Genomic DNA, 72,089 nt, shown 5'->3' with positions numbered 1-72,089 from the left:
CTCTAACATGGCGCCCGCGCGTCACTCGAGGGGAGGAGCCTAAGCCCTCCGCCGCAGCCAATCAGCGCCACCCGCCTCTTATAAATGCCATAACGCACGTTCCCCGCTTCGCCTCCAGCAATTCGAAGCCTAGAGCCCTCCTCTGATTTTTTACCTCAGAGCAGCCAGAAAGATGGTTTCTCTCCTTTCAGTTACGAGAATTGTTTAAAGACCTCCAAGGAAGGAGACTCCAGTACACTCCCAGGAAGGAGCCCTTACTGCCAGGAAGTTCCTCCTAATGTTCAGGTGGAATCTCTTTTCCTGCAGCTTGCATCCATTGCTCCAGGTCCTGTTCTCTGGAGCAGCAGAAAACACGCTTCCTCCCTCCACAATATGACATCCTTTCAAGTATTTAAACAGGGCGATCATATCACCTCTTAATCTTCTTTTCTCCAGGCTAAACATCCCCAGCTCCCTAAGTCGTTCCTCATAGGGCATGGTTTCCAGACCCTTCACCATTTTTGTCGCACTCCTTTGGACACGCTCCAGTTTCTCAATGTCCTTTTTGAATTGTGGTGCCCAGAACTGGACACAATATTCTAGGTGGGGCCTGACCAAAGCAGAATACAGTGGCTCTATTACTTCCCTGGATCTAGACACTATACTTTTACTGACACAGCCTAAAACCGCATTGGCCTTGTTAGCTGCCACCACTCCACTTGAACTTGCCATCCTCACCAATGGCATAGATGTGTCTGTGCCTGGATTCCACTCTACCAACTGCATCTGAGGAAGTAGACAGGTCTACAAAAGCTCATGCTGCCAGTTTCTTTCTTCTATTTAGTCTCAAAGGTGCTACAAGATCTCTCTGCATAATGATTCTACAGACCAACACAGATGGATCTTTGAATTCCAACTGAGGAGAAAGGAACAGAGTGTCTCCTGAGTCTAAAAATGACATTCGACAGAAGGCAGTCTTGCTTTATTGAGTTGAGTATTACAGTTTTCCTGAGGTCCAACCCATGCTGCAGAAGTAATCCAGTTTGAGACTGCTTTAACTGCCCTGGCTCAGTGCTATGGAATCATGGGAACTGTAGTTTATTGTGGCACCAGAGCTCTCTGGAAGAGGTGGCTGAATGCCTCACAGAACTGCAGTTCCCAGAATTCCCTAGCACTGAGCCAGGGCAGTTAAAGCTGTCTCAGACTGGGTTATTTCTGCAGTGTGTTTTGGCACTTAATTTCCTTTGCATTTTAAGACCTAGAGCAGACCTAGCCTGTGTTTCCTTCCTTCCTTTTCTAATGGCCCAGGATAAAAAGAACCGCAGTAGGATGTCCAGCTGTCCCATTGAGGAGTACTTATTTAATTGGTAGGCTGCCCTTCTCCCAGAAAGGGGCCCAAGGCTCACAGATAAAAACATTTTTTGTTAAATTTACAATAAAAATGTACTGTAAAACCAATTAAAACCATCTAACTGAAAACAGTGTAAAAATACATACAGAAAAAGCATAGCTAAAACACATACCTCATATAAAAGCCGCCTTGAGAAGGAAGCATTGTACTCTCGCATGCAGTTCTCTGGCAGCTCACCTTCAGTGTCCCGGTTCCTCTCAAAGTACAACACTATCCAAAACCCACAAAACAATTATCCCTTTATTGGCACAATCAAAATGCACAAAATACACGATGCAAGCTTTTGAATCTCCACTGGCTTCTTCATCAGGCAAAGCTCTTAAAATCATACAGGAGAAAAATATATATATAATGACGAAGTTTGTCACAGACATGCATTTTCTCAAGGTGTTGTTGTGTTGTTCTGTGAGGGGATGTCAATGCAAGCTGGTCTTTCCTTCTTCGGGAACTTGTGGCACTGGGAACAATGTATCCCAAAGTCCAAGAGATAAAATTTGAATTCCATTGGCAATACAAAAAGGTACTGTTTGTACAGTGGAGCCTCGCTATCCATGGACTTGCCAACGGCGGATTTAAGCATCTGTGGATGGCAAGCCCCATTGTCCCCAGTAGCGGCACATGCACGTGCTGCCATTAGGGACAATGGGGCTTCACTTTTATCATACTTTTTGAGCATTGTTTTAGATTCAGGACCACTGATACATGCCAAAAAAGAAAGCAAATCCCCATTTGACTCATGGTCACTGCAAGCCATGTAGCCACTTGTTCACCTGAAGTCCCATTGTCCCTAATGGTGGCAGGGCTATGTGCGCATGGCACAATTGGGGACAATGGGACTTGAGGTCCCACAGATTTTGGTATCTGCAGGGGGGTCCAGAATGGATCCCCCATGGATACCAAGGTTCCACTGTACTTTGCAATATGGGCAATATAGCCACCCTTGAATATGTTTCCGATTACTCTCAAAACAACTTGCAACAGAAGCAATCTCTTACATGTGTGTGTGTTTGTGTGTCCGAGTTGCCTGTCGACTTACAGCATTCTCATGAATTTCATAGGGTTTTCTTAGACAAGGAATACAGTACTCAGTTTTGACAGTCCCTTTCTCTGAAAAATAGTCTACAGCACCTGGTATTCCCCCATCCAAGCACTAACCAGGCCTGACCCTACTTAGCTTCCAAGATCAGATGGGGATCTGGAGTCTTCAGAATATTTAGGCACCAAAATTGTTCCCAAAATCTTCTGTACTGCCTATAAATGGCCTGGATTTGCCCTCCCTTCTCATATATAGTGACACTACATTTTTTACTTGTTTCTTTTAAGATTCCATACCTCTTGAAGATGCGTGATTACCAAAATTAACTGAATTTTGTTCATTAAAATGTTCTGAGCCAACATGTTTTCATTAAGGCATTTTAGCTACCACTTTTCTTAATAGAATATAGGCTACATCCACACTGCAAAAGTAATCAAGTTTGACACCACTTTAACAGCCATGGCTGAATGCTAAGGAACTCTGGGAATTATATTTTTGTGAGGCAGCCTTCTCTGTCAGAGAGCTCTGGTGTCGCAACAAATCAGTGATCCTGAATCTAAAACAATGCTCAAAAAGTAAGATGAAAATTCCAAGTAATCTATATCTCTGATTTGATTGGATGTACAGAACATCTGAGCTCATTATTCCATTAGTTTTCTATAGTAATATCTGATCATGGAATGCTCCAATAATAATAATAATAATAATACACTTACACTCAAATCTAACTGAGGAGTAACAATCCAATTTGACTTCAAAGGGTTTATCCAAATGATTACAAAACGTGCAAACACTTTAGCTTTTCCTTATAATCAAATTATTTCAACAAACTGATAACTTTAGTGTACCTGTTCTGTAACTTTTCTAACTGTACAATATCTTGTTGGAGTTAGACTGAACAAACAGAACACAAAATGAGTCTAACCACTCCTGTGGTGGCAGCGAGCTGAATTAGATGTCCCTTGGAATCACATACAACACTCAAATTCTATAATGTGATAGATTGACATAACAGCTTTATCAGGTTCATCTCCCAGCATCCCCATTTGACTTATGGTCACTACTAGTCAGTTATAGCCCTCAACTTAATCTGCTTCACAAGATTGTTGTTAGGATAAAAGTGGGGTTGGGGGAAAATAGTGTTTAATACCATCAGTTTCTGAGGATAAACAATTTAGTTGAAATACATGGGGGGTACAACTCTATGAGGAACATTTCCAGAAGGCTTTAAAGGAGTCTCACCTGATTTACAATTCCATACAGGTTTACCTAATAGTAAGTATCACAGAACTCAATGCATTCTGAGCATATATGGGTATAACTGTCTTGTGGGCCTTCTACATTCACTGGGGGTAGGGGCACAGGGCTCCCATGAAAGCTGCAAATAAAAAACCACTATAATAGGCAAAGGGGTCATGCAAGGCTGCATCCTATCCCCCTACTTGTTTAATTTATATGCTGAAAACATCATAAGGAAAGCAGAATTAGAAACAGAAAAGGAGGAGTTAAGATAGGGGGAAGCAACATTAACAACCTAATATATGTGGACAATACCATAATATTAGCAGAAGACATTCAAGAATTAGAACAGTTAATAAGGAAGGTCAAAGATAAAAGTGCAAAGGCAGGCCTGATGCTGAACATAAAGAAAACAAAAGTAATGATCACAGAAGAAATACACAAATTCAATCTACACAATGAGGAAATTGAAATAGTTAAAGAATTCTCAAATCTAGGATCAAACATTGACGATTGACAAGAATGGAGACTGCAGTCAGGAAATAAGACTACTAGGTATGGGAAGGGCAGCTATGAAAGAACTGGAAAAGATACTGAAGAGCAAAGACATACAACTGAGGACTAAAGTTAGAATCGTTCAGGCCACTGTATTCCCAATTGCCATGTACAGATGCGAGAGCTGGACAGTGTTGAAATTCAATAGACTTCAAGGAGAATAGTAGCACCTACTATTGAGGTTTATCAAAGAAAAATTGTTCCTCAGTTATTATACAGAGCAGAAATTTGGGGCTACAACAGTGTCTCAAATTTAGAAACTGTTCAGAACTTATTTTTAAAATCCCTGTTGGCTGTCCCTAAGTGTACTCTTGTCTCTTTTCTGAGAGCTGAAACAGGCCAAACTATTCTTCAAGCTGGTACACATACCGCTCTTGCCTTCTACTGGCTAAAGTTGTTATCCCTGAGTGATTCCAGAATCCCCCCCAAAATGTTTTTTAGAACAAATATCTGTTAACTCTCCAAGCTCCTGGGTATCTAGAGTTCGAACAATATTGCAGAGCTATAAGATTAATGTGGACTCACTTCCAAATTATGCCATCCGTAGAGTCAAGCAACTAATTAAAGAGAACATTTATCTTACTTCCAAATGGGCTGATCTTCTTGCACTCTTGAACTCTTCTTTTTCTTTTTGGTACCCATTGTATAAGACATTGTTTGGGTTAGAGCATTACTTTATTAATCTTACTCTGGCCCCTGCTAGAAAAGCATTTACTGCTCTAAGGTACCAAGGGCAGATATAATGACACTCCTGTCCATCTAAGACTACCTATCTGCAAAACCGGGGAAGTGGAGAATATCGAACATTACCTTTTATATTGTCCTCGGTATATATGTCCTAGACAAAGGTTTCTTGAATGTATTTTAAAATCCCTTTCCGATAGATCTTGCCTTCAGCAGATTTGTGTCCTTTTGGCTGGCAGCAATGTATTTGTTACTTCTATGGAAGCAAAATTTGGTTTAGCTGTTAGCAAGATTAGAATCAGTTTTCTTGATCGGAATGATGGCTAGAACAATTCTAGTTTTATGTTTATGTTTATTTTATCATTTATGATGTATTACTTTGTTGTTGTTGATGGGTCTCTCATACTAATTTTACCATGTTGTTTATGCCTTGGTTTTTTTAATACTGTTTTTGTATTTACTGTTTGGATCTATTTTATATTGTGACAGTTTTTAGCTTTTAACAATAAACTTCTATTCTATTCTTCTATTCTATTGTAATAATAATAATGATAATAATAATGCATATTATCTCATATAGACAAACCCACACATTTTTATTAAAATGTTAACTCATCAACTGGTTGAGATAGTAGGTGATTTACTCTCCTCCTCCTCGCCTCTCCTCAAGATGGGGAATGAGGTGGGGAACAACAACAAATCAGCAATGAACAACATAAATTAAAACACATTAATTAAAACACACAACAGTTTAAAAGGACAAATAAGGCATATACAATTAAAAACAGTCCACATTTAAAATTCAGCAAATTAATTAAGAACAATAATGATTACAGTTACCTAACTTGAAAGCTGGTAGTGAGGACATCAGAATAGCTAAGAAAAAAATTGCTATACCTTGGCCAAGTAATTAATCAAAATGGAGACCACAACCAAGAGATCAGAAATGATAACTTTTAAAGCATCTATGAAGGAACTAAATAAGATCCTCATTGAATAATAACAAGGTCAGGATTATCTATGACTTGGTATTTCTGATTTCTCTGTATGGTTGTGGAAGATGGACAGTAAGGAAAGCTGACATGAAGAAAATTAAAAATTTGCAATGTGGTGCTGGAGTTTTGCAGATACCATGGCCTTCTAAAAGACAAATAAATAGATCCAACCATAAATCAGGTCTGAACTCTCCCTAGAAACCAAAGTGACTAAACTGAGGTTAATATACTTTAGCTATGTCATGAGATAACATGACTCATTAGAAAAGGCCAACTGCACAAAAACCGATGGTCACTACAGAAAAGGTATCCAATTACACAGCATAATCTGTGATGCAATTTCCAAAGTCTAAATTTGTAATGTAATTGATTTGATTATTGATATTGTAATTTCATTAAATTCTTCATATAGATTATACTAATCTGTTCTCTTTATAGAACAGATCTATTATCTTAGTAATAAAATAATCTACTTATTTTTGTAACAATCGTAATTTAAATATTGTGTTTAAAATATTTAATTGAAGCCATTTAACGACAACAAGCAGATTCCCAAGCAATGTTGAAGCTTTCAAAACCTCTCCAAATTGCATCATAATGGGAAATAAATCTAAAAGAGGGATCAGCAAAATGTGGCTTTCGGATGTTCTACTACAAATCCTAGGCATCATAGCCAACAGTGAAGAATGTTCGGAGTTGCAGTCCAGGAATATGGTAGTCTTCTGTTAAGTCTCTGGTATCACCCTTTTAGTTTAGCTATATGGTTCTGGAGTACTCTGCTTGGTTCTCGGTATGCCACCTTTTAGAAATGACATTCTGTTCTAAATTGTGCACTACAGCAGATTTTGCAGTGAGCAGGGTCTACATTAGATAATTTCCAAGAGCTCTTGGCCTTGTAATTCTGTGGTTAGGAAAACTGGCATAAAATGTGACCACAATGAGCAAGGGATTTGGAGTGGCTGCTCAGGAAAGGCTGAATCGTTGGTGACTATTTAATAGCAGGGGGAGACTGCTGGAGACATGATAGGGATTTATGATGCATGATGGAGAGAAAGAGAAGAGGTTTTTGTCTCGTATGTAATACTAGAACTTTGGCTCATCTAGTGAGATTGATTGGTAGTAAACACAGAAGAGAAAATAAGACTTTTTCACATTACCTACAACAAGCCAGTGGCTCAGCTAGGCAATTTTAGACCCTGGGATGGGGTGAGGGCAGTTTTAGGTGGCCAAGTTATAACATCTTCTGGTAACATTTTTCTTCTCATGACTTCTGGAATTAACTGGTAGTTTTTGTATACAGATAAACACTTTACTATTTTGGAGCTGAAAGAAGTAATTCTTTTAAAAAGTAAAAAATAATTTTTAAAAGAGTACAGTATCCATACTTAACCTCCCACCCGGTTATTGAGGCAGTGCCACTGATCACTTGCTAGAGTTTCCAGGCCTAGGAGCTTTGGTGCCAGGCCCTAGCCCACACTAATGAGGGGGATTTGCTGCTAGAGTCTCCATGTGGCTCATGGAACCAAACCAGTACTACCTTGACTGTAAAAAAAACTCCTCTTGTTTAGAGAATGTTGTTGAACTGCTGTTCTACAAAAAGTTCCTTAAAGTAGTTTACATAGTAAAATGGGGCGAATAATTAAAACACTACCCTACTTTCAATTCATTTTTTTTTCTTTTACTCAACATATAATGGCACTCTGAAAGACAATACCACCTTGAATCTTCTGCTGGGAGAAAGGTGTGATATGAATTAAATAAATGTAGGGAATACAGTACGCACATTTAGAACACACTTTTAAAAAAGTAAGCAAATTTGAAATGTTCTCATGAACTAAAATGGGCAATCAAAAATATCAAACAAAACAGACAGCAAAATGTATTAAATGTTTCAAACCTGACCAAAAAATGGGGAGTATGAGGCAATACAGAGCAAATGTTTTCTTTATACTTTGCACTAAAAGGCTATACTGTACTGTTTTGATATGGGGAGTTACACAAAGTAATGTAACTTTTGCCTATGCATATCCCTTTATCCATTATCTAGATACCTTAGCACAGTGATGGTGAACCTTTTAGAGGCCAAGTGCCCAACCTGCAACCCAAAACCCACTTATTTATCGCAAAGTGCCATGTCCCTCTGACGTTCTAGTAACAAACTCTGGCAAACTCCATGTTGGGGTGATGGCACACCTGCCCACAGAGAGGGCTCTGAGTGCCACCTCTGGCACGCGTGCCATAGGTTCGCCACCACTGCCTTAGCATATTAATCATGGATCTATTTTAATTTTTCTTAGGACTGTTACAGACTGCCAAAATAAAGCTGCTTCGGGTCTCTTTGGAGGTATGCTATTTAAATGATGCCTGGGTCCTAAGAGTCCGGAGGTCGCGCCAAAGCCACACTCCATTCCTAAGCACTGGAGTGCAACTTTGGTGCAGCTTCCGGATTCTTAGGATGCATGCATCATTTAAACAGCATACCTCCAAAGAGACCTGAAGCAGCTTTATTTTGGCAGTCTGTAACAGGCCTAAGTTTCGTATTTTGTTTTAAACTACATATACTTAAGTATTTGAGTAAGCAACAGTTAACTATTTAAAGCATGTTGAAATGTTAATTTAAAAATAAATTTAGTAGAGCTAGTTATTGAACCAGGAATTATTCTCCCAGCCACCAATCATTTTACTCTTAAACAGTCCCAGCAGATGGCAGCAATAGACTAACAATAATCTGTATTTTCCTTTTTGTGCATATTACTTTTGACAGTAAAATAAATTATTTAAAATATTACTTAAAACCCAGATGTAAAGAGATTCTGAGACTTATGGAAAAGGGCTTTTCTAGTTTAGTGGAATCTTTTTACTCCTCCTTGGTATATAACATTTTTAAAGTCTCAGTTCAAAATTAGTTTTTCATTGAATATGGGAGGTTACTCGCCAGAAAATATATATATTTAAATCTCTCATTGTAGTCATGAAAGTAATTCCATGATTATTTAGATCTTGGCCTGCATCATTTATTATTATTATAATTGTTGCTGTGTGCTTTCAAGTCATTTCTAATTAATGGCAATCCTAAAGCAAACTTATCACAGGTTTTTCTTGGCAAGATTTGTTCTGAGCAAGTGTGCCTTTGCCTTTCCTCTGAGTCTGAGAGGGTGTGACTTGCTCAAGATCACCCAGTGGTCAAGCAGGGACTCAAACCCTAATCTCCAGAGTCCTAGTCCAACATTCAAACCACTACATTATATATATTACACTATATGTTATATGGAGGCGTTACAAACAGCCGCTTTGCGGCGGTCTCCCGGCGCTGCTGTTTGCTCCGCGAGGGAGCCGCCGCAGCCAAACCGCGCGGCTCCCTTACGGAGCAAAAAAGAAGCTCCAAAATGGAGCTTCTTCTGGCGGCGCACTAATGACCCCGCGAGGCGCCAATGGTGCACTCGCGACATCATTAGCGCCGCGCGACGTGCGGACACACAGCGTCCGTTACGTCAAGATGGCGGCGGCAGTGTGGAACGGCCACCGCCATTTGTTACGGACAGAGTCCATAACAGGAATAGGGGCGTCTGGAAGAGACGCCCCTTTTTTAAACTGGGACGTCCTGAGGACGTCCCAAGTGGTGGTTTGTAACCCGCCCTTGTTGTTTTTTTTTATCATGTGCCTTCACATTGTTTCTGACCTATGGTGACCCTATCATGGTTTTCTTAGCAAGATTTGTTCAGATGAGGTTTGCCACTGCCTTCTTCTGAGGCTGAGAGTTGCGACTTGCCAAGGTTGTATTGGTTTTGTTTTAATCTGTAAGCCGCTTTGATTGCTATTATAGTAGAAAGGCAGGCTACAAATAAAAGTATTATTTATTATTATTAGGTTATAAAACCCATATTAATTGTTTTTTGTGGGGTTTTTGAGCTATGTAACCATGTTCTGGAAGAGTTTATTACTGACATTTTGCCAGCATTGGTGGCTGGCATTTTCAGAGAAAGCTGGCATGGGAGTGAGTGGGGTATATAGCCTTCGACTTCCCATATTAATTAACTCTTCGCAGGCTTTTAGTTTCAAAATGGTGTGATTAAATTATATATTGGAAGTATATCCTTGAAAGTCCATTTTATGTATTTACATATATCCTGATTTTTCTACAAATCATAAAGCAGTATGCAAAGGTAGTACCTTTGAGACTAATAAAGAAAATAACTAGTAGCATGAGGTATTGTAGACCTGAGTCTACTTCCTCAGAAGCATGGAAATAGACTCGTCGAGCTTCATTCTTTCAGTTAGTCTGAAAGATGCTACAAAATCAATTTACATACTGATTTTCCAGACTAATATGGCTACATCTTTGGATTTTATTACCAAAGCAGTTTATATATAAAACAAAAATTAACACATATATTTAGCTCGTAATTAAAAACATCACAATAAAATACAGCAGACTGCAGCAGCAAGATAACTCACCAGTTACAAATAAAAGCCAAAACTGCAAATTAAATGTTGGACTTTAAGGTCTTATTAAGCAGTATGTTTTGAGTTTTTGACCATATGTCTTACTCTAAAAGCACAGAGGGACTCAGTCCACATTGGACATTTTATACCCCATTTCAAGATTCCAGCTCTTAGTAGACCTACCCAGGTAGAAGGGATATAATGAGAAGGGCCCCTGAAGCTGATCTTAAAAGCTCAGGGACAATTGTAGGGAGGAAGGTGACTTATATTGTATCCCTTTCCTGGGCTGTCTGGGACTTTAAAGCAGGGCTGGGCAAGTTTCTCGCCAGGTGTTGCTCATCTGTAACTTTCAACATTCCTCATCTTTGGCTGTGGTGACCAGGGCTCATGGGAGCAGCAGTACATCAGGAAGGAAGCATTTTGCATAGCTCTGTTTAAATGTCATTATCAGCACCCTGGATTCAATACTTAACCACTGACTGAATACTTAACGAGCGCATATTGTGTACGACTGGAGTTACATTATCCAACCTTATGTTAAATTCCTTGCTGAATTACTAAAGACCAGCCAGTTTTCCAATTCTCTTCAAAAGGAGCCCCTCACAGAGAACATTCTAAGCTAGAGATAACCAAGGCATTAATGATCATGAGATCCTCTGAAGATGACCACAGTTACCAAATGAGCTTGTGCTGGTAAAAAATTCCCCTGGCCTCCAATTATAGCTTCTGGTCTTGTATATAGGAGAGGGGTTTTCTCATTGTGGTATACTGTAACTAAAGTCTGTAAGTGAGTGCCTTGTAATCACATGCAGTGACCATCATCTAGAAAGCATAAAACAAAGTAGACATCGATCTACATTGAGTAGTTTGTAGTAGCTGAAACAGCCATCATTGTAAATTTCAAGACTACCACCACCAACAAAGGGGCTCGACAGACTGCCTGGGAAAGGCAGGCTGGAATCACCCCTCCTTGCTGTGCAGTATTGCTGCAGCAACCAAACGGCATGGCACTGCTGCGCAGCAGAAAAGAAGCCGCTTAGAGCGGCTCCTTTTTGCGACGTCGTAAGAGGTGCATCGCAGTCCTTACGACACTGCTTCTTTTTAGAGACGTGTGGGCGCTGAGACACCCACATGTCATCAATACGTTCCCTGTGTGGGTGGTGCCGCTCAAAAATGGCACCGCCTGCACGCAGTAGGGCTCAGGAGCATGTGGTTGGTGCACGCTCCTGAGCCCTACTATCATTGCCAGGACGTCACTTCCTGGTGGTGTGTACTGGGCCTCACTCTGTGGGAAGGGACATTAGCTAGATCCAGCAAAGTGACAAAAAGATAACTGGATTACACAATTAGATACAGGATGTATAATACTAGCCACTGGGAAATGTGCAGTGGTCATAGATGAACTCTCTTGAAGGCTGAAATTATCTGAAACCCAAGGGGAGCTATTTTCTATAGGGTTATTTGGGGCGGGGGGGTTCAGGCTATGTGGCCATGTTCTAGAAGAGTTCATTCCTGACATTTCGCCAGCATCTGTGCCTGGCATCTTTAGAGAATGCTGGCATGGAAGATAGACAGCCACGGATGCTGGCGAAATGTCAGGAATGAACTCTTCTAGAACATGGCCAAATAGCCCCCCAAAACACGAAAAACCCCTATGGATGCTGGCCGTGAAAGCCTTGGACTTCACATTGGAGCTATTTTCTCTTTCTTTTTATTTTTCTCCTTGTTACTTTTTTTTATAGCTCCTTTCTAAACTGTATGTGCCAACTGCCCCACCATGGAACTACCTGGTAAGATTATGTGCTCCTGTGAGGTTAGAGGGTATGGCGGTGGTACTAGTGCTTTTGCTGAGGAGCCAAACTAAATGTGCCAAATGCTTTAACATGATTTATGGAAGAGAACCATACCATGGTTTATGGAAGGCTGTGTGTGACACTGGCATAGGATCTCCCAGAAACAATGGTGGAGGCACTTTAGCTAACTCTGAAAGAGTCAGTATCGAGAAGATGAAGGCAACGGTAAACCACTCCAGGATGTCCTTTTCCTTGAAAACCCTATGATGAGACAGTTCAAAATGAAGGGGAAATAGTGCTGTAAGATGAGACCTCTGGGTCTGAAGACTCTCAACCAGCCACTGGGAGAAAGCAAAGCACAAATAACACTGTGTTATTCTAAATGACACTGTGTCACACAAATGGACTCAAGCTGAAATGCCCTTCAGCAGCTGACATGCTCAGATGTGAAAAGAAAGTCTTAAGCTGTACAAAATAGACAGTGCATCTGCTCTTTACATGGGCACGCCAGACGCGGCTTCCGGTTTACGTGAAAGCCGCGCTGTAATACTTTGAATGGCGCGCACAGCCACCGCATGCACAAGCCCCATTCACTATAATGAGGCTCAAGCATAGGCGGAATTCACCTTAAGCGGGGGTGGTGGTGGTGTCCCAGAACGGATCCCCTGCGTAAGGTGATGTTCCACTGTATAATAAGCATGTAAAATGTGAGAAGCAAGTGATAGACACCAACAATAACCACTCACCTGTATTCTGAAGTGGCAGTGACTTTTCAGGAAAGATACCATGCCATGAAAAAATCTACAAAAACAGAACCCAGTCCACAGCAGAATGAACTCGGATGAAATTCCCGTAAAATTCTTCATATAGATTCTTTTAATGTTTTTAATAACAGATCTAGTGTCTTATTAGTACTTTAAACCACCATCAAGCATTAATTTTTGTAATTATAATTTAATTAATTAATTATGTAATTAAATTTGTTATTAAAACTGATGTTGAACTACTATGGTCAAGTCTGGAGAATTATATATATATAATCCAGAATAATACGATTTAACTTCTATAAAATGTAGGATTTGTCAGAAACCATTAGGAGTTCTGAAGGCTCTACTTTTACATAGTAAGCCATTTTTTAAAAAAACAAAAAAAAAACACTTTAGTGTAATTTATTGAAATACCTTGAGAAAAGCGTAAGGCAGTATGCCAAAAAGATGAATTCAGTACATACATTACTTTTTAATAAATGAAGACAACCATTCCCCCAACATTTTGGCAAGTTGTTGTCTTTTGAACTGATTACATCCTTATTGTGGAGCCTTGTGAATTTTTACTGAAAACAAGCAACGCTGTAATCAGTGGGAATTATGCACAGGTAAGTGTGTACAGGAATGCGGCCTCATATACCTTCTATTGCCTTTTGTAAATAGTTCTACTGATCCAAAGTGGATGCTAAGCCATATTTATCTTGTTCTTAATATTCAACTTCCAAAATGAAGCAATTTAAATAAATTACAAGACTGAAATACAAAACAATTATCCCATTTAAATTCTGTACATACAGTAATATGTTCTAAAGAGGAAAAATAGCTTAAGAACTTTATAAAAATAGAAGTAAAATAACCTATGTTATATTGATTCTCTCAACATAATGACTGCAACACAATGACTCCTCTAACATCCAGCAAAACATGTACAAAGGAATGTTGATACTTTATTTTATTTCCCTAATTTTTCAGTAAACATGTAAAATATTTGAAATACACATTTTGGCAATATTTTATGAATAGTACTGCTTGCACTGAGGTTGGAATCTTATATGGCATGGAAAGTAAGTAGTAATAGTAGAAAAGATCCTTTCAGTGCACTAAACTGTACGTTAGAGTCGCATGAGCAAGAAGTAGATCAAATTAAACATTTCAGTATTTTTCAAACTTTCATTTAAAAGTTTGACCCCAAACTACTAATTTGATTGGCATTTCCCCAACTTCAAGGGTGCAGAGCTAACCAGAGATGTCCTCCAAGTATCATAAAAGAATAAGCCTAACACTTTTTGAGATGTAACGGAGTTGCCAGAGTTGCAGTACCAGTGGATACACAGACAGTTGTCTCGGGAAGCAAACAGGTTTCTCAATAAGGCAAAATTTCTTTGGATGTCTTCTTAGAAAAAATGAATGTGAACCAGAGCTTTAAATACAATTTGCAAATAATCATTTTTTTATTTTAATCATAATAAATTAACCCTCTTAAAATCTTAATAGTTAACCTTGCAAATTGTCGAAGGTGACTTCTCTGAACCGTGAATAAATGATAATTTTGTGAGCATATCTGGTGTGATCCCATTTTTCAGTTTTTCATAAGCATCTCAAATAACGCAGAAACTGCCTGGCCTTTGTTCTGAATCCTGGTTCTTGAGAGGGCACCCAATAGATTTGCTGTGGAGGAGGTCAGTAATAGTGCCCAATAACATAGCAGTGGTTGTTGTGGTCTGAGCAACTGGGAATAAGGGAAGAAGGAAGAGTTTAATTTAATTCCATGAATAATGTCCGAAACTCTGAATGACAATAGATGCAGCTAAAATACTGAAATATTGAAATGTAAATGCAAAACATTATTATGGATATTAGAGATCACCATTTCATACACAACTCCTGGCTGCGCACTCGGGCATGGCTGCATGAAAACAAAACTACCAGTTTTAACTAAGGACTTAATCGCACAGAAAATTGCAGGTTTAAACAGTGAAAATCATGTGGAAATCACATTATTGCAATTAATATTTTCACACACATCGCAATTAAAGAGCCATTATCCCAGGAATAAACAGGCAATAAACAGCAACAAATCATTCACGGGATTTTCCTGTGAATGATTTGTTGCTGTTTATTGCCTGTTTATTACTGGGATAATGGCACTTTAATCAAGACGTCATATGAAAATGTTCATCGTGAGTGCATGATTTTCACACAATTTCCACTGTTTAACCCCCACCCACCCCAATTTTCCCTGTGTGATAAAGTCCTTAGTCATTGGGGTGTATCAGGTTTACTTTTTTCCTGGAGGTTTTCAGAGGTCTTATTACAAATGAGTTAGAAAATTCACTATGACCTATTTATCTGCAAGAAAATTCAGCAGCGGTAGCACCATCTCCTTTCAGATTGTTTAGTTTGCATCTGGGTACTAAGGGGATACACATACTGCAATAGCCATAATTTAACTGTTAGATGCATTTCTTCCTAAAAACCTAAGAATCATTCTGCATTTTAGGATTGCTGCTGAGCTGTTAGCTTACCCTGTAGGTCTGGTTCCCAAATACTTGTACGTTGCTTGATTTCTCAGTGCTTTGTGAACAGATTCTACTGAAAACATGTCCGAGGTGATGTGCAAGTCCACTCTGTAATAGCTCATGCACACTTGCAAGTAGTCACCTGATGGTGTATGTCAAGTCACAAGGTAATGAACCATTTAATTTTAGCCTTTCGAGCTTTCTGAAACACATTTCAGACTTTGACAACCTTTAGAGATGCCTTGCATTCAGCTGCTATGTGAGAGGTCAAAACTGGGCACTTTATGAACAGAGACATCCATTGTATAATATGCATAAAAACAGTAGTATAGAGAATATATCTACCAGCAGGACATTTTAAGTAATTGGTCAAGTACCTCTCTCAGCCACTGAGACATTTATAGAATATCACAGGATTATAGTTGCCATACATTCCAAATTACGCACACTGGCATTTACAGTACTGTGGTCACAAGGTACAAATATAATAGTGGCTGAGTTGACATTGTCACAAAAATATTAAAAAGTGCTTCTTGCTCCATATATGGAATGCTGATACTGTACAGGTAAAACATAGAAGACCTCTATGAAGTTTTTGTCAGACATTGCTTTCTAGATCTTGGTCCTTCTCCCAAGAGTCTGTCTGTTCCATGTGGTCACAGTCAATGCTGATTTCGCTGGTGTCCATACTACAGTCAGACCCACTGTCTGACTGGTCCATTTGCTCAAGTTTTGATTCTTGCCGTGATATTCTGTTCCTGCTTGAGGATGTTAATAAACGTCCCTCAGAATCGGATAGTCCACCCTCTCCTGATGTGCACAAGACAGATTCTTTGGCTTGACGGATACAGTTGAGCCACTGCTGTTTGTTGAAGGTGTCATTTGCTTGTAATGAATGGGACTGGCTCTGAGATCCATTTTTGAAATTGACTCTGAAAAAATTTTTGACTGAAAGAAACCAGGCTTGTTAGTAAACAGGAACATGTTGGAAAGGATTTATATAGTATGTTAACAGTTGTGTTTTTTTATTTTAAAAAAATATTGTCCGAAGTGCAAATATTTGGTTTGTATCTTCACATCAAGTACTAAGGTCTGAAAGATCTACATGTTATCTGAAGGTTTCTTAAAGAAAATTTATTCTACACAAAATCCTAACAACAAAAAACCCACAATTTTTTTTCTGTGGTAAAGATCTATCTAACTAGTTAGTGCATATTTTCTAAAACCTTGGACCCACCATGCATAAGCCAGTTCCATCATTTAGTACCTCAGGCTCATTCATCTGCACAACACCTATTTGACAAAAGTGCCACATTTTCATTCTAAAAAAACTTTAATTCTTAGTTTCAATATTTGGTAATAAATAATTAAAAGGGTTCTTACTTCTCTCATTGTTGCTAAATGCACCACGTATGGATCCACCTAATCGCACCTCTCCATCTTGCAAGTCCTCCAAAACAAGATCCTTCACAGGGATGGGTTGACGATACAATTGGTAGCAGAGTTGTTCATTATGTGTAACTGTTCGAGTAATTACTAGCACTTCTTGGAAGAGAAAGACATGCAATTTCTGATAGCAAAGGGAAAAACGGAAATGGTCACTTTCAAAAGTTTTTCTGGTCACATTGCTTAGTACAGTATATACAATTATTTTTTTTTTAAAAGTACTCTTTTTAATTTGCTTTAAAAGCATCACATCTTTCCAAATTTTCACTTTAACCACATGAAACTACAGTATTTACAGTTAGGCTGTGCTTGTGATATTTAAAGGTATAATAATAATTTGGGATATATGGGAATTATGATTTATGAGTAACATTAGTACAAAATATAATACTATGGATTCAGTATGATGTGCTATGAGAGGAGGTCAATGCAGGGGTGGGGTGACTTTATGAGTTACCATACCGGGTGATGTCAGCCCTAGCGAATCAAAAACATGGCGAATACCTTGTTTCATAAGCATGTGCAATTCTAACCTCATACAAATATAGTTAAATATCCTGTATGGGACATCTGAACAGGAAAGCACATACAATCAAGTTTAAGAGAGGATCTAGGGTAATACAATAAGCCATAACTTTGTAAATTGCTAATTATATGAAAAAGTACAGCCTCTTTCTGAGACACTATAAAGAGGTTCCATTCAGCTATTCCTGTATCTCTGCCTGCCCATTTTAAACTCTATGCAGGGTTATAAAAATTGCAGTTTTATATTTCCAAATGTGCTGTTCACTTTATAAAATATCTAAGTATAAACTTAGTATGAACGGAGCTGGAAAAAAGAAGCAAGCCACAATTGCATGTTTTGAAAATGAATTCCTTACCACTCCTCTGTTGTTCTTTAGTTCACCGTGACAACATACAACACGTGACTCATCTATCAGGGAATCCTTTTGGCCTTCATCAAGATATATTAGCCTCTCTTTATAATACTGACATTCAGATTCACCTGTCTTCTTGTTGATTTCTGCCACTATGCCTTGGACAATATTAATCTGTGAAAAAGACCATTAAAAATAAATCATAGTTTTTCAGAACAATTTCATTGATGGGGAAAAAAACCTGAAGGTGAACAAAACTTTTATTTGTGGTATTTTTCTTCTAGATGTTAGAAGAAAATGCAGAATATATAGAGTTAGGTACTTCAATTTTGTTTTTCATTTTATGTTTTCAAACTACTCCACATGTTATATTTCAACACATGATCCATCCATGCAATGTACATATGTGCAGAAAATCTATATATAGGAAAAACTGCTATGTTCTATGTACAGTATGCCACATATATGCAGTAAAAAGGCAATTGAGTGAACAGAGCACCTTTATCACTGAACGTTTTCATTCAATTTATCTAATTCAACAGCTTAAATCTGCAACAACTTATACCTGCAAATAAACAATGGAGCCCTGGTGGCATAGTGGTTAAATGCCTGCAGCCACTCACTCACAAGGGCTCAAGTTTGACTCAGGCTTGCATCCTTCCCAAGTCACTCAAATGAGTACTCAAACTTTTGGGGGGCAATTAGCTTACACTTTGTAAGCCACTTAGAGAGTGCTTAAGTGCACTGATAAGCGGTATAGAAATGTACTTGCTATTTTGCACATTTTTGACAGTCCTCAAAGGTCACTCTCACAAGTCTGATGCTCAAATTGACACAATAGTGGCGGGAAATAAAATGTATTTCATATACCGTATTTTCCGGCATATAAGGCGACTCTTATGTGCCAGAATTATACCCCCGAGACAGGCAAATGACACCTCCCTGTCTCTGGGGTCCTTGCTGGGTCCTCTTCCAGCCAGCTGGCACTCGCACCGGCTGGAGGGGACCTCTCTGGAGGCCTGAGAGAGGATCCTCGGCGGCTGGGCTCTCGCCACCAATTTTTTCCCCAAAAAGCGGCGGGAAAACGGCTCCAGAGTTGGCTGAGCCAAGGAAAAGAGCCAGCCCCTTCTCCGCACTGCCGCCGCCGGGGATCCTCCGATCCTCCAGTGGCTTCAGAAGTCCTCCGTGGAAGCCACTGGAGGAGTGGAGGATCCTGGGTGGCGGCGGCAGCGGCTTCTGCAGAGGACTTTTGAAGCTGCTGGAGGATTGGAGGATGCCTGGTGGCGGCAGCGGCACAGAGAAGTAAGGGGCCAGTGAGAGCCTGGCTGCCAAGAATCCTCTCTCAGGCCTCCAGAGAGGCCCCCTCCAGCCGGCGCAAGACCCCCCTGAGGGCAGGCCAGGGATGCTGCCAGCAGACTACATGGGGGGTCGTCTTATACACCCGGTCGCCTTATATGCTGGAAAATACGGTATATTGTAAAGCAGGGGTAGGCAACCTTTTTGAGCCAGGGGCCGGGTTGCTGTCCCTCAGACAACTGGGGGGGCCGAAGCGGGGGGGGGAGAGCTTCCACCCTCTGGGGGCGGGGCCACATGCTGGGGGCGGAGCTTCCACCCTCTGGGGCGGGGCTTTCTCTGCTCCCTTTACTGACCTCCAGCTGTCTGAGAGACAGCTAGAAGTGGGGGGAGGATTGGGAGAGGGGGTGACAGGCGTTCACCTGCTTCTCCTGCCCTTCCTTGGCCCGCAGCTGCCTCCCAGAGAACCAGTAGGGGCCCATGAGGGGCAGAAACAACAGGTGCACGGCCCCTGCTCCTGTCCTCGGGGCTTTGCCAGGCCTGAGGTGTCCTCCAAAGGACACCTCAGGGCTGCCAAAGCCCCGCGGGGAGGAGGAGGCGTGTACCTGCCCTCTCCTCCTTGGCCCCTTCCTTCAGCCGAACGGGCTCCAAGGGGCCCTTTCGGCCGAAGGGGAAGGCCAAAACCACTCTCACTATTAAAGCACCTCCCTTCTCCTCCTGCTCCTTCCTTCCTCCTTTCTCCTCTTCTTCCTCATTCCTTCTCCCTCCCTCCCTTCTGCTCCTTCCTTCCTCCTTCTTCCTCCTCTTCTTCCTCCTCCCTCCTCCCTTCTCCTCCTGCTCCTTCCTTCTTTCTTCCTCCTTCCTCCTCTCTACTTCCTCCTCCTGCTCCTTCCTCCCTGCTCCTCCTCCTCCTCCTGCGGACCCCCGCCTCCCTCTCCCCAGGCCAGCGGCCCACTGCCTCTCCCCGCCCTCTGGGAGGGCCAAGGCTTCCCCACAGGGTGGGGGGAAGGCCAGCGCAGGCTGCCCCAGCGCTTTCCCAGTCCCTCAGGGAGGGCAGAGGCTGGCCCTGAGGGGTGGGGAAAGGCCAGCGCCGGTGTCCCCAGCGCTTTCCCCGCCCCTCAGGGAGTGCAGAGGCCGGCCCTGAGGGGCGGGGAAGGAGCGCGCCGGCGGCGGCAATCGGCTGCAGGGCCGGCCTGGGGCCGCTCCTACGGTGCCCGCGGGCCGGATGCGGCCCACGGGCCGTAGGTTGCCGACCCTTGTTGTAAAGAAAGCCCTACCATAATGCACCCACTCTCAGACAGTTACAGTGCTGCTGGAAACACTGGCAGCCTGTAAACATGGTATGTGCACCTTGTGGCCTGTGAAGAGAGCTATTACCTCCTGAGAGAAGGAATGTACAGGACTTCTTTTCACAATAAAAATAAGGGGTAACTTTCAGGCTATGAGGTTGTGTTCTAGAAGAGTATATTCCTGAAGTTTCACCAGCATCTTGAAAGAAAGCCTTCAACTTCACATAAGGGGACATCTTTAATTTTTGCCACTATTGTAATCATGATGGTCAAATGTAGCTTTCCCCAGGTTGGGATGGGATGCTATCTGAAGAAGTTGCTTGTTACGGTGTTAGAAATTTCTTTTTAGTAAATTAGTAAATTACTTCATTTCTTTCCTATATAATGTCTACTAAACGTAATGGGCAAAGATAGTTTTAATTACTATTAGATAAGGAGCACATAGTTATTTTTATTCTTTATATCATGACAGTTAGCCTTTTTCCTTTAAAAATTATTTGGAGATAATTTGATGGTAATGAATGGTTATTTACTGATGGCTGTTTTTACTTATACATCATCTCAGTGAAAAGATATGGTGGGGGTCTTTCTTAATTACAATTATGTCAATCTTACAAACAAATTAAGAATAAACTTAAGGAATGTGACTCTGTTATGGGTAAGAACCTTGAGCCAGTTGGGGCGACCTTTTATAGATTGCTGTTAAACATTATTTAGATGGTAATATCATTAAACACATACAGCTTCTTCAAGGTGCTGGTGGTCTGGATGATCATTTGGTGTGTGTCTCAGAATCTCTCTTAGTAGCAATGGGTATTTCACCAGACGGCTTCTTGGGATGTCAAGGAAGTTCCAGAGGTCCAGTTTGCGACTGAAAGGTGACTCTAGACAACGTTGTAGGAAATCATGTACTCGATGGTCCTGTTTTTTATGATCCAGCAATGCTTTAGCAGCTACTTGGTTGCTGCAATAGCTATCATAGGAATTCAGGCAAGGTAGCTAAAGAAAAATAAATGAAAATTATTTGTGGGGCATGCATTTGGCAAGGGTTTCTAATATATTCATCTTTAATTTATGTGCTCTCTTGCACCCCCCTCTCTCTCACACACACACTCTCTCTTCTTTGTTCTAAAAATACACTCCTTGCATAAATTATTTTTTACAAATTAGAGTTGGAGGACAATAGTTCTTGAATAGAAGTTGTTATTTCATGAGCTGGCAGAAATATAAATATTTTTGTGGCATTTTTTAATTATCAGACAATCAAGGACATTGCATTTAAGGACTGAGCATCACTATTTTAGGAATGTACATCATTGTCAGCTGTGTGGTTGCAACAGTAGATGCAGCTCTTTCAAGGCACAGAAACAGGAGCTTGTACATTTTTAGCACAATTTTAATATAAAATGAATAAAACAAAAAAGAAGCTAGCTGTAACACCTAGGAAGTGTCTTTTGGCCTTGCCAATGTGACACAAATATGGTTTTGATAAAAAGTTACATTAAGTGATTTTACACAAATATTGTTAGTAGATTTGTGAATCCTAACATCACTGCCCATGATTTCAACATTTTACTAGAATCAGCTATTATATGATACCCAAGTACACATATTACCCGGCTCTAAACTTTCTAATGATGAATAGTAAAAACAAAACATATTAATACATCTTATGCACACGTTCCATACCCAGCTCACAAGGATATGACCAACTGAATCTGTAGATCCATCAGCCTTCCTAACTTCTTTCAGTCTTCTAAGAAGATCTAATGAAAATGCAAAAAATGAAACAAACAAAAAGTTACTCAAAACCCCTGGATTGTAAAGACATATAACTAGTGAGGAGATTTTGGAGACTTTCAGTCCGTTACCTGTGTGGATCTGATTTTTTTGGGGGGGTACTACAGGGATAGAGATGCCTGTTCTTTCTGCGCAATGCCCCCCTCCTGATGTACTTTAAAACCCCAAAACCTCCCAATACAGGCATTCCATGCTTTAACATGAACAAACAGGATTACTAGCAGGATTACTAACTTCTGGCACACACCCCCCACAAGTCGATGCACAATGACTACAAAAGCGCTGGAACCTCTGGAGGACCACTGAGGATCTCAGTGCTGATGTCAATTGTTTTGTGTCTGGCTATGGAAGGGTAGCCAGACCGTCTCTGATCCTGCAGGTTCATGTTGAAGCACAAAATGCCTATGTGAGTAGGCTATGGAGTTTTATGGATGGTCTATGCTGAGGGGTTGATACACTGAGAGGATGTTGAACTGAAGCCACAATCTTTATCCATATTTATCAAATGTTCCTCACAGACACTGTGTTGCCATATTGCCATCTTCTGAGCTGTTGCTAAGCTCACAAAAGACAAAAGTACCACCACCAGTATAGTGCATGTATTTATTTCCCCCCTTGGAAAGGGGACACTTTAGCTCAAAACAAGAGAAAGAGTTAACTTTTTCTCTCTATTACCGCTGCTTCAGTTAGAATTAGAGCCACCTGCATCCACCCAGCAGTTCCTATTAGATAAAAAAAAAGTACCAACTATTTTAAGAGATCCAATGTGTAGCTTTTCTCTCTTTGGCTGAATCTACACTTTGGCCTGTTACAGACAGCCAAAATAAAGCTGCTTTGAGTCACAGTGGAGGTATGGTGTTTCAATGATGCATGCATCCTAAGAGTCCAGAAGTCACACCAAAGCCACGCTCCAGCCCTAAGGACTTGAGCGTGGCTTTGGTGTGGCTTCTGGAGTCTTAGGATGCATGCATCATTGAAACACCATACCTCCACTGTGACTCGAAGCAGCTTTATTTTGGCTGTCTGTAACAGGCCATGGGCTGTATCCCAGCTCCACTGTGTACAGTGGTGCCTCGGGTTACGAAATTAATTCGTTCCGCCATTCCTTTCGTAACCCGAAAATTTCGTAACCCGAAACACTTTTCCGTTAGCACTGGAAAGCCTATAGCTGCACTTTGCAGCATTTGAATTTCTCGCCTAAATGAATTTCGTAACCCGAAAAATATTTCGTAACCCGAAACAGTTTTTGCCAATCCAACGTTTTCGTATCCCGGAAATTTCGTAACCCGATCATTTCGTATCCCGAGGCACCACTGTAGTATCCCTGCCCTGGTTTGGCACATATGCTAGTACACACACCTGTTTTAATCCAAACTAAAATCAGTTTGAAAAATGACACAGAGCCCCATTATATAGCCACATTGGTGCAAGGACGTGTTGCTTCTCTGTGCACACACATTTGATGCATTAGTTTATGTCTGGTCACATGACCACAGCAGTTGCAGGCATTTTTTTTCAGGTGGGGATTCCCATAACACATGAACATATTTGATATTTGCTTAATCAAACAGCCTCTGTTTTCCCTTTGTTCTGTCTGCCCTCCTGAAGGAGGAGTTAAAATGCTGACCTGCAAATGTGTGCAGTGAAGCTGGCAGAGAAGAGGCAAGTAAAATGCTGATCTCTGGATGTGTGCATACAAACATCAAATCCCACTTCCAAAAAAACAACACTATCTTTTCCAAATGCTGATACAAACAAAGGAGCTACCCTTCTGGGGTGGAAACCATCAAGTAATCTAGGTAACTACCTACCAACCTGGCCCTTTCCCCTGTGCAATCCTAATGGCAGGGGGAGGCGTCAAACCACATATTTAAAAAACTGGGTTCTTCCCAAAAACAGTGAAGTAAACTGGAGCATTTAAAAATTGACTTAAAGCCCAGAGGTATCAAAAAGAAGTGTTTCTGCATCAGAAGGAGAGGAACATTGTGTGTTACAACAGAACAGTCTAAGATAAAGATGCATTATTTAGTCTATAGATTCAGCCTTTGTCTCATTCACTAGAATTAAATATTAAGAAGCTGAGATGCATACTTTTTAAAAACATGTCTATCAAAAGCCCTGATATATTGCGAACAAGTTTCTCTTATACTTAGATATCCAATTCTACACACTTTTACAACTTACATTTTACTGGGAACATATAATAATAATAATAATAATAATAATAATAATAATAATAATAATGCCCCGCTCCTCTGCGCAATGCAACTGGAGCGGCTTACAACATTAAAACATACAATCCATATCCCACAAACCCACCCACGCATAAAATACAATTAAACAATTTGCAATATAAAACATAGCTTAAAATAATAACACTGACAAACAATGACTACAACAAAGAATCAGGGATAAATAGGTTAGGCTTACTTCTGGTGGCCAGGTGTCTATTCAGGAAATGCCTGCCAGAAGAGATCTGTCTTAAAAGCTATTATTATTTTACTTTTTGTTTTACCATTTAAACCAGATATGAAATGCAAACTTCTGGTAAATTCAACTTCTAGTGACATTTAAACCCATTCTCAGATGCGGGTCAGTACTAACATTTAAAACTGGCAGTTGTTTAACTCAACAAAGCAATATCAAATAATCAATCCATAATGTCAATAAACAACTAATCTTCCTAATTTGTTAGGGAATATTCCTGTTTATTTCAGCTCATGAATGGTTTTTCTGCTGTAGCCCCTTATAAAATTTGCAGCCCTGTGCAGTTATTCCAACATTTGAATAGAAAGAATTATACCTTCATGTAGAGGAATTAAAGAATCCAGTGTTCCAAAAATTTGGTTCAGCTCTTGTTCTGACATTATGGAGAGCTTAAGCATTGGGTCATGGTAAGCCTGTAAAAACAAAGAAGTCATAAACACATGTTTGAAATGGAAGGCGAGTGATAATCTTTAAACTATGAAATTTATAGCTGAAGCTTCAGTTTAGAATTCTTATCTAAATATGCAGGTGCTAAAAATGACCATGAATACATTCAAAAAGAAGGATGATATTTAAATATTTAAAAGCACAATACCTTCTTTGCTAATTTCAAGTCTTCTATCAAATCTTCTTCTCCTTGTGAAAGTTCAAAAATAGCCTATAAAACAGAAAATAGTCTTGAGAAATTTATTAATTCCAATGGGCTTAAGCAATTTCCCCAACATTTACCTTGTTTTAACTTTTTATAATGTGTAGGTTCCTCTAGTTAAAATAATTATATTTATTATATAATTTGTTTGTATATTTCAGGACAGGATATAAACCAATGAATGGAAACAAGAAGGTGAGATGTGCTCCTCGTTTACTTTTAACTGGGTTATGACTTTACTGTGATGTTTTGACCACAGTTATGTTGTGATGCATAGGTAAAAAGGTAAATGTTTCCTCTTGACTTTAATGTCTAGTCGTAATTGACTGTAGGGGATGGTGCTCATCTCCATTACTAAGCTGAAGAGCCAGGGGATGTGGGCTGTCTCAGGTGACATCCTGGGGGCGAGTGACACCAATACCTAAATTTAGAATTTTAGTTTGTATACATTATGTACTGTTTAAGTATTTTATTTATTTGCATGTGTAAATTGTTTATGCATTTTATGTGTTTTTATGTAATTTTGTAAACCGCTTTGATCTTTTTGGAAAGGCGGTATATAATTATTATTATTATTATTATTATTATTATCATCATTATTATTATTAATACTCCCCAAACAAAGAAGAAGAAGGCCCTCCCTCCATGCCAACTGCCATCTTATGTCCTGGAAGGAGTGAAAAGATAGGCCCAGTGCCATCAGGCCCAGCCTCGATTAAGAAGAAGAGCCCTCCCTCCAGTCCATCTGCATTGGTCCAGGCCTCAGAGGGAGAGAAGAATTGCTGGACCTGATCCCCTTCCCCACCACCATTCCCTTCTACTTTTGTGCCATGTCTTTTTAGATTGTAAGCCTGAGGGCAGGGAACTGTCTAATTAAATAATAATTGTAAGCCACTCTTAGAGCCTTTAAAGTGAAAAGAGTGGGGTATAAATACCGTAAATAAATAAACATCCACTTTTGGGTAGAAATGGGCTGTGGCATTCACCTAAATCCCTTTTAAATGCTGGAGTTGGGGGGGGGCTCAGTGGAAGGAGAAGGAAGAGGCCTCAGGGTTTTTTTACATATAAAATTAAATTTTTAATTTTAATTTTTTGAAAAAAATCTTAACTTTTTCTTTAAAAAAATCTTACTTTACCAAACATTCACTTTGATCACATGAAACTATGTACATGTAAATACATTCAGGCTGTGCATATGATATTGTAATTTAACAGTATACTTTTAGTTCTGCTAGTTGTTTATATCACATCTATCGCCATAACATCCAGTGATATATGAGAATTACAATTTATGAGTAACATTAGTACAAAAATATTACTTAGGATTTTCTATGGTATGGTATGGGAAGAGGTCAATGGGGAGGGTGATGCCATGAGTTACTGCACTGGTTGACACAACCCTCGTGATACCACTGTCTTGAGTCCCAGTGCTGTTAGCTGGTCTTCTGTTATATTATGCTATATCAGGTAGAAGCAATCTCAGAGGGCAAATGCACTTTCAAGGAGTTAAATATCTGTTTGAAAATCTTCCCATAGTCGAGGAAACAGAATGAAGGGAATGTGAGGACTTTTGCTCACAGAAAGAAGACAAGGAAACTTCAAGGAGAAGCATGAAAGAGAGGAGGGCTTGTAAGACGAATGCGTGAGCTCTGACTTAAACCCAGAGCTGAAGAACCGAAAAACAAAGGAATTGTGCTTCAAACATAGCTAAATGACCAAACAAGATGATTCCGCGCAAAGCACTGATGTGACGAAAGTATTTGGCAACCGAGGTGAGGAAAGTCTGAAAACTTGGAAGCTGAAGCGGGGTGCCGTCCAGGTGTGATGAACTATGACCGGGAAGAACCTTATCTCCTGAGTCGCCATGATGAGGAACTGACAGGACAATGGAGAGCTTTGAACAGAACGAGTTGCTTTGAACACGGACTGATCTGAACAACCTGTCTGTCCTCCCAAAAGAAGAAGTTGAGTAATGGGCTGCAATATTGCAAGACTTCAGCAGCCAAAAGCCAGAGAGAAGAAAAAGTATAAAGGCCCTGGACTTTCACCTCCATTTTGTTGGCACCATCCGCGGCAACGGTGTCATCCCCAGCCTTCGAGAACAACTGATCAATGTTTGGTGGAAGGAAAGTGTGTGTGAGTATTGTATGAATGTGTGAGTGAAAGAGCTCTTGATAATCAATTATGTTTATCACACTATGCTCTTAAAGAGGTACTATTCCAGTGTGACTCCTCTAGCTGCCTCCTGTTGCATGCTGGGATTGGCAGTTTTAAGGAGCTGAACTTCTCTGCCTGAGAATTCTAAATACCCCTCCTTGTTGTTTTATTATGGTTGTTTTTAATCTTGTATATTGTCTGCACTTCGGTGCATTTTGTTAGCCGCCCTGATCGTTTGGAAGGGCGGGGTACAAATAAAAATTTTTATTTATTTATTTATTTATCCTTGGCTTAGAGAAATGGACCTTTACTGTTCCTAAGAATTGTGACAGGGAAAAAAGAACTGGTTTGGCATGGAAACTGAAGGCCTGAAGTTGAATGGGAAGCAGGCAATGAGTAGCTAATAGGTGAAAATGCTAAGCAAATAATGAAAGCATCCAAAATTAGAAAGAGAGACTGTGAAAAACTCTCTCGTCTCGGAGCATACTAACAAACTTGTATCAGCTGTTGGAGAGCCAACAGTGTAGTGGTTGGAGTGTTGCACTAGGATTCTGGAGTCCAGGATTTGTAACCCCACTTGGTCATGGAAACCTGCAGGGTCATCTTGGGCAAGTCACACTCCCTCAGCTTCAGACAAAAGCAAAGGCAAACCTACACTGAATGAATCTTGCCAAGAAAATCCTCATGATAGGTTTGCTTAAGGGTTGCTATAAATCTGAAATGACTTGAAGGCACACAACAACACATCTGCTGTTGACAAAAGTAGTAAGAACATTTTTAAGGCTGGGGGCTCTGTCTAAGCTCCCAAACGTGGTAACATAAGGGAACATGAAATGCAGATACTAACTAACCAGCTAAACCTTTGAACAGAAGTCTCTAATCAGAGAAGTCATCAAGGTTCGGCATAACTGGGAATATGCCAGGGATCACAACTTGAAAGAGGGGCCACCATTGACTGGAGACTCTGAAATATGCTTCTTACTCACTACCATCTTTATTTGCCTTGTACATTGGTAAGATGTTGCTGTTCTTGTTGTGTACCTTCGTGTCATTTCTGACCTATGGTGACCCCAAGGGGAACCTACCACAGGTTTTTTTGGGCAAAATTTGTTCAGAGAGGATTTGCTTTTTCATGCACAAGCCTATAGAGATTAACAGCAGAATGTGGCTCAGTTTCCCTTTGAAAACCAGAAGACTAGCCAATAAGCAACAGAGGATATATAATGATGACTGCAACAGTTTTAAATATGCAAAGTGGTGTTCACTCTTTAAGAGAGGTTACCATTTCTGTTTTGCCTAGGACATGTGACTCTATGCAACCAGATATCTGATTCTCCCCATAGAAATTCAGTCAGCAAGTTGTGCCCTGCAGTCTGCAGATCACAGACATATGTAACACTAGCATATGTAAGACCCAAGGATCATTACACATCCTCTGTTGCTTATTGGCTAAGCCTTTGGAGTTAGCAGCCCAAGTAACTATCTCCTATGGAAGCTAGCAGCCCAAGTAACTATCTCATGTGGAGGTAACAGATCAGCCAGGAGAGTAGCTTGTTCATGAGGCGCTAAGTGACCCACTAAGTACCTGCTAAAGTACCAATTCTGCTTCTGCTAAAGTGAGATACCAGTCTAAATTAACTGCCACAGAACAAAAATCCAGCATTTGCTCCAGCTTTCATCATTTTTGCACAGCTTGGATGGCCTGAGCCTACACATCACAAGAAGAGACCTACTGTATTGAAAACATAGACTGTTTCACAATCCCATGAGTCTTTAAGATAAGACAGTCTTCACTTAATATGTGAGAAAAAGGCAGGTTTTTGCCCAGTTTCTTTCTGGCTTCAGAAAAAAAAATGAGAAGAAGGGGGGCAGAGAAGGCAATACTTTTTCTTCCTCCATTATTTTACTTACTGCTATGGAAGTGTGGGTATATGATCCCACACCACATTTTTTCCTCCCTTGGTTCGAGTAATTTGATCCTACTTGCTTTACAGTGATTCCCATTAAACACAGCGGAATTTAGTTCTAAGTACTTTTCTCAGAAATGCAGTCTTAGAGGTGTTGTGCTGAACAAGTAGTGCGTGTGTCTATTTAATCTCTAGCTTTAAAAAATTTAGTGGGTCTATGTCATTTTCTTTCTGTTTGCTCAGAACAAATTGGTTTGTAATGTTTTTTCCCCCAAAAAAGATGATGATGGTAGGAGTCTGTTTATTTAGATGAATTAACATGGTCTCCCTCATTCCCCTGGCTTGGTTAAAAATGGTTCTTTTTTTCCCTCTGGCAGTCTAAAGTATATTGATGGGTTCCTGATGTATATGGGTAGGGAAAGTGTGTTGAAGTTTGAAATAAGTCCTTTTATTTCCAGAAGAATAGCCATGCTGTCTGTTGAACCAAAAATAACAGGCTTCAATTTTATTCATGTGTATCTGAGAGTAAGATTCCATGAAATAAAGAGTGAGGAAGTTACATCTTGGTAAACATCAATAGGATCAGCCCAAATGGATGAGTCTTGTAGCTATTCATAGGCTGACACACAACCCATGTGCATCGGACTCAGGATGTGAGTTTTATTTAGCTATACACATAAGTCACCTCTTTTCAGGTCCTAGTACTACATTGCTTCCCATAGTGCTTATTGTTTTCAAGCCTGGATAGCTTTGCTCAGGTAGTGGCATATTTAGGGTTGGTGTCAATCGGTGAGGTAACTCATGCTGTCACCAAAAACACGGGCACACACATGTTGCGCTGCTACTGAGAAGAATAGGACTTGAGGCCCCACAATATTTAGCATCTGCAGGAGAGGGGGGCTCCAGGATGGAACCCCCATGATGCAAAAGGCAAACTGTATTGTTTCAGAATCTATTCTTCACCTTTCACATTATACTTTTCTTTGTTCTGGTTTGAGAAATACAAGAAAACTGGAAATACACAGTCATTCTAGAAATTAACTGTGAAAAATATACTTTGCTTTTGGTATTGAAAAGGAGTGACTGAACACTGGGATTTCTGGAAATTTTAAGTCAATTACTGTCAATTACTGTTGTGTTATTTTCTTCTTCCACATGAGTGTAAGAATGTCACAAGCCTAAATACCCTAAAGGCACCAGATCCCAAATCATTTTGGGATTTTATCATGTGCGGCTTTTAAACTGCCATAAAACAGTAATGTCATTGGATAATAGTGCCCTTGGTGATACGTATCACACAATGCCGCTTCCCTTTTGTCATTGCTTTGTCCTCTGACTGTGGTTAGAGGGCTGAAGAGAGCATAAGGAGCCAGTGACAGCCCAGTTGTGCTAATGAAGGGACGTACAGTAGGGAGTGCTCCCTAATCTAGTATGTATGCACTTCCCTTCACTAATGTGATCCTGACGAGAATGGAGGTGGTGTGATAAGGTCCTCAGAAACTAAGAAGGGACAGCCCTAGTTAGTACTTGAGTGGAAGACCACCAAGAAATACCAGATGCTGTATGTTATACGCTGTATTTCAGAGAAGAAAATCTGGCAAAACTTCTGAATATTCCTTACCTAAGAAAATGGTATGGAATTCATGGGGTTGCTTTAAGCTGACAGGCAACTTGAAGGCATATATATATACACAAACACACATAAGCATCTCAGACTGTTAAAATGATTTTCAGTTTATTTGGTTTAATCACCTCTGAGTTTAATGCCTTATTAATCTTACTCTGAATCCAGTAGAAAGTATTTTATTATTCCATTTATCTAAAATCTTTTTCAAAGTGGTGTACAATCAATCATATTACAAAACATGACAACAAACCTCAATTCTCAACAAAACATTAAAACAGGTGCAGATTATACCAGTTATCCAGCTAAGGAAACTGTTGAACTGACCTTGGCAAGAATAATACTAATAAAACATAAATTGCTGTTGTGCGCCTTCAATTAGTTCTGACTTGTGGTGACCCTAAGGCAAGCCTATCATGGGTTTTTTCCTAACAATATTTGTTCAGAGGGGATTTGCTTTTTTTGAGGCTGAAAGAGTGTGACTTGCCCAAGGTCACTGAATGGGTTTACATGGCCAAGTGTGGATTTGAACCCTAGTCTACTGGAGTCCTAGTCCAACATTCAAACCAATGTATCACACTGACTCCCAAAACAGAAATATGTTAAAACAGAAATATGTTTTCATTACTTTAGATTTTTAACTTTAGGTTTTTAAATCAGCGCTGAAATGTGGGTGTATACTGTAGAGGCAGTATTAACCAGGGAGCAAGGATTTAATGGTTTATTGACCAACCCATCATGAGCTGCAATTCTATCTAGTTCTGAGCCCCAAAGTCATTTTATTATATACATCCAACACATCCTCATCAACACTGCTAGCAGAATTTTTCTGATTATATTATTGCTTCAACCAAACCTGACCCCCCCCCAATGCAGACTGATTGGTTGTTGATACTATAATTTAGCTAATCTCCTGAGACATCCAAGTGGGCTGCACAGAATCCTTATTAGCTGACTGAGGTTAAGGAATGGACTTTGCTTTCCAAACTGGTTCTGTTCCTACTTCTCAGTCTATTTCACTGAGCCCTGGAGTCCTGATTATTATTGAAAGCATTTGAACCCTTTCGTTTGTGTGACTGGACATTACAGTGTAATGCATCGTGGGTGTATATGTTATTAATGATGGCCTGACTAAGAAAATCGCAGTTGTTTGGGGAGAGAACATAATTTTAGAAACAATCAGCAACAGCTATTCAAAGCTATTCACCTACAACCTATTCAAAGAGGGCAATTTACCCTCTTTGGTTTTAAGCAAATGAAAACATTACATTCTACCTGATCTTTCTACCAGGACAAGGATACTAGGCTACATGGGAAATGCTAGCTGGACCTGATGTAGGGCAACTCAGATGTGTGATGTTGTTCAGTACAGTGATGAGACCAGCTTGAGCATGAGTCTTGCTAGCAAGCTCATAATAGGATATTGTTGAAAGAAGCCAGTAACTGTTTCGCCCTTTTTTTTAACCCCAAAATCTATTTTGCGTGGCAAAGCAATGCTAACTACAATGGACCCTTGTTATATGCTGGGCTTTGGTTCCAAGATCTCCCCTGTATAACAAAATCCGTGGATGCTCAAGTCCCATTAAATATAATGACATAGCAAAATGGTGTCCCTTACAAAAAATGGAAAATTAAGGTTTGATATTTGAAAATTATACTTTTTTAACATTTTCAAACCATGTATGCTTGAATCAGTGTATAAGAAGGGCCAACTGTACTAGGAGTCATAATGAAAAAAGACCAGACTAGAGTCAAAGCAGAGCAAGAAAAGAAAAACAATAGGACTAGCTGTTAAGTCTTCTTTTTTTAAAAAAAATGCAGGTCTTTACTTAACAGCCTTTCTGTAAAACAGACAGCAAACACAGAGTTCCCTATCAGACTCCCATCAGGCACAGTGCAGATCCAGACTTGTATAGCTTCGACAGGTTGCTGAATCATGTACCTTCAGACTGTATACCCCAAGGCCCTTTAATCAGGATTACTTGTAGCATGCAGAATACTATGTTATGCAATGCATGGCATTTCCTTCATTTCTAAAATATTTTCTTCAATTTCATAGCCTAATTGCTATGAATTCTTTTATCCAAGAAAGATATAAAACTATTTAACCCTACCTCCTATATTTTAGGAGAAAGTATTATTAGCTTCTGCCATCATATCTCCTGGGTCAAGAATACACTGTGTTCACGAGGGATACTTTAAAAGGCTGGAACACCTGTGTATGTCACTGTTCTCATTTACTCTGTGCAGGCCAAGGAGATACCATGTTTTCCCATGGTATTATTTCCCAAAAATAAGACATACCCATAAAATAAGCAGTAGCAGGATTTCTAAGCATTTGTGCAATATAGGCCATATCCTGAAAATAAGAAATAGTGATAGGTCTAGCACGGAACGGAAGGGGGCAGGAAGGAAGCAGAAAGATTGGGGCCAATAGTTCTAAAGGAGGAGAGGAGACCCAGCACAAAGTGGAGAAAGAGGAGAGGACAACAGGCCACCCCACCACCCCAGGAAAGAGATGTGTAGTACCTCCTGCTGCATGCTCCATCTCACCTGGTGGACTGCTGGCCTCAGACTGCTTCCTGCCAGGACCAGGACCCAGGTACCCAGCCAGGAACACCTGTTCCCTTTTGGAAGGGGAAAATGGATGGGTGCCTGCTGCTGGCAGTGGTGCCCTTTTGGGGGACCCGTCTCGGGGGGGGGGGGGTAAGAGCAAGGGCCAATCCATCTTTGGAGGGTATATTTTAATATATTTTAATGTAATTAATTTAACTGTATTCTGATGTTAACTGTAATTTGATTAATTTAACTGTATTTAGTTAAGATAAGGGGATGAATTTTTAGTTGTGTATGTGTTATGTAATTGTTTATGCATTTTTGTAAACTGTTTTGATCTGTTGGAAAGGCGGTATATAAATAAAAATTGTTATTGTTGTTGTTGTTGTTGTTATTATAGGAAATGGAGTCGCAAGAAATTCAGGATGGAATTCCGGGTGTGAAGAGTTATGATGATGTTCCAGAAGAAGAAGACTGAACTATATTTGAATAAATGTAGATTGTTCTACCATACTTAATAAAAACAAGACATCCTCTAAAAATAAGCCATACTGTGTCTTCTTGAGGAAAAATAAATATAAGACAGTGTCTTATTTTTGGGGAAACATGGTAGTTGACTGTTCTTTTACTGCCTCAGGAAGTGAAAAATGTTTGGATTTTTATCCAGTGCCTGCTTATATGTGCACACATGCATTTATAAGTTCTTCTGAATTCCTTAATTGAGGGAGAAAAAACTGTTAAAAAATAGAAACAAACCTCTTGGCGCTTGATTTCTTTGGATGTGAGCATCTGATTGACACAGACATCAAAGGTCTCACTCCACAGTTTGCTGTCTCTTCGCTTGGTGCTAGCAGGGGGTACATTTCTAGTCCAGGGACGTGAAGCAAGCAGATCAGGACGACTGTCACTCCGGAAACTGATGGAGCGCTATAAAAATAATAATAAAGTTTTAAGTAGTTATACATTGGCTCACATTTTATTTCAATTATTGGGTTTGATGCAAATGGCATAAAGCTCACTGAGGGTCCTTGGATTGGTCACTATCTTTCACCCTAACTCACCTCATAATTGTCATGAGGATAAAATAGGTGGGACATTGGAAGAATGCACACTCCCTTGAGCAATTTGGAGAAAAGGTGGGACATACATGTAACAAGCAAGTTGTTTTCAGTGGTACAGTTATGGGGGGAAACTATCCCTTAGTCAGTATTATATCTACAGATATGCCACCCATGCTGAAACTGAAAGCAAAGCAAATGTTCCCAGAAAAAAAAATAGTATGAGTCAATGCACACAGTAATATCTGGATCATATTCTAACATAGACCTTAGTACTGTAATATAAATTAGCAACACTGCATAAAGCAAGACTATGAAAAAAGAACTACTGTGTTTAGTCAAAGTTTAATTCACTTTTCACACTGGGCAACTGGAACAAATGGATCTTCTGTTTCAATTACAAGAGCCTTATCACATTACAAAAGTAAGAAGAGAGGCAGTGTGATAGAAGCAACTTTCTGTTGACCTCTCCACATGACCTCAAAGCACTTCCATTCTATTTTTGAAGGAGACAGTTGTTGCACTGGAAAAATCAGCTTGGCAAAAGGCATGCATTTACAACCACCGCCCTCTGGAAGGAAAACAGAAGTGCAGAGAGGTAAACAGAAAGCCACTTCTCTCTCACTGCCTCTCAGCTTACTTTTATAATGCGCCAAGGCTCTAAACTACTTTCACTCAGTCAATCATCTTCTCTTTTCAAGTTTCCAGGTGTGTCCTGATGCATGCTCTGAAGATGCCAGCCAGAGATGCCGGTGAAAGATCAGGAATAAACTCTTCTAGAACATGGCCACAAAGCCCAAAAGACCCACAAAAAACTATGGATGCCGGCTCTGAAAGCCTTCACATTGTGTCCAGATAGTTATGGCAAAGTACACTTCAGAAGGCAGGAGTCATATGAATAAAATAGTACTGAGCGAAAATAATGGCGCTCAGATATGAAGTAAAGAGACATATGATTCAATTTCCTATATAAAGTCAATGCAAAAGCATACTACTTTTTAAAAAGAGGAAAATGGAGAAGAAAAATGCTAAGTTTCTATATCTTCACAGATAGCACAAAATTGGACTTTCATTGTTGACCACAGTGATTCATAAATTGGTAATTTTAAGACTGGGCTATTGTAATGCGCTTTATGTGATACCACTTTTGGCTTTGGTTCAGAAGCTGCGGCTAGTAGCTGATCATTAGGACACCTTACCAAGTTTACCCTGGATGTCATGGTAGCAGGCCATAACTAAAGCATTACATTTTGCTTATATTTATTTTATTTTATTTTATTTTATTTTATTTACGTTATTTATATCCCGCCCTTCAGCCCTAATGGCTCTCAGAGCGGCTTACAATTATTATTTTTAATAAGTATATACTGTATAGTCCTAAACAGCTCAGGACCATGCTATCTGAGACCTCACTCCAATTTAGATCAACACCAGTCTTTATGCTTAACAGAAGGGTCTTACAGTGGGACCTTGTTATCTGCTGGGGTTTGGTTCCTGGATCCCCCATGGATAACAAAATCTGTGGATGCTCAAGTCCCATTAAATAGAATGGCATAGCAAAATGGTGTCCCTTATACCAAATAGCAAAATCAAGGTTTGCTTTTTGCAATTTATACTTTTTTGGTATATTTTCAAGGCATGAATGCTAGAATCGGTGGAGAAAAAATCAGTGGATAAGGAGGCCAACTGTACTTTACATATTACAGCCTAGTAAGATTTGTGGTGCAGAAAAGGACTTATTTCATGATGTCACCTACCATGTGGAATGATCTCATTAAGATCCACCAAGCCTCCAATAAGGGGTGTTTCCACAGCTAGCTAAAAACACATTTATTTGCTCAGGTGTTTCTCTGATCACTAACCCATACCGCTATCCCCAGGGATTGTGCTGTATTATTTGATTAATTGATTTGATTGAATTTTATTAACATGGATTACTGGGAAACATTCTGGTATTTTTTAGTATAAAAATGAAAAACAGTATAAAACTATTTATAAATAAATAAAGGGAGAATAATGGAGAAAACACAGGAGGGGTACAATTGGATGGCACTCTCCTGTGGATGCATGAGAGAAACAACAAAGAGTCATATGGCACTTTAGAGAATGGTAAGTTTTATTTGACATCAACTTTCATTTACAGCAGTGCATCTTCCATCTAAAGAAGTCTGTCTTTTTACTGCAACAGAAAACACCTGTGGAAGCCTCGTAAAATGTGTATACAAAGAGTGTTGATCTGGGGGTAGTCACCTTGCCTGGAAGCAGAAGCAGGTTGGCATTTATATACTTCCCAAAAGCCAGACACTTTTGCAGTAATAATGCAGCAGTTCACTGTCTAGACTCAACAGGAAAATTTCCCCTTCTCTAAATGTTTCATTTGTATGCGAACAGTTGTACTTTACTAAGCACATATGTTGATTAATCAAGAAAAAAATTGCTTTTGTTCTACAAGTTTCTCTTACCTGATCTCTAGATACATTATTGTCAGACTCAACTGTTAAAGATACTGTCTGTGATATATGTAAAATGCAATTATGTAAACTGTAGGTTTAATACGTATTTTCAAATATTTATTTATTTAATATTTTTCTTAAAGGCTGTTAGAGCAGGATGACATTTTACACAAAAAACCATTTCTAAATCAAGAACTCCATAAATCCCACATTTGAGGGTGGAAGCTTATCAGTCTTGGATTTTTGGGTCTAACACTTTGATCAGGCTCAAGGGAGGTGGGGGGAGCCAAATACAAACAGTCACTAACCCTTGAATCCTGGTCTCTAACTGCCAGTTGACCTGGCCCTGGTTGTTACATCAATGTTTTGTATACATTACCTTGGCTACACACTGAAATGAGCACACATTTTGTCTCCTCTCCACAGGTTGGCTACTCGTATATTGTATATACTCATGTATAAGTCTAGAAATTTTAGTCAAAAAACTGACACACACCCCCCAACCATCAGCTTATTCACAGGTCAATATAAATACTGTACCTTAACTGTTATTAAAAAAAGAACCATCCCCTGGTGGAAGGCTTTAGGAGGAGCACAAACAGTTATGCTTGCTGGAATTTTGTAAGTTCTTTGACATTATTTTCCTTTAATTTTCCCTTTAGATCCTTTGTTACATGCCCCTAAGTTTTACTCTCAATTTATCCATGGGTTGTATCAAAATCCATGATTTTGGCCGCAAACCCTGCCCTCAACCTATAAATGAGGTCGACTTACAGTTGAATATATATGTTAATACATTGGCATCATATACATATGCTATGGACTTTATGTTACACCTATGTTCAGCAACTACACAGACTGGCAATAAACCTCTTTAAAATGCTGAATCAAAATATCCCTCCCCCGTGCAGCCTTAATATTCATTAGCTCATTCTATGGTAATTATATCACAATCTCAACAACCTTTTCAAACATACATGCTTCAAAAAGAGTATATTAGAATGGGAGATGTTTGTTGTTTCATATCCATATTTTCCTATATTGGGTCATTTCAATTCAATTCAACAAAAGTAGTGATGCTGGAAAATTAAACTTATTTTGATTATTTAGTAATTACACCATCAATCAACATTGGTTCCTCCTTCAAGTTCAACCTCAGATCATAAATACCATGATAGGTTATTCAGCTATATGTATTTTTAGGCAATATATAGCAATCTGGAACTTAATTAACCCATAACCCCTGTAGATAAATGGTATTTTTCAATGAGTATTTTAAAATGGAGCAGAGAGCAGCAGTTAAAAAAACTGATCACTTGGAGGTAGAATGTGAAAGTGGGAAGCTATCTGATTCAATTGGGAAAGATTATATTAAATAGTGCTATTCCTGCATTTTAGATTATCATTTCAAACTGTTAAGATTCCCAGAAAGATTATATTTCTAGGGGGGAAACCCACAATTTGCTATCTTGAATTGTTGTTGATAACCAGTTGAAATAATTATTTATGCAAGTAAGAAGGTTAAAAAAATATGCTTGCACTTCCATCAGAATAATGGGGGAAAGGCCTATTCAGGTTATTTCCATGCAAAGAGGCATGACACCAGACTGATAAACAAGCAAAGAGGTTTACCTGAAGGGTCTGACCAAATCGCTTCAAAGGAGTTGCTCGGACAGGAGGAATTAAACTTGCTAGTGACGTCACTCTAGAAAGAGGCCTGACCCGTTTATTACTTGGCTCCTGTAAATTGCAGGCAAAATAATTATATGTTAGAATCATAAATTAACACTGTGATTGCATATACAAGAAAGATTCACAATAAGATTGTTGTAATAGTATCAACAAAAGCTATTCTCAGAGCTTCTGCCAGCCAAAACCAAGAATCTGGTTACACAATTTGAGGCTCATGGAAAAAGAGGTTTCATGTTAGTGAAAGCAAAGAGGATAACTTTTTTTCTTTCTCATCATCTTAATTTTCTTCTGATATGTCGTGCTGAAGTGAGCCAGTGTGGTATAGTGGTTTGAGTGTTGGGACTATGGCTCTGGAAACGAGGATTCAATTCCCCACTCAGCCATGGAAACCCACTGGGTGACCTTGGGCAAGTCTCACACACTCTCAGCTCCATAAAAACTCATGAAAGGTTCACTGTAAGTCGGAAATGACATGAAGACACACAAAAAAGCTTAAGTGCTCAGATCAAAGTCTAGCTGTTAAAGTCCAAATGCTAAAGTGTTGTTAATTGTTTAATCATATTTTCCCTGCTTTTTTTATGTAAAACAAAGCTCTTAAACAAAAACACAACATATATAAACCAATACAAATTAAAACAAAAGAACTAGATACTAAGAGCAACACTATCTAAGGAACAAAAGAACATCCATCTAAACAAATAGCATTAAAACCAGCCTATCAAAAGGGAAGGGGGGGTCTCTATTGGGTATTCAGCATGTTTAAGATGATTACCAAACAGGCCCTATCACTCTTGCACAGTCTCTGATGTCTATCCCCATAGCTTCATGAGAGACTAGATGATTTCTTAGGATTGTTATATAGCTAGGGGTGACAGGGGTTCCTTTTCCTTTCTATTTCCCCCTCATTTACAGTGCAGGGAGGAAGATTAACTTCATGGTGCATATAACATCCCACAACCTTACGAGCTACCTCCAGGAATCTGTAACCTGTTACAATATCAAGCAACCTTTTAACTCTCCTGCTATTCTTCCTACATATACACAAACACACACACTTTCATTCTCAGCATTCCATTATCTCTCTGCCCCAGAGTCCGAGAGCAAAGATTCTTTTAAACATTTTCATTAATTTGCAGATATCCTTCTGCATACCTGGGTAAGTCCTCCAAGTAAGCAAAATCCACTTTATTTTGGCAATAGAGTGATTCAGACAGCAATAAATGAACACAACCAATTCTCATGCTGACAATCATGTTTTGTTTTGTTTCGTTTTTGCTGAGTATACAATACATAGCTCTATCAGACATCTGAAGTTTACAGGAAAGATGTTATAGAAGGGGAGAAAAGAGGCACAGCATATGTATGAAGCTTCTCTCTCACAGACAGATAGAGTGGAATCCTATTGTTTGCTCTTCGTGTTCAGTGGGTTCCAAGTAACTATGATCAGGACTGTACTTTTAGCCAGACATCTTTACACCTACGTCTAATCAATTATCTGAAAAATTCCGACCAGCTGTAATAATGTAAAAGGTCCAGCAGCTATGCTTGTCATGATGACCTTGCCACTGAAGGGCATAGATGCAGTTTAAAAACAGAAATATTTGGCTTCATATTTTTCTCCCTTTTTGTAGACAAATCATTATACATTTCTGCATTCAATAGATCATATATCCCAAGAGGCACAAAATTAAACAGCTAAAAATTACAGTACTATATCTAGAAAGGTCATTTGCACATCTGATCATATATACATCTCTCAAAGGTATTATACTATATATATGACACAAAATTCAATATGTATTTAAATGAAACGACACATTAAAGTGTAATAAGCACCTAGGAAGACAGAGAAATGGAATAACATCTCATATAGTATTTAATCCCCTGTGTGCCAAAATCCTTATAAAATCTAATATTCTGTTGCTGCAGACTAGAAAAAATGTACACAAAACTATGACAAAAGAGACAAAAAAGCAACAACAGTAAATAATTTTTAGTTTACTATTACCCTTGCCTTCCTAATCTCCATCCGACATTGACGGGATCTTGGGCAGCACATGTAAAAGGCAAGATCGAATAGAAAATCCCAAATCTTCCAAGTGGTATAAATGAAACTGACCCAAAAGTCCAAATCTTCCAGGAGATGTAAATAAGCTCACCAACAATCATATTTCAAGTACATTCAAAGCCTGTTCACCTCTCTTTTTCAGCCATGATTTTGAAGTTTGTTTAAGCACCTCGTAACTATAGCTTGTCTAGAAAAACGCCTGTGAAAACAAAGGTGATCTTACTACAGTCTTCCACATGTTAGCATATTCAAGTTAACAATTCTTCATATTAAAAAAAAAAGTCAAAGCAGCAGTGGCTTCATTATTATCGGTCAGCAGTATTATTTCCAGCACAGCTAGAGACAGGAGAACCAAAGCTCACATACATATTCATTTTCTCCACAAATAAAGCTGAAATCCATTAGTACCCTAAAATATGGCATAAAAATGGTTAAAAGGCTTGTTTAAATAAATTGATTTATTCATTTGTGGATCCAGGTAACATTACAAAACAAAACAAAACAAAACACCAGGCTGCACCCTCATCTTCAGCAAAGGTACATTCGGCTCCTTTTGTCTTCAGCAGCAGCAACTTGGCTCAGCCTTTTTAAAGGTACATTTATTTTTTATGCCACTGCAGCATCACTGGAATACTGAACACAGAAAAAAAATCTTTGAGCTTTCACTATAAATCTCCTCTCGATGGCGTCTCAGCCACCAGCTGTTTCTTACTTAGCATGCCAATGCTGTTGTGTCACAATTCTCCCTTGGTAGCAAGAAGCTTCTCATCAATCATACTGCACTGCAGTCAGAAGACCCTTAAGTCTCAAGTGTGCAGGCTAGAGCGGCACTACAATACACCAGGCTAATAAAGCTCACCTGGTTATATATTTCCTCTGCTTTGATGCCTCCAGAATATAATAACCTATTTAATAAATATATTGATAACTGCTTCCATAATTCAGATTCAAGGGCCATCTGAGGGTTTTTATCCTGAAACTGTAGCATCCCTGTTGACACCAATAAGATGTTCCAGGATGTTTTACAGTCATATCCTGCTACTGACTATCTTAATTTCTCCTCCTCTCACTCTCCCCAAGCAACCTGCTCTTGTGTGTGTATGTGTGCCTTCACCTATCGATTTATGGCAACCACATGAATTTCATAGCGTTTTCTTAGGCAAGGAATCTTCAGAGGTGGTTCTGCCAGTTCCTTCCTGTGAAATACAGCCCACAGCACCTGGTATTTGTTGGCAGTCTCCCAACCAAGTACTAACCAGGACTGAAGCTGCTTAGCTTCCAAGATCACATAAGATCTGGTGCCTTTAGGTTATTTAGGCCTTAACCTGTTCTGATAATCTTGAAAGGGCCCAACTGCCAACTATTGATCTGCCACAAATACAAGGTACATTTCATATATTCACCCCAAACATTGGAAGATTCGTACAAATGAACAGCAAATAACACACTACAAAGAAAAGCAGGGTTAGGGGCCTTTTTTTCTTTTGAAATACAATGGGCCCCTGCTATCCACTGGGGTTTGGTTCCAGAACCCCACATGGATATCAAAATCTATGGATGCTCAAGTCTCATTAAATACAATGGCACAGAACAATGGTGTTTCTTGTAAAAAAAATGGCAAAATCAAGGCATGCTTCTTGGAATTTATATATTTTTAGAATATTTTCACTCTGTGGATGGTTGAATCTGTGGATTAAAAAAATCCATGGATACAGAGGACCAACTGTACTATATTCCTTTGGGATCTACTGGGGCAATACTTGGTTGAGACTCTTTTGCATTTTTTTCTCTCATGTTTTCTTTTCTGTTTCTTCAGTCAGTGATAGGGACAGATAATTTCTGCCAGTCCATAGTGCAGCTAGGCTTCAATCTCAGGACAGAAGCTCAGGATCTTGCAGATGGCTTTGGGGGGGAGGGGGGAGAAGGAAAGTGATGTAGACAGCAGTAGGACCTGGACCAGTATGCACATGTTGGGACCCATCAGAGATGGTCCTACTCATTAAAGCACAGAGTCTTTTATCTCATTAAGAAACATATAATCAGAGGGCTTGCAGACTAAAATACACAGTTATAGATGTTCATCTTTTTATTACTATATACAATATTACAATGTATTTCCCTCTTCTAAAGCAAAATTGTGCTTATATCCAAGGAAACATATTTAGCCTCAAGGCAGGAAAGTAAACACCATTCTATGCCCGTAATCATGGCAATGCTATGGTATGAGTTTAATATCCAAAAATGCAGACGCTCAGATTATTTCTTATTTTTCATGAAAGCTTGCAATTTCTTGTTGTTCTTACATATCAAGAATGCAGAAGCATCTGCACACCTCCCAACCTCTGTAATACACATATCTATCTAAAGAATTAAATCCCATTACCTAGGTCTAGTATCACTTAGCTGCCAGTGGTTTCTTGTGGCTTCCATACCAGTGAATGAACTTTGGGATTTAATCCTGACTTTGAAAGAACTATCCAAGATGCTAGGCCCTGTCCTGCAAATGATCAATCTGGAAATGACATGATCCAGCCACATAAATAGGACCCAACTGCTTTGCTCTTTCATGCAGAATCTGTACTCCAAGGCAAGGCTCAGTCTGGAGCAAGCTTGTTTTCTGCTTGTTTTTAGAGACTAGGACATGGAGCAATGGATTCAAACTACAGGAAAAATGATTCCACCTAAACATTACGAAGGATGTCTTGACGATAAGAGCTGTTCAGCAGTGGAATATGCTGCCTCAGAGTATGGCAGAGTCTCCTCCTTTGGAGGTTTTAAACAGCTCATCAGATCTCATGTTGTTGTTAACTGCAGTTAAGTCAACTTCAACTTATGGCAACCTTATGAATGAGAATCCTTCAAGTTATCCTATCAGCAATAGCCCTGCTCAGGTCTCGGAGACTCAGGGCCGTGGCTTCCTTGATTGAGTCCATCCATCTGGAATGCAGCTTTCCTCTTTCATGCTGCTTTCCACCTTATCAAGCATTATACTTTTTTCTAATCAGTCATGACTTCTCATGATATGTTTAAAGTACAACAGCCTCAGTTTAGTCATCTTGGTTTCTAGGGAGAGTTTGGGCTTGATTTGCTTTAGGAATCATTTATTTGTCTCTTTAGCAGTCCATAGTATCTGTAGAACTCTTCTCCAGTATCAGATTTCAAATGAGTTGATGTCTCTTCAGATTTCACAATTATACATATAAATGGGGAAAATGCTGCCATGGAAAATCCTAACTATATTCAATGATATATCTTTATATTTGAGGATCTTCTCTAGTTCCTTCATAGCTGCCTTTCAAAGGTCTAGTCTTCTTGACTGCAGTCTACATTGCAATTAATGACTGAGCCAAGGTATGGAAAATCCTGAACTATTTTAATGTCTTTTGTCTAATTTAAAGTTATGTAATTAACTGTAAACCTGCCATTGCATTTTGTTCCTTGACTTTGTTGTATCTTCTGGCATGGTCTCTGGTTTTATTTTGGATTGCTTTTCATTCAGACATTCAAAAGAGGGTTACCATGGCTCTTTCAGCACTAACAAATGTTAGCTATGTTGCCACTGTCATTGTCTCTGAGAGATCTTCACCAGTGTCAGCCCCTTCCTACTGCTGCTGCCCAGTAGCTGTTTGGCCATTTAGTCCACAGCTCCTCAATAAAATCTTATCTGACATGGGAAACCCTACCAGCCATACTGATGATATCAGCAGAACATCTTGCCTCAAAGAAGTACACAATCCCACCACTAGGAAAGGTAATGCCATTGAATCTTACACAGTTAGAAGAATATCTAAAAGGCACTCAAATTAAATAATGATGTGATACCATGTCATCTAAGCTTGACAGAGGCAATGAGAACAAAAAGGGGCTCTTTGCCACAAATTATGATGCCAAAAACCTCAGTTTAGGATAATCCTATTTTCTCCAATGTGGATACTAGCCAGGTACCCTAAAATATTCGGTCATCTTTGCTCCCCATTTTTTCCAAGAGGCATACATACGCAACTTATCGAGTTTTGGGCTGGATGATATGACCATGTTCAAGAAACGGGCAGAATTAGTGTTTACTCAGGCAGACATTGGACTAGGACTCTAGAAATCAAGGTTTGATTACCTGCCTGGCTATGGAAACCCACTGGGTGACGTTGGGCGAGTCACACACTCTCAGCTCCAGAAAACCCCATGATAGGGTTGATTATAGTCACTATAAGCCAGAAACAACTTGAAGGCAAACAACATCAACCCAGTAAATTGAGCACACACCTGCCAATTGGCTACTAATACAACACTTTCAGTCTCAGAGGATGGCAAAGGTAAACCCCCTCTGAAGAGACTTGCCAAGAAAACCCTATGATTGGTTCACCTTGGGGTTGCCATAAATCAGAAATGACTTGAAGGCACACAGCAACAACATAAACTAGTGCAGCTACTTCATGTAGTGTCTAGAGTGTAAAATTAGAACAAGGTCTGAAAAGCAAATTTATTAAATATATGACATTTAAAAGAAAGGGCTGAACCCAATTTTTATTGAAAAGGTTACATTACACACTTTGCTATGACTGGAAAGCAACTGCACGTTGAAATAAGATTTTTATTTCCAACTGGACTGGCAATATGCCATCTTCCTTGAGAAACCAACATTCTTCTGCAGAGACATCAAAGTGATGTCATTCATCTCTTGGTTCTTTGAACAGAACTAAACCCTGTCTGCAGGCCTATATACTACGTTTTGCCCTAATAATGGTGGAAGGTGACAAAATCTGCACTCTGGTATTACTAGAGTGATGTTTATCTCTACTTATATATATTATTCTGATTTTCTTCTAAATGTATACACATTTTCTAGAAAGCTACTTTTTGGCATGTTTTTGTACTTTTCTGTATTAAAGTTGTATATAACTTAAAGTAACCTCATAAATGCTGTTCTTCAGCAAAGTCCAATGCTGACTGCATAAAATTCAATGAATGAAATGTATCTTCTGGCTGGTATCCAATCTTTTATGACAAGTGAAAAGTCTTATTTGCCAGACCACATCAGACAACTGTCTCAGTTTTCAGAATGTTCTTGCTCTGTAACTGTATCACTTAGCAGTCTAGAGCATGATGAACTTCCTTCCTGTGCATATCTATTCTCTCCTTAACAACAATAGATTATCTCTTTCAAAAAGAGATAAATAGTTTCTGGTAACAAAATCAAAATGTTGACATTTAAAAATACATCTGAAATTATCCCTGCTTTGTTCCCAAACAATAATTAAGCACTATGAACTTGTTCAGATGATCTTATATGGCTTCATAAGCTGGGATATGAATTAACTTTTTGTCCATGCTCTCACCCTCTCTTCATGGCATGCCACAATTAAACCAAGAAGTCTTGAATGAAGTGCATTTTCTGTTTTGCCCAAAGCAAGAAAATCTGGTTACAGGTCTGGAAAAAGTATGGATTAAAACCAACTTGAGACCATGGTCTAAGATCTGGGTTTTTAGAAGTAACAAAAAATAGCTACCGTTTCCCAGTTTTAATGAAATGGAAAACTACATTTAATTAGGGGGTTCCTAGTTTAATTGCAGGTTGCTACGGAAGGAGCAGCAAATGGCCTAGGACTGGTGAATGTTTTAATCATAGCATGATATGCCAGGAGGTGCAAAGAGGGTTCTGTGCTTGCATCTTGTTCACATCTTAGCTTTTAAAGTCATGATTGTTTGAAAACATCTATGCCCTGCAGTCCACAGGATGGAGCCTTTACCCTTTTATAAATGGCTAGGGTACAGATATTGACTATTCACACTACAGCTCATGCACAAGAACAAAAATAACAGAATAGCTTGCTGAAGGAATGGGAATTCCTCTAGCTTCAGAAAAGGATTGGCTTGTCAGAATAAGTTAATTCTATATCACAATACTGATTAGCTTCCTTTACAGTTCATCCAACAAGACCACCCAAAGGCTCCTTACCTCATTCCAAAGAATAAAAGGAGAAATCGATTCAATTTTCTTAAGAAACAAACAAAAAGCAATCGGCCAAATTTCCCCTATTGTCTTTAGACTGACAGAGGCAATGACCTGAATAATAAGTACTAGAAAACAACAACGTTGACTGAAACAGGTGCAACAGACTGAGGTATTTGTCTGTGGGTTTTTTGTCTGAATAGGTTATTTTTTAAGAAGATAATTAGTTTCATCCATAAAGCAAGTGTGTATGAGGGAGGGAGGGAGAGCTTGTATTTGAGGAAAACACGTAATTTCTGTATAAAAAACTGAAAAACAAGCCTTCAGAAAAATATTCCCAAGGGTGTATTGTATGTTAACAGTCACTAATGTACCCTGCAGCCATGCATCCACTGTACTCACAGTGTCAAGTTATTCTTTTGGTCATTCATCATAGCCAAACCTTATAGTGACCTACAAAGTGAGAACATTTAAAGACTGCGGTCTTATGTGCATTTATTTGGGAATAAGCCCCACTGAAATCTGGGGTCTTACTAAGTACAAATATAGGGCTGGACTGAAAACCACCTTATACACAATGTCCTGAAGAAAATCTGAGTTAGAAAGCATGACAATCATAACTCATGTATTTTAAACAAGATTCTCCCAGCAGTCCAGTCATGAAAGATACTGTAGTACATAAATGTATTCACAGGGCATAACAGTATTTTACAGCATGGTGCCAGTTTGAGTTGTACTTTGTGAATATACAATGCTGAGCAAAGCCAACCACCTGAAACTGCCATAAACAAAATGGAATTTATTTTATGCAACAATGACTAAAAGAAGAGAAATATTACTATAAACACTGATGTTATTAACCTTATGCAGCTTTTTCACTGATTTAAAAAAAACAAAGGGTTAAATCCACAGTAACATCTATCTGCTGTTGTTGTTGCTGTGTGCCTTCAGGTCATTTCTGACTTATGGCGACCCTAAGATTAACCTATCATGAGATTTTCATGACAAGTTTCTTCAGATGGTGTTTGCCATTACCATCCTCTGAGGCTGAGAAGGTGTGACTTACCCAAGGTCACCCAGTGGGTTTTCATGGCTGAAACAGGATTTGAACCCTGGTCTCTAGAGTCACAGTCCAGCACTCAAACCACTACGCCATGCTGACTCCTATCTATAGGAGATCAACTGAAATCGATGTAATTTGTTATTAGCAAGTCCCATTTATTTCAATGGGTCTACTCTAGGCAAACCTAATGTTGAACTTAGTCCAAAAATACCATTGATGAGTAAAAACCCAAATCAATTCAAATATAAATGAAGTAATATTCAAAACAGCATATCTTTGAGGGCAGTGAAGTGGAAAGGGGGAGGGGGTCTTCAGTTAAAGTATTGGTGTGCAAGGACAAAGGGAACCAGCGACCTTTAGGACCATTGTGGGGATGAGAATTGCATGAAACTTCATTTCAGGGTCCTCAAAAAACCACCACACAGCCTCGCTGATCATCTTGTGTGGTAGTTGGTGTCTTCTGCTCTTTGCCCGCCCATGTGAGCTCACTCCCTTACTGGCATCTTTCTCTAGTAGTGGCAATTGGGAAACTCTCGTGAAGCTTGGGCACAGGGCATCACTTCTGTGGCTTGGAGCAGTGCACCATTTTGGGACAGACTGGTGCAAAGAGTTAGAGCACATGGCAGTGAGGGAGAAGTGGTGACAAAAAGGAGCTTTCAAATTTGGGGCCCTGCTTAAGCTTTGTGAGCTTTGTTGGGACTTGGCTAGCAGGTTGGATTTGCACTGTTGAGAGAAGAGGTAGCAGGGGGAAAAATTGTGGGACAGTGGACACTTGAAGCTGTGTGGGGAAGACATGTATTCTGCCCTGAGAGCATTTCTAAAGAGTGGAGTATAAATACAAATGATGATGATGTCTCTGAGGAAGGAATAACTGTGCTCAGTTACTGGAAAGAGTCCTTTGTCTTGGAGCGGCTCCTGTAGTTAACACATCTCTCCCTTTCTCAGTCCACACCAGTCTCCAGTCCAGAGCATCTATCCTCTGTAAACCCCTACATATGCACCAGCTGCACCTTTCTCTGCCCTTGTGAAGGATTGAGAGTCCCTCCTTTCTGGGGAGAAGCTTCTCTCTTGCACCTGGTCACCCTGGGAGCAGCAGCTGAGAAGCTGGCTGAGCAGAAACCAAGAGGCCTCTTATCTGCATTGGCCTTTGCTGCAAGGCTGGCATGGGTGAGAGACTTCTTGGTCACTGCTTAGCCAGCTGTTCAGTTGCTGTTCCCAGGATGTCAGGGTGCAAAGGGAGTAGCAACTGAGCAGCCAGTCAAACAGTGACCAAAAAGACTCTCACCTGTGCCATCCTTTACTGCAAGATGGGCACAAGCAAGAAGCTTCTCAGCCAGCTGTTTGGTTGCTGCTCCAAAGACAACTGGGTGCAAAGGGAGCAGTGACTGAGATTGGTTGTTTTGTATTTGCAGTAGAACAGTAGACCTAATATCAAAAAATATGCCTGGGGGTGGGGCGCTAGAATTGTTGCCCAAGAAGAAAAGAGGTGCTAGCCCCAAAATGTTTGGGGACCACGGCTGTAACATATCAAGTTAAATCCAACTAGGTTTGTCTAGTCAAGATGTGTTGTGAACATGAGGTTGGGGCCCCTATACAAAAGAGTGCACACAGTGTTGTATGTCCACTGCATGTGCATTTGTTGTTGTTGTGTGCCTCCAAGTCGTTTCCAACTTACAGCAACCCTAAGACAAACCAATCATAGGGTATTCTTGGCAAGATTCTTCAAAGGGGGTCTGCCACTGCCATCCTCTGTGGCTGAGAGAGTGTGACTTGTCCAAGGTCACCCAGTGGGTTTCCATGGCCTATCTGGGATTTGAACCCTGGTATCCCAGTTTCCTAGTCCAATGCCCAAACCATTGCACCACGTTGGCCCTCTATGTGCATTATGCTATGCCAAATATCCAGATGTGTGTACTATAAAGCAGGAATAAGGAACATGTGGCCTACAGGCCTTGTCTAGTGGCCAGGGATGAAGGGATGTAATCCAACACATACAAAACTCTGATTGGAAATAGACATTACAAATAAAAATGGAGAAACAAGAGAAGCAGCCCCAGTATCTGATGGGCTTCACCGAAAACTTACTTAAATAAATAAATAAATAAATAAATAAATATTCAAGAATACATAAAAGTTTGGCTGTTGGGCAAGGAGGCTGGTGTAATATTATTTCCATAGGAGTAGAGCAATAAGAACGATATTGTCTGGAAAACAACTTATCTTGCACTTAATAGTATAAAAGGATATTCTTAAAGCTGCACGGTATACAGTCTTTGTTTTCCGTATAAACTACCAGTCTATAACGACTAAAATAAAACCAGACCACTTTGTTTCAGACACCTTATTCCTGGCACAATTTCTATACACATTTTCTTTCAAAGTTACAAGTTTGGTCAACAGTGTAGGGTATGTCAACATTTGTGATGGCAGAAAGCCTAAAAATATATTATTTGCATTAGTCTGCTACTGACTGAATTGGCACTGGATAAAATATGTGTAATAAAAAAACCCCAAGTACTGAGAGGAAAATCACATTAGGAAAAACCACATTTGAGCTCTGTTCCAGGGGATGTTACCAATATTTAGAATGGGACAGTGTTTCCTATGTAGGTTGGGGATATTTTCCAAGAAATGCTTCCCTGATTGTAATCCTATGCACACTTCACAAATAGTAAACTCCATTAAACACATCGGAAACTGATCTTGAGTAGATATCTATATGGGCAATAAGCCATATTTTGCACTCTCAAAGAAAACTTCTTCCTTTAACATAGGAAAAAGAGCTAACAAGAACTGAACAATTAGTAAGGCTAAACATTTATATTAAATGTCCGATATAGTTATGAAAAACATATCCATTAGTTTAGTTACCTACTGCAGAATTAAATCAGTTTGATACCACTTTAACCGACATGTCTCTGTCCCACATAATCCTGAGATTTGTAGTGAGGTGAGGCATCAGAACTCTATGCCAAATCATAGAATCATAGAATCGTAGAGTTGGAAGAGACCACTAGGGCCATCCAGTCCAACCCTCTGCCATGCAGGAAATCCAAATCAAAGCATCCCTGACAGATGGCCATCCAGCCTCTGTTTAAAGACCTCCAAGGAAGGAGACTCTATCACCTTCCGAGGAAGTGCATTCCACTGTCAAACAGCCCTTACTGTCAGGAAGTTCCTCCTAATGTTCAGGTGGAATCTCTTTTCCTGTAGCTTGCATCCATTGCTCCGGGTCCTGTTTTCTGGAGCAGCAGAAAACAAGCTTGCTCCCTCTTCAACATGACATCCTTTCAAATATTTAAACAGGGCTATCATATCGCCTCTTAACCTTCTTTTCTCCAGGCTAAACATCCCCAGCTCCCTAAGTCGTTCCTCATAGGGCATGGTTTCCAGACCCTTCACCATTTTTGTCGCCCTCCTTTGGACACGCTCCAGTTTCTCAATGTCCTTTCTGAATTGTGGCGCCCAGAACTGGACACAATATTCTAGGTGGGGCCTGACCAGAGCAGAATACAGTGGCACTATTACTTCCCTTGATCTAGACACTATACTTCTATTGATGCAGCCTAAAATAGCATTGGCCTTTTTAGCTGCCGCATCACACTGTTGACTCATGTTCAACTTGTAGTCTACTTGGACTCCTAGATCCCTTTCACACGTAGTTTCATTCAGCCAGGCGTCACCCATCCTATATCTGTGCATTTTATTTTTCCGCCCTAAGCGCAATACCTTACATTTCTCCGTGTTGAATTTCATTTTGTTAGCTTTGGCCCAGCTTTCTAGTCTATTCAGGTCATTTTGAATCTTGATCCTGTCCTCTGGGGTATTAGCTATTCCCCCTAATTTGGTGTCATCTGCAAATTTGATAAGTATGCTCCCAATTCTGTCATCCAGGTCATTGATAAAGATGTTGAATAGCACTGGGCCCAGGACAGAGCCCTGTGGGACCCCACTGGTCACTTCTCTCCAGGATGAAAAGGAGCCATTGTTGAGCACCCTTTGGGTTCGGCCGGTCAACTTATTACCTTCCTTATCTTTTAATCTGCTTTCACCACAGCCAGAGTGAATTAATGTAAATAATGTCAGGGAAATTCTTCTTCAGCTGTTTTTGAGTTTCATCTTGCAAAGTCTGATAAATCTAGATGTGAGATATCTTTGCTTTAGACTAAGGGTCCGGATTAAATGGTGGTTTTACACCAACCCACCCACCCCTCCCGGCCACATACTGCCTCCCTTTATTCTGTCATCAGAGGGCTTTGGAAGAAAATTGAAAGCAACAATTTTTTAAAAAAACAACCTAGACCAGTACTGTAGTTTCTGCTTTTTCAGTGCTAGACTGTGCAAATAATGGCATGGTGAGTGCCTTTACTAGACAGAGTTGGGTAGCATTCCAGTTCCTGATAAGCTCCCAGTGTCCTCAGTATGACCCCAGATAATGAACAAAAGGATATGGCTGTGAACACCTTCAGATTGTTGCCAGTACTCCTTGAACTCTTAATCAGGACATTGGGTTAATCTTTTCTTTTAACAAGTGATTTATGCTAAACTAATCACAGGGCCGCAAAAACATAAGAGGGATGTCTGATGTCAAGTGAAAAAGGAAAGTATTTTGTAGCTAAATTTTTATAATTCCTGTCATCACTTTTGAGTTATATTCAGTCAAGCTATTGGAAATAAATGCTAGTACAGTACTGCCATAGCATTTTGTGAAGCAATCACTTGGGAACACATAACAATGGACATTTTGCAGAAACTAGCATTCGGTTATAGCATCATACATAGGATTATAAATTGCCTATATCACAGTAATCAGTTTCAAATTTGCTTACAGCTATTTAACATCCATGTTTTGCAACCATGGTTGATAAACTAATTTGCAACTGTCCCCAACAAGATATGTCCACTGATTAGCTTTTAAGTTTCCAATACTGATACTTTGCCCATAATTTGAAATCTTACCATTGGAACAACCACATAGTCATCTTCTGGTTATTCCTGCCTTTCCTTCCTGTATTGTTAAGATGGCTAGAATTAACCAAAATAATACCATATAAAACACAGTGTGTGTTCTGTAAGCAAACTGAAACAATCAGAGTTCCTAATATATAAAACTAGGGCCATAATATCTTCCCCCCCAAATATATATATATATATATATATATATATTTGGGGGGAAGATATTATGTATATATGTATATATATTATTATATATATAAGAACCCCCAGTATGTACTTCATAAAATGAATGGGCAACATAAATGAAAAGATTAAAACACAGATAAAGGTAAAGGTAGTCCCTTGACATGAATGTCTAGTCATAACCGATTGTAGGGAGTGGTGTTCATCTCCGTTTCTAAGCTGAAAAGCCAGAGTTGTCCAAGGACTGCTCGGACCGAGGAGTGCAGTCATGTGGCAGCATGACTGCACTGAATGCTGTTACCTTCCCACTGAGAAGTGGTACCTATTTATCAACTTTCATTTGTTTGCTTTCAAACTGCTAGGCTGGCAGAAGCTGGGACTAGTGACAGGAGCTCACTCCATCATGTAACACCTGAGCCTCGAACTGCCAACCTTCCTATCTTCTGATCATCAGAATTGGCATGTTAATCACTAAGCCACTGCATCTCTCTAAAACACAGATAATGTAACAAAAAACATAGATAACATAACAAAAAATTACTCAGACTTGGGTTTTCTTCCTGCCAATGCAAATCAAGTAACATAGGTATCTATTAACCCTGGCTTCCAAAAGGAACAGCCATATTCTGCCATTAGTAGTACAACAGATAAGCTTCACGATGCAGAATAATCTTGATGGAAGCACAGTGATGTGCAGGAACTTAGGCTTGGCTACACTATACCTGCTCTGTCCTCAATACAGTTTTTCAATCAAGGATTTTGAAAGGGGAAGGTTCCCTACATGATCTAGTACCACCAAATGCTTATGAAATTTCACAAGGGAGAGGGGAGCATATGGCTTGAAAGGGAAGAAATCATGTTATATTCTGGATGGAGGAAGGTTCTAGCCCTTCCTCCTCCCACTGCTTTTTACTAATTCCTCTATCTCCTGTCAACAGCAGCAAACCATTACATGAGGGATACTTCACAAATCCTGAAGGGGTCTGTCTTTCTGTCATAATTTGTTGTGGCCCAAAAGTTTAATTAGGTATATCAAGGCATGTCAACTCCCATTGCTCATTCAGGGCATCCATGTACCTCAGTGCTGAATGGAAACAAGGAACCAACTCCAGCCTTGTACATTTAGTGAGCACATGCTACAGACCTGTTCCATAGGCTAAAATAGTAACATTTACAATTACATCCTCTTAGTAGCATTCATCCAACTTCCATGCAGTGAGGAGCATGTGGTTTTGTTTTGTTTTGTTTTGCTTTCTTTTTTAAAAAACACACCTATTCCCCCCCCCCCCCAGAAATTACTTCACCTATTAGGAAATACAGGTAAGAAAACCAGGAAGAACCTAGTCTGCAAGAATATCATGAATAAGAAAAGGATTGCTTTTTAAGATAAAGGTCTCCAACCTTTTACTTTTGTCACCTCTCCACAAGTTTCCTGTTGTTTACTTCCTGGCATATACTGCCTGTTCTAACCTCCTGCTGTTCATCACTTGTATACTGTGATCAGGTTTATAGCTTTTAGTTTCTTGTTCACAATTGCTGAATACAACATTTTAGAAACCAGGATACCTCTAGCTGGGCTGGGAGTAGGAATAGAGTATTTTCCATACTCTTTCAGTTCATTTTGTAGCTATTTTGCTAAAATTCCTTCTCATTTGTTGTTGTGTGCCTTCAAGTGATTTTTGACTTACAGCACCCCTAAGTTTGCATTGAAAGTACTGACTTTGTTCTATACATGTTGAGACACTGTTCCTGTGGAACAACAGTCCTGATTCCATACTGAAAATATGAAAAGTGTACACAATTAACAGAGATAAGAGGAAACATATCCTTATTCTGAGAAGAAAACCTTGTTACATTTTAAACTTATTTTACCAGATTACTGTAATAAAGTGTTTTACATGAGGCTGCCGTTGAAGATAGTGCAGAAACATTAACTGGTCCAGAAGACAGTTGCTAGATATTTGGCTGCATTCAATATATATTATACTGTACTTGGACAGTAAATCTTCTCACACATTCTCAGCCCCAAAAAATCCTGTGATAGGTTTACCTTACAGTCATAATAAGTCAGAAATGTCGGGAAGGCACACAAGAAGAACAACAGTTGGAAATTAAATGTAATCTGTAATTTTGAATATATAACAGCAATTTTAACAGAACTGCATTGGATTCCAGTGCATTTTTATATGTCCAATTCATCTCTTATACTGACCTGCCCAAAATTTAAGTTCTGTTTCAGGTACACTCTTTTGGGTGCTCACTGCTGGGTGACCTTAAGAGGATGACAAGGAGGCACAGGACCACTTAATTCTGGTTTGCAGAATGCCTTTCCCTGAGAGAGAATATTATATGTTAGGTTGTTTTATCCCTCCACTCTATTTTATCCCCCCTGCTTTAATTAACAGGTAGTGGTGACAGAAGAAGGACATGAGACTAAATTTGGTAAGCTAAGAACATAAATGACACAGACAACTTAGAGTCAAAATAACAACAATCTCACTGGCTATAACTATTAGAACCTTGGCACCACACAGGCTAAGGATCCAAACATTGGCCAACTGAACTGCTGAATGATGGCTGCAACATTCAGCTTGCCTGCTGAGAAACTACAGCATGACAGTATATGGGATCTACATGAGTGTCAGTCCATGTCTCTGTGCCATTGGCAATGGGTAGTTCCTGAGCTCAGCTTCCTCTTAAATGTCTAGACCTCCAACTTCGCTTAAGGGAATCTTTAAGGGAGACCAGCATGCAGGCCCCATCTCTCACCATCAGTGGATCCAGCCCTAAAAGTACATGAACTGAGGGCAGAGATCCATACAGTCCACAGAAGTCCTGCTTTAATTCCTTCTTGCAGAATGCCTTTCTTGGCATATTAAATAATATGTTATTTATCCCTCCTCCCACATTTAAAGTTTTAAAATAATCTGTCATCTCTTGGTCCTGCTTACTGCTGTTTGATATTGATATACTTTGGGCAGTTGGTACTTGTAAGCCTCTCTGAATATTACTTTTAGTAATATCTATCAGGGTTCAAGCTAGCAAACAAGTAAAAATGTTTCATACATAAGGAAAAGCAACAAAGAGTTCTGCATCTGTGTTGTTAAGAGCAAACAGGATGATTACACAGCATGATCTTTCATGGACTATAGCCACTTCTTCAGGTACAGGTCTTTTAAAGGGGATCATGTACATTTGGTTAAAAAACAGGATGATGGATTTCGGGGGGGGGGGGGGAGAGAACCACACATTTCAAATCTATTCTGGATGGAGGTATGGGCATGATATAACAGGTGGCCGTAACAGTCACACAAAAACACAAATCTGCAGCAAAATCTATTTGGTCAATGATCCATGACTATACTCATGTCTCTTAAAAGCCACTGACTCTCCCCGCTCAAGAACAGGTGCTTGGTACACTGGAAACCACTGCCTCAATCACCACCTACTTTTCCAAAAACACTTCTGTGTCTCAGATTTCCTCAGAATATTAGCTGTTGAGACTATATACAAAGAGGGAACAGAGAAATTAACCAAGGCCCTAACCGAAGGAGAAGCTATAAATATTTATAACACAGGATGTTACTTTTTTCCTGTTTATTTTCCTTCCTTTCCTTACAAGAACTGGATGTTTGAACTTTTAATGCTGAAGAAACAATGCCAGTGAACAAACCTGTTCACAACAAAGTGGTTTGCTGCCTAATGTGCATGCTGCTTAACTTGAAAATAAAACCATGCCATTGTTGTTCCATACACAGCATGAATTTCTGGAAAGGAAATGCTTTCTTGTATATCCTGTTTACCGGCTCAAAGATGCTTGCCATACCTGCATCATATGCTCTTTAAGTGCTTCATGAAAAAAATAGAAATTACAAATTAAACTGAGCCAACTTTTGAAAGCGTATGTTGTAGGCTCCTGTTTGAAATCTTGACACCAAAGAGCATATGTGGCATAGAATGAGCAAGGCCATGGCTGCTAGGAGGGATGAATGGTTGAGAGGAAGATTTTCTTTTTTTAAATGATGGCTGAAAATGGAGAACAGAAAGGTGGGATTGAAAAAATGTGGTTTGATGATGAGGAAATCTTACTGATCATCTGAGTCAAGAGACAAGATGAAAAGCTATGCTGACCAGTGGCAGTCAGAATGGCTATGGCAGGACATTAGGCAGGCCAGGAGGCCCTACTGCATGCAGAACAGACAGGTGAGATAAACCAGCCAATGGACATGTGCCTGTAGTAACAGAAAGTGAGGAACCACAAGAGGAAACAAAGGAGACAGTGGAACACACTCCCTCAGAGAGTGGTGGCATCTCCTCCTTTGGAGGTTTTAAACAGAGGCTGGATAGTGCTTTGATTGTAAATTCCTGCATGGCGGGGGGTTGGACTATGGATGGCCAGTCTCTTTCAACTCTATGATTCTATGATTTTATGACTGGTATTTAACTATAAACCCCACTTTTTTGCCCCCCAGAATCCACCACCAGTCCTTGTAAACCCTCCAAATAGTCCCCAAATGGTATTTTTGGTGCAGTTTTTTCAGCTATATACCAGCACAAATGGTGACAAGAAGGGACATTGCAAGTCAACAGCTGACTTGAAGGCTAATATACACATAGATATGAATATTAACAGAGAGAGAGAGAGAGAGAATATGACCAATATGTTTGCTGCTTTGGCTGATATATGGCCAAACAAGGAAATAAAGTGGGCTCACTGTATCCACGGAGGTTTGGTTCCAGGACCCCACATAGATATGGAAAAATGTAAGTGTTCAAGTCCCATATTATTGAATGGCGTGACACTGAGTCATAGTTGGTGGAATTTGCAGATCCAGAGGACCCACTGTATTTGAGAGCCCTACTGGATGGGTGCAGCCTGTGGGGGGTACAGTGGGGGATGGCACCCAGCCCTGTGTAGGTGCCAATTCTTGCTATAAAGGGAGGAAAGGGCAAACATATTGATCATTTACTCTCTCTCTCTCTCTCTCTTTTAATATTCATATCTATGTGTATATTAGCCTTCAAGTCCGCTGCTGACTTATGGTGATCCCATGAATTTCATATTAACTTCTGTTTTATTTAAAAACAAAAGAAACCACCCTCACAGATCTTTTATTTAAATAAACCCATAGCCCTATTGCCATTCATGCTTAAATTATTTCCATAGAACTGCAGAGTTGCAGACTCCTGAGGAACATGAATTTCCATAACTAGAAAGTCTTTTGCAACAAGCTTCTGAAAATGTCTGCATGAATAGTTTCTTGGTTGCTGATAACAACAGGTTATCTGTCCCAAAGTCAGAATACATAAGGGTAGACCTATAGAGAAAGGGACAATAGCTTTAGGAGATTATTGCATTAGCTTCACTGCCGGGATAGACCCAGGATGTAACCTTCTTAAGGTGAATCTTATCGCATTCACCCATTGCCGGGCAGTATGCAGACCCTAAGCAACCCAGGCTTCTCTTGCAGCTTTTCAAGAACGGGATTTTCCCATTCTTGAAAAGATGCAAGACAAGCCCAAGTTGCATACGGGCTGCATACTGTCCAGTGATGGGTGAATGCAATAAGACCTGCCTTAAGAAGGTTACATCCTGGGTCTATCCCGGCAGCAAAGCTAATGTGATAATCTCCTATGTCATCTCCTCACATGTCACAGCAGTGGTGGAGGAGTATGACATTAAAGGCTGTCTGTAATATTTTGCTGAGAAGGTGCAAAATCTCTGTCTAAAGGCCTTGTAGCCCATGATAGTTTGCTTTGTGAGGTTATGCAGGGATGAGAAACCTGTTGCTAGACAACAAATTCCAGCATGATATTGGTTGGGCTGAAGAACAGTGATCATAAACAATATAGGCCTGTTACAGACTGCCAAAATAAAGCTGCTTCGGGTCTCTTTGGAGGTATGCTGTTTAAATGATGCGTGGGTCCTAAGAGTTTGGAGGTCGCGCCAAAGCCACACTCCATTCCTAAGCACTGGAGTGCAACTTTGGTGCAGCTTCCGGATTCTTAGGATGCATGCATCATTTAAACAGCATATTTCCAAAGAGACCCGAAGCAGCTTTATTTTGGCAGTCTGTAACAGGCCATAGAGAGAGCAGAAATACTACCGCTGAAGCAGGAAGTCAACTTTCTTACTGGGACTGTTGCACCTTTGCTTTCACAAAATAGATTAAGTAAGCAAGGATATTAGTCTTCATTTAATTTTTTTATCACCAGCATATATCTAAATCTGAACATGTTCATGGTTTTTAAACTGTTTTAACTTCCTTTAAATTGTTAAATTGCTTTAAATGCATTAACCAATTTTTATTGTTTTAAACCTTTTAATTGTTTAAATATGATTTTATTCTATGCTGCTCTGAGATCCTATGACATACGGCAGGATATAAAAATGTTAACAAATACATAAATAATAAAATAAATTTAGACAGTTTCATGTGACTCCTACAAAATTTTAAAATCTTTAGCTCTCAAACAGCAGCTCTCCTTAGTAGTTATCCAGCTGGTTCAGCTGGATGCAGTCTTCAGTATTAATTCCAGTGGCTAAAATATGCAGATCCTTTGCAATTACTTTGTTTACCTAGTCTGCATATCATTGCTTCTTGAAAACTGAGTGCTGATGAAATTAGAAACATGAACATTCATTACTTTAAGTACTACTCAGATTCACTTGACTCCCACAATTGCCACTTCCTCGATGCACAACACAGTGTTAAGCTCAGTTTTTTAGTCTTTATCCCATTACATCACACAGTTCAAAGTTCATGGTTTTAGATGGATTAGCCACGGCTAGACATTGCTGTGTTACATGATTAGTTGGTGCTCTTTTACTGTACATTGCCTGGTGTAGCGCAGTAAATACAGCAAAACAAATTTTAATGCCCACTGCCTTGGAAGCTTGGTAGGCAGAGAGACATTATTTTTCAAAGAACTCTAAGCAAAGTTGTTAATTAGATTAAAAGCATTGTGGATAACTAAAATGCAAATAGATGTTTTGTTGACTTCTCCTGACATAGTTTAAGAGTTTTAAGAAAAAGCAATTGGTTAATTCACAGTTTGGTGAATTAACAAATTTTCTAGCACAAATAAAACAAACTAGGCAGACAGAAGAAAAAAAATTGGCAAATCAAAGGCAGCTAAAACACTACCAACAACACTCCTACATAGATAGAAATATTGCTGTTGTTGTTGCTGTGTGCCTTCAAGTCGTTTCTGACTTATGGCAACCCTAAGGTGACCTTATCATGGGGTTTTCTTGGCAAGATTTGTTCAAGGTTTTTTTTTGCCACTGTCATCCTCTGAGGCTGTGACTTGCTCAGTCACACGGTGGGCTTCCATGGCCAAGCGGGGATTCAAATCCTGTTCTCCACAGTCATAATTCAGTGCTCAAACCACTACACCGCACTGGCTCTGTAGATAGAAAGTTTTAAGGTAAAAGTAAAGGTGGTCCCTTGACATGAATGTCTACTTGTAACCGACTGCAGGGGGTGGTGTTCATCTCTATTACTAAGCCAAAGAGCCAGCATTGTCCAAGGACTACTCGGGTGACTATGTGGTCAGCATGACCGCACCGAATGCTGTTACCTTCCCACCAAAGTGGTACCTATCTTGCATTTGCATGCTTTTGAACTACTAGGTTGGCAGAAGCTGGAACTAGTGACAGCTCACCCCATCATGCAGCACTCAGGCCTTGAACTGCCAACCTTCTGCTCATCAGAATTGGCATCTTAAACACTAAGCCACTGCACTGCTTACAAGTTCCTAAAAGACTGCCACGTAACATGGATATCAAATTAACAGGTTCCCAAAGAACTATCTCTTCAAAAAAAATAACAGAAACTGTTGAGCATGACTTGTGTTTTTAGCAGTTCTGCCCAAAGTCCTTTTATCTCCCTAATTAGGGCAAGCTGTAGTCAAAGTGGCCCACTAGAAAGTATGAAGCACTGTCTGCAGTTGACTGGACAGAGTACTGCATCTCTCTGCCAACAAGGAGTTGCTAACAGATCCTCATCCAGCCTTTACCTAACTGCCAACTTCAATACACCCAAATGAAGAGCACTTTCTATCCTTTCTAGAATGGAATAATACAGTAAAATATTATTCAGAGTGTTGCAATCTTTGTTTAGTCTTATTTTAGGCACAAACATATTTTGTCCCTTCCTCCTTCCACAATTTCAGATGTATTTTAATACAGAACACTCTCACACTAAACACACTCCAAACTTTTATGGGCAAGACTATTGCCAAAATCCATCAATTTTTCTGCCCGTAAACGTTCCATAAAAATGTAATTCCATGTTAAGATTGCATAGATGAATTCGCAGTTGAAGATCAGACTATGCATGTTTGGCTTGATCTCACAAAGAAACACCAATGAGCAACAAATGACAGGAAAGATTTCTGCCACTCAATATACACCAATCCTATGTAATAAAACAGATGTTTTAATACTTCTCATTAGATATATACACTCTGGAGTACCAATCTGTATGCAGAATGAAACATGAGGAATGAGTGTGTTAATGTCGACTTTTACCACTTAATATGTATCAATTATTTTACTTCACCAATATTTATTCAGCTACCAAACTAATAACATATTAGCTGACAGTGATCTCTACCAGTGTCAGTGACCTGGGTCAATAAGAAGCAGAACCTTTTCAGGGCCAAAGATGGGTGATAGTCAAACGTGCTTTAATACTAATATTGGACAAGCACAGTATGATTCACTCGTGGTTAGTGTGTGAAATTATGTGACATTAATCTCACTGTTATTCTGGCCACATTTGGACAATCAGACTAACTTGGGTTATGCAGAATCTTTGTGCACCTGTAGAGAGTCACTTTTCTCTCACTTCAGACAAGTGAGCAAAGAAGCTAGGGAGCTGCAGTTAGCTATTGTTACAGCCAAACAAATAACTAAGGTGGATGACCTCCAAACAAGTTAGGATACAGAAGCCAACTTTGAATTATGCCTTCTTATTTCAACTTGCCTAGAAATGGCTAGAAGCCATTAACCATACTTTCCCTATGTAGACATTACATGACACTGCAGCTTCTCAGCTTTTGTGTTTTTGTCCCCCCCCCCCATCTCTACTTGTGGGAAGAGAGAAGTGAAGTAGCAGCATGTGGGTACAGGAGATTTGTGGGTATCTATCAAACTGAGATTTGATGATCAAAAGCATGTCAGTATGCATATACCACACCCATAAATATTTGTCAGTAGTATTTAAAATGGCATTTTACTCTCAGTATATCTGAGTGTAGCGTTTATTAATTCATGTTTAATAATTCACATTTATTAATTATGAAAAAGTTTACACTCCTCAAGAGGAGACCTGTACAACTGCTCTTTTAACAAGAACAGCAAAGTACATTTTGTATCATACAGATTTATGTTTCTCTAATATTGTATATTCTCTAATACTATATATGGGCATAACAAATCCAGAACTACCGGTAATATGACTTTAAAAATTAGATTTTCATAAACTGAACAGTGTTGATTAATAACTGTATCCAAAGGATCAAGACCATGATTAGTGTGACAGAATTTACAATATGTAAAAACAGTATCAGTTACAACTGATTTGAACAATCCATTAAAACTTCTATTAAGTGTATATTCAAGAAAAAAATTCTGAAAACTTTTATAATCTTTTATTATACTTCTATTATTACTTATGTAAAACAGTCCAATGATGCCTAATTATTGTCATTAAGATAAGATTCACATATTAACCACTTTACAAAACAGTCAGGAATATTGAGATTTCTACTTGTTTTACAAATAAACAATGGATATTTTAGAGGATTAGCTACAGTTGTATATTCAAGCCAGACCACAAAATCTTCAATATACATCTCTAGAAATGAAATCTCATCTAGATCAGTGGGATGCATTTTCCTAAAAAATACAGTTTGGACCAATGTGGAATTTTATAAACCTGACAAAAGTAACTAGTATTGAAAAGTATTAGAATACTATAATTATGTTGACATAAGCAATCTATGAAACATGCATGAATTCATCTCCTTGTTAGAAGCAACTTATTAATTCCACCTGTGAAAATTGCAAGAATTTAAAATAGCGTTATTCAACAGATCATTATTCAGATCCTAAAAATATTACCTTTTTTATCATTAACTGTTTTTGTTTTCATGAAATGCCCCAATTCTATGAAACAAAATTCATTTATATTATGCATTTAAATGCAGTATTGTAATACAGTTTCCTGAACTGCTTATTCCAGAAATAAATCCTATTTTACCAAATCTGACATTAGACTTACCTGAAACACCTAAAAAAAGCTGTGCAGAACCGCTCAGTATTTTGTAGCTGCAATTCTGAGTTTTTATTCAGCTACAGCTAAAGTAGATTCTTTAGGTTAGGAGAAAAAAACTGCAGTGCAGACTCTCAAATACCTACAGACCATACCTCTGTTTCTCTTCCTGAGATGCTTGCTGCCTGTACTTCCAATCCCCAGTTAGCTCTCTTAGCTGTGAGATAAAATGGATAATCCTTTGCCACCATTGTGGCTGAAGGAGTAGCAGTTTTGGATGTCACCGCTGATTCTGTGTGTCTACACAATAGGAAAGCAAAGCCGCCTGCAACCTCTCTGCCACTCAAAACCTGGAGAATGAGAGCGTTCTTCTGCAGCTGCACTAGGCTTCTGAAAACATTACCTAAGGCAACACTTGTGCTCCACTGAAACAGGAAGCAGAAAAGCTCTTGAGTGTGTCAAGCAAGTGTAACTGAATACTGTTCATTACTGAAGCCCGCCCACTGATACCGGCTGGGAGGCGAGTGGGCGAGAGACTTCAGTACAAGTCAGCTCAACACAGCAAATTATCTAAAACTCACTGAGAAACCAATGGAAAATACTTGTCTATGAGAAGTACAAAAAAAGGAGAAACAAATCACTGTTTTTTTTTTTTTTTAAGATATCTGATTGCTAGCTATTTGTTTTGCATTTGCATTTAAATTAGAACATACATGTCCCAGCAGCACTTAAATAATCATCTCTGGCATTTGATTTGTTCAGACATGTGAATCTCTCTCACATCCTCCATAGCTGGGACCAAAGCAAGGTTTAAGGGGATTTAAATCATTGATTTAAACTGTTTAAGTCTTTGAATTTTTTTTATCGCCACACAAAACCATTTGATTCAAATCATGGATTTATATAGCTACCACTGATACTTTTGCACATAGGTTTTGAGCAATGGTGCAAATGTGATCACTAGAATACATTACAACATCTAGAAGAGTGTAGCTTGTAGCAGCTTTAAAAACACTTTTTATTTATTTCGGAAATAGCAGTATAAAATATATTTATCACCTGTGGCAAGCTGTGGATGTTACACATTAGGAATGATAAAAAGTAATATCACTCACAACATGACAGTTAAGAGTATAATCCAAACTGGCCAGGGGCCTGCTGAGCCACCACTCAGGTGAAGTTGTGTCAATCCACCACTCTCCAACCTAAAAATGTTGGCAATTACTTACGAATATCCTGGCCTAACTTTGTGCCAGCATTGTGCCCACTGAACCTGGGGAGGTTTGGACCTGGCATAAATTGGGTCCTTCCTTCCTGAATCCTTCTCCACTCCCTCTTGGCTCTTCTGCTAGCAGAAGCCTTGGTTGGCAGTTCCTTGAGATCCGCTGGCACATCAACACTTCTGCTGGCAACTAGAAGGAAAATATTTTTTTGCACTCACTTGATGGACCCATGCTATTGCTCTTCTTTCCTTTAGCTAATTCCTCTGCCATGCTTGGCCCGACTCCACCCATCTTTGTACAGCACGTAACTTTCTCCTGCTGAAAGGCAAGAGCTGGTAATTACTGTTCAGTGCTGGACAGACCAGAGCCATTTTGATGAGATGAAAAAGATTAAGAAATGTCCTTGTTTAATTGTAGGTAACTCAGTGTATGTATGACTTCAACAGAGCTACTAATTAATTTTTATGAGTGTAAGTATAGGTCTGTGTTAGCATGTTCATGATGAGATTTCATTTGACCTATGATTTTAAAATGAGAGACAAGAGAGATGTTTAGTATTCTATTTTTTAATTAAAAATCAATTTAAAATCCCCTCCCTCCCAAAAATCTGATATTTTAATACTTTTTTTAGTTATCCAGTTTGGACAACACTGGCTATGTCTTCCTTGCATTTGGTGTTTAGTTTTAAATACAGAAAATATTCAAACATGTATTTCACTCACATCTTTCTTGAAATGGAATAATCACAAGGCCTTCTTATGTGCTTTTTGGTGGGCATGAACTTTTTCCTATGTAACATGCAAGTTACAGAGGACATTTATGCAGGATATAGGATTAAACACCACTACAATGATAACTTCTTTCTGAACTGTAGCTATTGAATCAATTTGTCTAGAGAAAATTCAGTTATTATTAGTTCACACTGTTGCCATTTGGCCCCATTTGTAAAAGGAAAGGTTTGTTTTTATAATTAGGCTGTGCTTCAATCACTTGACAGACAGATTCCTCTTCTTTGTCTTTTCCAAAGGGTGTAAAACATAGCAACTGGAAAAATAGCTCTATGTGATATATGTTTCCATTCACAAAGGCAAAGGATTCTTTCACCTGTTTACAAATGTACAAAAAGAGGCATGAACCATTCTAGCACCCTCTTAATGATAAAGAAATGTAAGAACATATGGAAATGTCATTTTTATTTCTTGTAGGTAGATATTTGGATTTTAATATGCAGACCTGAACATTTTGTTTTTCCTTTAATAAAACAACTTTTATATCAACTTATATCAAAGCCTAGCCTGTCCACTACTTTGTATTTTACTTTTTTATTTGAAAACAAAGTGAATCTCATTAAAATTGACATAAGGAAGGTTTAATATTACTGTCTGCATCAGAAGAATTAACCTATTTATATCCAAAATTGCAGTGAGCAGCTTACCATGTTATCCTTAGCTAATGCCAATTAATTATTTTAGCAAGAATATTGAAAAATGGAGCCACATGCTACAGCATAAGAATACTTATTAGTAATTAGGTTCAACTGAACTAAGGACTAACTTTTCAGCAAGCATATTTAGGATCAGGCAGAACACATGCAGACACATAATATCTTCTCCAAATAGGTTAGAAATAAAATGATTTAAGCATGTCAAACTCCTTTGAACTCAACAGCCTTCACCAAACAAGTGAATGTCTATTACAAAGAAAGTTCAGAGAGTTAACAGGTTCTGCAGGTCAAACTGTAATCATATCTTGCATCAAGAGAGGGCAAAATAGCCTCTGACGTCTGGGAAATCCATCTATGGAAACTGTCAGAAAATTATGATGATATCCTATGCTCTGTGCCTCTTTCAATTATTCCAAGCAAAAAGGAAACTTCAAAAGAAATGTTAAGATCATAAAGATAGATACAGCATGTGTAGGAACACCCACACACACAATCAAATCTAAACAGCATTAAACAGATCTGAAATGCAATCAATTTTTCTTCTGAAGAATGAATATGGTAATGCATTCTTTAGGAAGCTGCCTCTACAGAATGTCTGGAAACTGCAGCTAGCGCAAAATGCACTCACCACATTATTTATAGGAACAAGCAGTGTGAGGGCTAGAATAACAATATCAAGACAAATGCATCTGTTCCTAAATGATTTCTAGGCCCCATTTAAAGTGCCAATGTCAACTGTCACAGCACTAAATGTTTTACATATAGCCACATGCTCATCTTTGGTTACTTTGTGTACAGTATGGTAAGTGATTACACGAGGGAGGACCTTTTCAGAAGCAGTACCAACATCTGCCAGCTGAAGACATTTTTATTTAGGCAGGAGTTTGGTGGGTGAATTTTCTTTGAATAATATGGTGGTTCTGGTTTATTGTTTTAATGGCATTTACCATTTTAACTATGTTGTTTTAAAACTATGTTTTAAGTCTGGTATTGTTTAATTATTTTTTAACTTTGTAATCAATGCTTTAATTTTGTCCTTTTAAAATATTGTAACCCACCTTGAATCACATTGTGGAGAAAGGCAGGATATAAATCCTGGAAATAAATACATAAATAAAAATCATGGAACTCCCTGCCTGGTAAGGTTCACTTTTCTCCTTCCTTGTCATACCATCAACCTTTGGAGTCTCCAACTACGTATTCTGTTGTATTCATCTGCTGATAGCTTGATACTTTGTCATGATACTGTGAGGGATTTGCTCCTCCTACCGTTGTTGGAAGAGCCCTGGTGGTGCAGTGGTTAAATGCTGGTACTGCAGCCACAAGGTTATGAGTTTGATCCCAGGGCTCCAAAGTTGACTCAGCCTTCCACCCTTTCATAGGTCAGTACAATGAGTACCCAAGCTTGTGGGCAATTGGCTTACAGACTGTAAAGCGCTTAGAGAATTCTGAGTTCACTGATAAGTGCTACAGAAATGTACTGTAAATGCTATTTCTAATGCTATTTGAGGTAGTGGTGGTGGTAGCAGTGGTGCTGTTGACATGATCATTGTGTTTAAGAACTGCACTGCCATTTTAACTGAACGTTGTATTTTGAATAGAAAGAAGATGACCATTCTGATAATATGTAAATACTTCCATTTTTCAAAACAACCATGGGAGAAGTATAGTTTACTTGCAGGATTCTTGCCTCAGGTCCAAAACACACTGCAGAAATAATCCAATTTGAGACCTCTTTAACTGTCCTGGTTCAATGCTAAGGAATACTGGGAACTGTAGTTTTGCGAGACATTTAGCCTTCTCTGTCTGACAGTACTGGTGCCACAATAAACTACAGTTCCCAGGATTCCCTAGCACTGAGCCAGGACAGTTAAAGTGGTTTCAAACTGGATTATTTCTGCAGTGTGTTTTGGACCTCAACCAAGCAGGATGCATTGATCATGTTGTCAACTGCACACATTGACTGGACAAATGGGGGTATTTAGCTGTAAAAACTAAACTTTAGAGAAGGAATTGACTCATGTTTCAAAGTAATTTGCTTTATCATCACCTATTCTGCCCAGAGGTATGCACAGGTATCCCTTGGGAAAGAAGCTTGCTGGGAAGTCCTAAAAGCAGCAGAACTGGAAGCGTAAGGGCAACTAAAAGTAACTTTTTTAAAAAAGTTGCCATGATCTACATTACCTGACCCCTCCAGAACTCACTTTGGTTCCATACATATTGGAAAGCATAGTCAAAAGCTGGCAACGACCCAGCCACCATCATTACTTCTCATCTCTATTACTTCTCTCTTTGCATCTCTTTTTCATGGCACTTGCACACTTGGCTCTAAAGAGCAAAGTATAGGACTAGGCTTGAATCTCAGCACTAGCCAAAAAAAGCCTGGTTTATGAAGCTGGACTACAAACAGACATCAAAATCAGTATATCCTTTTTCTTTTTGCAAGCAAAAACTTGCTTAGGCCCTTACAGTACATGTCAGTCCTGTTAAACTGCACACAAAGGGATATGCATCTGATGCAATATAAACAAGAATCTTTGCTCTGAATGTATGTTCCATACTTGCAATTCATTGTAAAGCAATTAATTGTGCCTATGTGATAAGATCTCTCAAGACAGCAGATGAAGAAGCTATTTTGTTGATCCCATGGATTTGCCAATAAGGCTACCATTTGGCTTAGGTCAGAATCATGAAGTACCACACTACATGTAATACAAGATTATCCTCTTCTTATACACACTTCCTCCCAGCCTCCACAGAGCAACTCAAACATCTGTCCAGTATCTTTCTGCCTAGTTTTTGCAAACATATAAGGAAGAAAATTCTATTCCCTTATTGGGTAGTTTATCCCACTGAACTACTTTTAGAGGTTAAAAAAAGTTCCCAAATCGGTTACCTTTTTAAAATACTGTTACCTATCTTAAGCTTTGCAGTCAAAATGAAAGAGAGACAGAAGAAAACTACTGTCTTGTTTCTTACTGACATCATTGTAGAAAACCACGGGTCCAAAATACACTGCAGAAATAATCCAGTTTGAGACTGAGCTAACTGCTATGGTTCAATGCTAGGGCATTTTGGGAACTGTAGTTTTGTGAGACATTTATTCTTCACTGTCAGAGAAAACTGGTGCCACAATAAACTACAATTCCCATAATTCCCTAACACTGAGCCAGGGTAGTGAAAGTAGTCTTAAACTGGATTATTTCTGCAGTGTGTTTTGGTCCTACAGTTAGCTTATCCTTTTTACAGTCCCTCATCTTTGGGTCTCATCATTTCCACTTAGCTGGCGTCCCTCTTGCACCTATGTGCATTCAACTAAATCCAGTTGGACTTGTTGTTTCTTGTTTGTTTGTTTGTTTAATCCACATCCCATCTTTCTCCAAGAATGGCAGGATCCAACATAGTTTTAAAAGTAGTTGCAGAAAATTACATATTAAAATACAAATCAGTCATACTATTAATCCTATTATTAAAACACCAATTAAAGCAGTTTAATACTCCACACTAATGAGAATTAAAATTCAAATGTTTAAAAGTCCATCACAACAATTTAAAACTTTTGACTGTAACAGACAGGCATTCACTGAACAGAAAGTTCTCTCACATCTTTATGTAATGTCTTTGCTACAGAAAATAAGTGTGTGTCTTTTTACATCTCACTGCTAGATGATTTCATATCATCAAAGCCCAAATTCATAGATGTAGTCTTCTCTTGCTTTTTCCTCTGTGCTCTTACATTAGGAGATCTGCAGTTTCAAGCTGGAGAGAAAGCAGATCCCACCATCTACCTTCTGTAAATTACCAGGAAGTGGTATCTGTTATTTGTAGATGTGTCAAATGAGATGTTATTTCCTTCATGTGCTTGAATTCCCATGTCCTCTCCACATTTAACAGCTTACCAACAAACTGAATCTGGAAGTCAGATTTTCAATGAATTTGTGAATTCATGGCAAAAACTGACAAAAGAAAATGTATGCAAGTTGCAGATGGGCTGTAGGGTGTAGAAGGCAAGGAAGGATATGCCATCTCTCTTGTTTTTCCACCATTCTTTCATTGTGTATTCCTACACAGCAGGGGGATTAAACTAACTGGCCCTTGCAGTTGCTTCCAACACTTTGATTCTTTGTTGCATTTTTACCAGGTACAGCCCACAAATTTTCAAGCTTTTCGATCCCTATCAAAAACTCAAAGGCCTAGACTAGGGATGCCACATCCTACAACTCAACAAAACTCCCCAGGTGGCACACAAGACCTGATGACAGTAAGGGAATTTTAAAAACTGGAAATATCTAAGGTTACAGGTAACATATCAGAAAGCATTTAAATTGATTTTACCTGATCCACTACCATTTCATTCAGTTAAAAAAACAACCATGCAACTGGAGTAGGGGGGGACTGATCTATAAACCAACATGCCACTTTTTATTTAAAAAAATATATTGAACAGAATACAGTATTGAACTTCTGAGACGGTAAGCATAAGGTAATAAATAAAATAACTCCTATAAAACTGAAGTTATTTCAAATCAGACCTAATTCTCAAATCAGATCCAATTCTGATACTAAAGAGTTGCTTTTGTAATTCAAACCAATACCACATTTAGTTGAATGTTCTCTTTCCAAAAGTAGCCACTACTTTAGTTAACATAAAGTGAAGCTTTACACTATTTCTTAACCCTTTGAATTTTACCATGTCCCCTAGTTACTTATCTTTTGAACTTATCTTTTGAATTTTGCCATGTCCCCTAGTTACTTATCTTCCCAAACCTGAACTTGTGTCTCACATAAAGTATCTTAAAATAGGAGACAGGCCTCCCTGAGACACTTGCCAGAGCAGGCAAGAAGTTCTTCTTGGCCTCCTTCCAGAATCTCTAAATGACTCTGAAAAAATAAGGCCCATCCCATCAGTACAACAGAGGAAGAGGGGTGTACCTGACCTGATACACTGATCCAGTCATTTCTTTGAACTAATCCACTGGGAGATTGTACATATGCAGTGTGCTTCTGTTTTCTCTTTCATTTCCAGTTTGCACATTAATTGCTTCTTCTCTCCTACTAATGAATTAACTATACAGCTGACATATGGATATTCTTAACACAGAGGTATGTAAATACACAAATAGTGCAAGAAAGACAAGGGTTGCAGTCTCTTCCTTGCTTTTACTAAGTCCTGCTGTACTTCTCCCTCCCAACACCAAAATGCACATTGTACACACCACTCATACAAACTAGCCATGCTGGATAGGGCCATCTAATCCAGCATTCTGTTCTCACAGTGGCCAATCAAATGCTTATGGGAAGATCACATGCAGGACACAAGCACAACATCCTTTCACTCTAGGTCACTACTAGCTGAAATTTATAGTAATTTAGGACCTGAACAGACAGGCCAAAATAAAGCTGCTTCAGACCATTTTGGAAGTGTGCTGTTTAAATGATGCATCCTAAGAAGCTGAAAACCACACCAAAGCCACGCTCTAGTCCTAAGGACTGGAGCACAGCTTTGGTGCAGCTTCTGGCCTTTTAAGATGTGTGTGTCATTTAAACAGCATACCTCCAAAGTGACCTGAAGCAGCTTTATTTTGGCCTGTCTGTTTGGGCCCATACACAGCTACTAGAGGCCTAAATGCCATAAAGGCACCAGATCTGGTCTGATATTGGAAGCTAATCAGGGTCATACCTGGACAGTATTTGGATGGGAGACCACCAATGAATACCAGATGATGTAGGCTGCATTTCAGAGGAAGGAACTGGTGCAACCACCATAAGTCAACAGGCAACTTGAAGCCACACACACACACACAATGCTATTATGACTAGCAGTCACTGATACTATTATCTTATACAATTATCTACTGACTTCCACAAATTCTCCCTTTCTTCTTGTTGAGCCTTACAATTAACCATTTCAGTGGTATTTTCAATCTCATTTTCTATTTCTTCTTAATAAATCTAATTTTCTGGAAAAGTTCTGACCTGGTCTCTTTTGCCTTCCTGTAGATACCTTACACTGTTTTCCCAACTTAATTATCCCTGTTGCACAGAGTTTATTCTCTGTGTTTTGAATAATGATGAGTTTTTTGAGGTCAACAGCAGTGTTCCTCCAGCAGAACAAACCCAAGATCACACTGAAAAAAAGTTCCCTAGACCACATTTGAGCTAAATTTCCCATTATCGTTTATGTTTCAGCTAAAGAGATTGCTCCCTGAACA

General features: G+C 39.3%; 1 protein-coding gene across 4 annotated transcripts; it reads right to left on the bottom strand.

Annotated features, from left to right (window-relative positions):
- Nucleotides 1-13,146: 13,146 nt before the first annotated feature.
- Nucleotides 13,147-63,636, bottom strand: ARHGEF3 (Rho guanine nucleotide exchange factor 3). 4 transcript variants are annotated; one of them, XM_042454467.1, is made up of 12 exons: nt 63,366-63,442; nt 55,140-55,259; nt 40,719-40,977; nt 38,651-38,758; nt 34,264-34,434; nt 25,210-25,272; nt 24,931-25,027; nt 22,017-22,093; nt 21,069-21,326; nt 17,749-17,919; nt 16,805-16,991; nt 13,147-16,369 (listed from the first exon to the last, which is right to left on the bottom strand). In XM_042454467.1, the coding sequence occupies exons 3-12, from the start codon at nt 40,767-40,769 to the stop codon at nt 16,020-16,022; spliced, it is 1,533 nt and encodes a 510-aa protein (XP_042310401.1). In that variant the 5' UTR covers nt 40,770-40,977; nt 55,140-55,259; nt 63,366-63,442; the 3' UTR covers nt 13,147-16,019. The 4 variants fall into 4 exon arrangements, 3 of the variants coding, with proteins under 3 accessions (XP_042310401.1, XP_042310402.1, XP_042310403.1); XM_042454468.1 differs by lacking the exon at nt 55,140-55,259 and having other exon boundaries at nt 63,366-63,481; XR_006102456.1 differs by lacking the exons at nt 40,719-40,977; nt 55,140-55,259 and having other exon boundaries at nt 13,148-14,631; nt 15,428-16,369; nt 63,366-63,599.
- Between the last annotated feature and the right edge of the window lie 8,453 nt (nt 63,637-72,089).

Source organism: Sceloporus undulatus, chromosome 2 (assembly GCF_019175285.1).
Source record: "Sceloporus undulatus isolate JIND9_A2432 ecotype Alabama chromosome 2, SceUnd_v1.1, whole genome shotgun sequence".
NCBI lineage: Eukaryota > Metazoa > Chordata > Lepidosauria > Squamata > Phrynosomatidae > Sceloporus > Sceloporus undulatus.
Note: the sequence above shows the minus strand (reverse complement) of the source record. Positions and strands in the feature narration are given on the sequence as shown.

Coding starts and splice junctions, on each gene's coding strand:
- ARHGEF3 (XM_042454469.1), bottom strand. CDS start 63,461: ATGGTGGCAAAGGATTATCCATTTTATCTCACAGCTAAGAGAGCTAAC. Junction 22,094..24,930: donor TTTAATTCCTCTACATGAAG/GTATAATTCTTT, acceptor CATTTTCATTAG/ATCTTCTTAGAAGACTGAAA. Junction 17,920..21,068: donor ACCAGCACCTTGAAGAAGCT/GTATGTGTTTAA, acceptor TCTTTTTCACAG/ATTAATATTGTCCAAGGCAT.